Source organism: Tasmannia lanceolata, unplaced genomic scaffold (genome assembly GCF_043159265.1).
Source record: "Tasmannia lanceolata isolate RefF3 unplaced genomic scaffold, GAP_Taslan_0.1 ptg000019l, whole genome shotgun sequence".
Lineage (NCBI taxonomy): Eukaryota > Viridiplantae > Streptophyta > Magnoliopsida > Canellales > Winteraceae > Tasmannia > Tasmannia lanceolata.
In genome coordinates this window covers 10,020,035-10,092,123 of record NW_027518696.1, presented here as the reverse complement: position 1 = coordinate 10,092,123, position 72,089 = coordinate 10,020,035, and the positions used below count along the sequence as shown (strand labels likewise).

Below are 72,089 nucleotides of genomic sequence, written 5' to 3'. Positions count from 1 at the left end.
TCCACACAGCATTCTAAGTCCATTTTCACATGGCATTCAAGTCCGTTTTCACACGGCATTCAAGGCATTATAAGTCCATTTCCACATGGCATTCAAGTCCGTTTTCACACGGCATTCATGGCATTTAAGCCCATTTTCACATGGCATTCAAGTCCATTTCCACACAGCATTCTAAGTCCATTTTCACATGGCATTCAAGTCCGTTTTCACACGGCATTCAAGGCATTCTAAGTCCATTTCCACATGGCATTCAAGTCCGTTTTCACACGGCATTCATGGCATTTAAGCCCATTTTCACATGGCATTTAAGTCCATTTTCACATGACATTCTAAGTCCGTTTTCACACGGCATTCAAGTCATTCAAAGACCGTTTTCACACGGCATCCAGATTCATTTTATCTTCAAATTTCAAGATCATTCACAATCAAATCTATCCTTTAATGTTTGGCAAGAGAGGCTATCTCGTCAATATGTACTGAGTTAAGAGTTGGAGAGAGGCTATCTCACCAGCGTTTGCAGAGTCCGAGTCCGGTGAAAAGCTATTTCACTCATTTACTTTGTGAATATCATTAAAAAAAAATCAAATTCTCCCTGAGAGCATTCACCCCGAGTGAAAATACCAAATTCTTCATGAGAGCATCCACTCCGAGTGAAAATACCATATTCTCCCTGAGAGTATTCACCCCGAGTGAAGAAACCGAATTATCCCAGAAAGCATTCGCTCCAAGCGTAAAATCAATTTGTCTATATTGAAAAAGCATTCGCTCTAAGCGTAAAACCAAAATTCTTCCTGAAATCATTCGCTCCAAGCGTAGAACCAAAATTCTTTCTGAAAGTATTCGCTCCAAGCGTAGAATCCAAATTCTTCCTGAAAACATTCGCTCCAAGCGTAAGATCAATTTTGTCTCCTAGAAAGCTTTCGCTCCAAGCGTAAGATCAATTTCTTCCTGAAAGCATTCGCTCAAAGCGTAAGATCGATTCATCTCTTTGAAAAGCATTCGCTCTAAGCGTAGAACCCAATTTTTCCTGAGAATTTTCATCCTGAACGTAAAATCAAATTTCTTCTTGCGATCATTCGCCCCGAGCATAGAAAAAAGCTAAAGTCTCTCTGAGAGCATCAAGCAAATAATCAAAATCCTTTTCATTCAAGACCCCTGAGGCATCCTTTCCATCTGAAGACCCCTGAGGCAACCCTTCCATTTCAAGACCCCTGAGGCAACCTTTCCAAATGAAGACCCCTGAGGCATCTCTTCCATTTAAAACCCCTGAGGCATCTCTTCCATTTAAAACCCCTGAAACATCCATTCCATTTTCAGCCCCCTGAAACATCTATTCCATATCACAACCAAAAGTCCAATATTCGCAAAATCATCTCCTTCATTCTTCCTTCTCTCCAATCAATTTTGGGCCAGTCAAAATGTGTTGTCTGTTCAGCTTTGACATTCGCGCGACAAGCACGCTCTGCCAAAGAGGGGCATCTGTAGACACCCCATTTTGACCGGGCCCTAAAACCCCAAAATTCAATAAAATTCTCGAAATTTGAGTTCCGAAATATCCGAAATCCCCAAAGAATTGAGCTCAAAAATGCAAAAGAACCTGAAAATGCCCGTTTGCAGATCATTGTTCAAACTTTTGTGGAGCCGGAATGATCCTGAACCCCGTCGATATCCCCCGTTCAATTGCCTTGATTCCTTTCTTTATGCCCCAAAAATCTAAAAAAAAAAGAAAAAATAGTCATCAATATACCTCATGGGGCTGTACGGGAGAAGAAAATGGGAGTCCTTGTTATTCACCCTGTTTTTACCCGGACCACCCTCTTGTGCATAAAGAGCTAACAAAATACACATGAGAGGGCTGTCCAGAGAGGGAATGGGGCCGAATATATCATTTCCCCTAGGATTCGTTCCTTACCCAGGCACCCCCTGATGGGTAATTAGTAGTTGAAAATTCACTTGAAGTGGCTGTCCTTGGGAACAATAGGGTATGAAAAATTTGTCATTTTTTAGTATAAAAAAAAGAAGAAGCAAAGCTCGTAAACAAAAAAGGGGGATGGATTTTTTTCTAAAAAAAATCGCAGAGAGGGAGAGAGAAAGAGAGCGAAAACCCATTTTCCAATCATCTTCTTCCTCGACCTAGCTCCGGCCGGATTCCGATCCAAGCGAGGACTCTTTCATTTTCGTTCAATCAGAGCGAGAGAGAGAGAGGAGCTAGGGTTCCTAAGCAAGGCTCATCTTCTCCGGGCGGCTAGTACGGGAACCAGATCAGAGCCAAGTTTCAGGAGGTGATCTGTGCAGAGCATGGCATAGATGCTGCATGGAGAAGAGGATTTTTCTCATTTTCGTTTGCAGAAAGAATAAGGGCGAAAATCCGAAACCTTATTTCCGATCCTTCTTCTCCGCTCAAGCTCCGGTTGAGCTCAGATCCTTTTCCTCTCTAGCTTCAGAACCTCTAAACCCTGGATCTGAACCTTACCGGAGCTCCGGCCGGCATCAACATCAACAGATCTAGACTCGGGTTTCTTCTCTGGTTCTGATGGCCGATCCTCCAACGGTGCCCGGCGATCCGTCCTCGCTTTTAAATCCGATCCTCTGCAAGCTCTGGCAACATCTGCAACATCCGATCATATCCTTCTTTCTTCTTCTTCTCCGATCTGAGTAAAATAGCTAAGAAAGAGAGCGAGAGATCTGTAGAGAAGAAAGTTGAGGAAAAGAAGGGGTTTGATTTAGGAGATTTGATTCAGATCAAGGGTTATAATAATGAAATTGCAAGGGGAGAAGAAGGAAGCACAATCGCTTTCTTTAAGAATTTCGGTCATTTATCTTCAGCTCCGGTGACTTCGCCGGAATCCGTTGACTCCGGCAATTTCACCTATACACCTTCCATCAATTCAAACCCTAGCTCTAATCATCTTAAACTCAAGGTAGCTTTGTTTAAATCTGAGCCATTCTATTGGAGATCTCCAATTTTGAAAAGAGAAGATCATCATTTCCGGTTGGGATCCGTTTAATTTCGTCGGCTCCGGGCGAAAATTCAGAAAAGCTGAAAGAGAAGAAATCTCTGCAAATCCTCGGTCGATCTAATCAATACAGGTTCGATGATTTCTATTAGAATCAGAACATCAAGTAATATGGATGGATACAAGAATGATGGATTCGTAGAAGTTCTAGCTGTTCAGCAAAGCCCTGAGAATCCTAACTGGTTCCAGGGAACAGTTGATGCTGTAAGACAGTATTTGTGGTTATTTGAAGAACAAAATGTTATGGAATTCCTCGTTCTTGCTGGAGATCATTTATATCGAATGGAATATGAGAGGTTTATTCGAGTACATAGAGAAACTGATGCAGATATCACTGTGGTTGCTCTGCCAATGGATGAAAAACATGCCACTGCATTTGGTCTGATGAAAATCGATGAAGAAGGTCGCATAATTGAATTTGTAGAGAAACCAAAAGGGGAGCATTTGAAAGCAATGAAGGTTGATATTACCATTTTAGGCCTTGATGATGCGAGAGCAAAAGAAATACCTTATATCGCTAGTATGGGATAAGGAGAATAACACTCTGATTTGAAGGTCAAAGGTGATCCAAACAATCCGGATTCAGGTAAGTTTAATTTTGCCTTTGTTGTTCATGAATACCTTAGAATTTATATAATCTATTAAAGATTCCAAGTAAACCAATTTACCCACGGTGTGTATAATTTTATTAGCATTTTGATATCTTCTCCAATTCAGTTTCCAATAAAAGAAAATTGTGGTTAAAATGGTAATGCCTTAGGGTATAAATTCCAGTTATTGGTCATTGCTATTCAACCAAGATAACCGTGGCCAGTCATGTACATTTTAATGCATTTCTTAGTCATTAAGAGATTATGGTTGCTAATAATGTATGTTTGGTTGTTGTTTTATTCTTGTGTACCTTCTTTTATTCATCTATTTGCATAAGGAAATGATATTAGTTGTGTCACATTTTTCAAATGGTATATAATTAGTTGATTTTATTTTTTTTGGGGGGAACATGGAATTTAGGATAATTTTTCTTTAGCTGCATGTTAAATGGTCCAGATGCAGCAGTTTTGAATTTAAAGTTTTTTGTTATCACTAGAACAGGTTGTTATGGTTGTCATTTATGTTGAAAATTTGTTTAGCCCTTGACATGTTTTTAATTGTCTATCCCCTTTCTCATTATGAAGGGGCGATGAAGGCGATAGCCCAAGCCCATCTTTAGAGGGATTTACCCGATCGTGATAGTCCCCCCTTCTTTCTTCTTTTCTTTTTATAAACTTGCATAGTCTTTAGAAACCTTTAGAATTTGTCCTTTCATTGCAAGGGCGATGAAGGAGTTATCCCAAGCCCATCTTTTAGGGTGATGTAAATATCATTTAATGTGTTTCTATAATCTGTTGGAAATTTAATATTTCTCTTTCATCTTATAGTTTTGAGTTAGATTCTGAAGATAAATGGATTATTCAGGTGTGATTATCTCAAAGCTTCTCATACTCATTCCTATTTATTTAAATAAATTGTTAATAGGAAGAAGGAGATCAGATGACTACTCTGTTCGATATTATCGACATGAGTATTGTCTGATCTGAAGGCGGGATTAGAAATATTATCATGTGTATTTGATATCAGATGATTACTTTGGCATCATCTGATTTCATTGGAGTCCCCGTATTGGGGTTTGTGGTTGGTTTTGAAGTGTTTGATATTGTTTTTACTTTATTAGGCTATCCAGCAGCTGGTCTTGACTAATTAATGTTGTTTATCATTTTATAATTGCTATAGATCGTGTATTGTTTTATTGAAATTTTTTCTTTGTTTAGTACTGATTCATTTTTATAAGAATAGAATGTAATTTGTGATTATCTGGTAGACTTTCCTTCTCTCTTTGATAGACTAACACAGTCGTTTAGATTTTTGTTAAATTCTTTAGATATTAAAATTCCCTCTCGTTGCAAGGGCGATGAAAGTGATAGCTCAAGCCCATCCTAGGAGACTTGCTCAGTCTTGCTAGCATTTTTCTTTATCCTACCTCTATGTCTAAGAGACTTATCCGGTCTCATTTTCTTGCTAAACCTCCTCTTTGTGCGTCGTTTGGTTTTGGGAGAACACCTTACTCGGCTTGGCATCATACCCCTACCCTTATGGGTATTGGGTTGCACATTTGTTGCACCCTAGGGCTAGGTAGCTGTCTGGCCTGGCTGGGTGTTTTACCTTTGCCAAATATACACAAGGTCTCTTTTTCCTTATTACTTGTGAGCTTTATCTTAGCTTGATAGTCCACTAGCATAGGAATCCGTCCTTAGTCTAGAGAGTCAGTCCTCTTGTTCAGGAATCAAATTCTATCATCATAGGGGTTAGGATTCTTTCCAACCTCTCATCAAATCATGTGATTTTTATCCGCTCCTGCAAGGTATAGGAAGCTGTCCAACCCTTGCAGAGCTGTGTTTCTGTTCTTTTTCCTCGCAAAGCATAGGATGCTGTCCAACCTTTGCGGGATATCAGGAGTCTATCCTCCCCTTATGATGATAGGATTTGTCCCCCTTGAGTCAAAAACCCTTAAAAACAACAAAAACATCTGAAAAACAAAAAAAAATTTAAAAATCTTGAGTCATTATGAGTAGTTAGGGAATTCTGTTTCCGAACTACGTTGGCTTGATCCCTTTCCACAGGGTACGTAGTGCAGCTTGGGATCCACGTCCCAAGTCCAGCCAAACCTTTAAAAATAAACATTTCAAACTTTCCAAAATTACAAAAATATTCAAAACCTTTTTCAAAAGGATCTTCCTCTAGAGTTAGGATTATGTCCTAGACATTTAGAGTGTTTTAGAGTTAGGAGTCTGTCCTGATTTGTTGATATGGTGTGTCCTGTCGTGTGAGTGTCCCTGGAGTTAGGAGGCCTCAAGTCGATCGGTTAGACACCTAGTCGAACCGATGGCTAGACTAGGAAGCATATAGTCAGCCCATGGTTTTCATTAGGCTGCACAGCCTAGATACACATAGGATGTAGGGCCCACCTGCATTAGCTTAAGGCTAATCAACTTGCATTAGTTAGAACATATAAAGAGTCCTAAAAATTACAATTCACCTGAACTTAAGCAATCGTACAAAAAAGCTTTAAAAATCAGTCGAGTCTAGTGGATCGAGTCTAGGATAGCAGTTCTAGATGGTTAGGCATCGTAGTTTAGAATAGGGCATCGAACTACGTTGACTCCGATTCTTCCCGAGGCTGGGATACGTAGAGCAGCTGGGATGGACGGCCATCTTGGTCCGAGTCAGGTCGCATTAGAGTTAGGACTCATTTTGTCCAGTCAGGTATAGAGTTGATTTGTGTTGTATGTTTTTGCTGTGTTTTCTTACTTTCATGTACAGATCCTATACATTTAGCTGTAACATGCATGTGTTTGCACACCAGAACTTAGACACCTATTAGGCATGTCACTTATAACCTAGTTTTGCTTAGGTGACACATCTTTCATTTATTTTGTGTATGTGTTTAATTTTCATCTCTGAGACATGCATGATTAGGCAGACGTCTTCTCGGAGATATTAGTTCCCATTTCATATGACTTTCGCCCAAAACTCTTCAAAATTATTAAGTAAATGTCTTTAGAGACCAGGTGTTTGCACTTGGGCGGATGAGGTGCTCTTTAGACCTTCCGAATTTGTAACCAGGCACGAATCCTATCTTTTTATAATCTCTGGTTATCCGTTGCAACAGAGCATAGTATGGGATCCTTGGCCCACTTCCTTGGATGGCGACTCTTCTTTGATTAAGGTACGCCTCGAATCTGGGCTAGTCCCCGAATCGAGAGGTATCTCACCTTTTATATTGCCACTCATGCTGTGAGGGGCATTCTTCTTTCGAGAGTTCCTTGGTAGAGCTCTCCATTCACGTGGATGATCCATAGAGACCTTAGCGCGTGGGGCTCGTCCCTCACCGCCGCTTCTCTCTCGGATCGGGGTCCACAACACCCTGAAAAGAATACTAATAAGAATAAGAAAAGAAAGGGTGCTTGTTTCAACTGTGGCAAACCAGGCCATTACAAGAGTGAGTGCCGACTTCTTAAGGATAAGAAGTCGGGTGCACCAACAGACAAAGAAAAGTTTGTCGCCATGATTTCAGAGGCAAATATGCTTGAAGATGGCAATGATTGGTGGATTGACTCTGGTGCGACGATGCATGTCTGTAAAGACAGGAACCTGTTTTCAACTTATGAAACAGTTGAAGATGGAAGCGTGTTATACATGGGAAATTCGTCGACAGCAGAAGTCAAAGGGAAGGGCAAGGTGGAACTTGAGTTCACATCCGGCAAGCGACTCACTCTAACCGGTGTCTACCATGTACCAGAAGTTAGAAAGAACTTAGTGTCTGGAAGCATTCTCAACAAGAATGGCTTCAAACTTGTATTTGAATCTGACAAGTTCATTCTTTCTAAGGGGGGTACTTTTGTTGGGAAGGGATATATGTATGAAGGGATGTTCAAACTTAATATCAATAAAGTGAATGTCTTTGCTTATGTTTTGGATTCTTCTTTATCTTTATGGCATAATCGTTTAGGACATGTAAATACTAGGAAAATGAATGATATGGTTAAGTTAACCTTAATTCCTAAATATGAAAATGACTTAGTAGATAGATGTAAAACATGCATGCAAACCAAGATAATCACTAAGTCATTTCCTAAAGTAGATAGAACTTCTAACTTGTTAGATTTAATTCATAGTGATGTATGTGACATACATAGTGTTCCCACAAAGGGAGGTAAAAAGTATTTTGTTACATTTATTGATGATTATTCTAAGTACTGTTATGTTTATCTACTTAGTCATAAAGATGAGGTTTTAGAAAAATTTAAGATTTATAAAACTGAAGTAGAAAACCAATGTATAACAAGCATTAAATGTCTCAGATCAGATAGATGTGGTGAATATCACTTTCCTCATTTCTGTGAATCAGTAGGCATAGTCCATGAAACTTCTGCCCCTTATACACCACAACAAAATGGTGTAGCAGAAAGGAAGAATAGGACACTTCTGAAATGATTAATGCTATGCTTGTTAATTCTGGTTTAAATAAAAGTTTTTGGGGTGAAGCCTTACTTACAGCTTGTCACATTTTGAATAGGGTACCAAGTAAGAAATCTGATATAACCCCTTATGAATTGTGGAAGAAAAGGAAACCAAACTTAAGTTACCTTAAAGTTTGGGGTTGTAGATCTATAGTTAAAGTCCCTAAACCTAAGTTAAGAAAATTAGGTGAAAGGGGTATTGAGTGTATCTTTTTGGGATATGCTAGTCACAGTAAGGCCTATAGGTTCTTAGTTATAGAACCTAATGATTTCATAGATGTCAATACCATAATTGAATCTAGAGATGCCTTTTTCTATGAAAATAGATTCACTGCAATTCCTAAAGAAATTGAACCTACAACTTCTGTAGATCATCCTTTAGAATCACAAACAGAAGTTGGTGAACCTAGTGTACAACCTAGTAAAATAAGAAGAAGTTCAAGAGATAGAAGGGATAGGAGTTTTGGCCCTGACTTTGTAACCTACCTGGTAGAAGGGACAAGGGAAAAACTCCAAGGTTCTGTCTTGTTAAACTTTAGCATAGAAAGTGACCCTCAAACCTATGGAGAAGCCATAAAGTCATAAGATGTTGCTTTTTGGAAAGAAGCAATTAATGACGAAATGGATTCTATCATGGGTAATAAAACTTGGATTTTGGTTGATCTACCACCTGGGTCTAAACCTATAGGATGTAAATGGATCTTCAAGAAGAAGATCAATGTAGATGGGACCATAGAAAAGTTTAAGGCAAGGTTAGTTGCCAAAGGGCTTACTCAAAAACCCGGTATTGATTTCTTTGACACATATGCACCTGTTGCTAGGATTTCTACCATTAGAGTGTTGATTGCCCTTGCTTCCATATACAAACTTCACATTCACCAGATGGATGTTAAAACCGCATTCTTAAATGGTGAACTTGATGAAGAAGTGTATATGGAACAACCTGAGGGATTTATTCTGCCAGGCCAAGAGCATAAAGTATGTAAGCTTATCAAATCTTTGTATGGGCTTAAGCAAGCCCCTAAACAATGGCATGAAAGATTTGATAAAGTCTTAGTGTCAAATGGTTATAAGATACATGAATCAGATAAATGTATATACAGTAAATTTAAGGGCGGCAAAGGTGTTGTTATTTGTTTATATGTTGATGACATGTTAATTTTTGGTACTGATATTGCAAGCATTCAAAGTACTAAATCATATCTTTCTCAAAACTTTGATATGAAAGATATGGGTGAAGCTGATGTGATTTTGGGTATTAGAATCATAAGACAGGACAATGGTCTTATTCTAACACATTATATTGAGAAAGTTCTTAAAAAGTTTAACCATTTTGAATGTTCACCCATTTCAACACCTTTTGACCCAAATATAAAGTTGTATCTTAATACTGGCAGGACTATCTCTCAACTAGGGTATGCTAGTGTAATTGGTAGTCTTATGTATGCTATGACTTGTACTAGGCCAGACATAGCATATGCTGTAGGTAAACTTAGTAGGTTTACCAGTAATCCTAGTTTTTCTCATTGGAATGCAGTCTATAGAGTTTTAAAATATTTAAAGAAAACTATAGACTATGGTTTATGTTATAGTGGGTATCCAACTGTAATAGAAGGATACTCTGATGCTAGTTGGATAACTGAGCGTATAGACCATTTATCAACCAGTGGGTGGATTTTCACCCTTGGTGGGGGAGCAGTCTCCTGGGCCTCTAAGAAACAGACATGCATAACAACTTCAACTATGGAAGCAGAGTTTATAGCTCTGGCAGCATGCTGTAAAGAGGCGGAATGGCTTCGGAATTTGTTATTGGAAATTCCGTTATGGTCTAAACCAATGCCATCGATTTATGTCCATTGTGATAGTCAGGCCACACTATCAAGGGCATATAATCATGTTTATAATGGTAAGTCCAGACATATAGGACTTAGACATAGTGCTATAAGAGAGTTACTTACTAATGGAGTAGTAACTATTGATTTTGTGAGATCGAGCCAAAACTTGGCCGATCCATTCACTAAAGCTCTTGCAAGAGATCTGGTGTGTAAAACATCATTAGGGATGGGGTTAAAGCCATTAACCAATAGTCATCAATGATGGAACATCAACTCAACACTTGAATAAACATCAAGTCTTGAGTTCAATGAGTCCAAGTACATCATATGGAGTGATTGCAAGCACTATAATCTGTATTATTTGCCATCCCAAGGTAAAGTGCTTGGTACCTGTAATGTTTAAAAGGAGAAGGCTGAGTATTTAAACTCTTAATAGGCTTATAACATAGTGTTGGAGTGTTTTAGTTACAGGGGCACTCTTGATAAGCCTACCTATGTGAGTGTGGAAGTGGTGCCGCTTCCTATGAGACCTGGCTAGTCTCTAGAGCGCTCATGAAACCAAGATATAGACACAAGGCCAGTACATGTGTCGGTTTTAGAAATTGCCCAAAGAGGTGAAATCTTGTGTGTGAGACGTATCCGGTTGTAGACACCCCATTTTGACCGTACCCTGAACCTCTCGTGTTTGAACAAAAACCCAACCAAATCAATGAGTTAGCACCCGAAACTTCACCCTAAGCTAGCTTAGGGTCCCATCTGGCTCCCCGTAAAATTTCGTTGAAAACCGAGTGCGTTTGCCTAGCAAACGAACCCAGGCGAAGCCGTAGTGTAAAACAGAAAAGGGGGGTGTGTTTATCCTGAGAGGGGGGCGATTTTATTCTGGAATGGTGTAAATTTTATCCGAATGGGACGCGCAAAATCGCGCGCTCATCAAATGGTAGTGCCATTATCAGCCCCTTTTTTTCCATATAAAAATGAAGAAAATTCGTTTACAACGGGGGATGATTTTTTGAGATCTGGGTTTTCCTTAATCAAGAGAGAGAGAGATCGAGAGAAAACCCCAAACCCATTTCTTCCGATCATCGCTTCATCTTCTCCGACTAAGCCATTGCCGGATTCCGGTTGGATTCCGACTACTCCTCGTTGGCAGCAAGCATCTTCTCCGACTAAGCCATTGCCGGATTCCGACTACTCCTCGTTGGCAGCAAGATCATCTCTTTCCTCTTCTATTAAATCTATACTCGTTGACACTTCCTCTTCTCCGATCTCCATCTTCCGGCAAGGTCAAAGCTCATCTTCTCCGAGATCTGATCTTCAATCGGAGAGCCGCAATCCAAAGCTCTAATGGCGGCAACGCTAAGCACGATAATCTGAAGAATTGCAGAGAGAAAAACAGATCTGAGATTTCAAACCTTAATCCATTCAATCCTTCTTCTCCGGCCAAGCTCCGATCATCTTCTCTGGGTATTTTCGTTTTGATTCCGATTCCAGTGGAATTCCGAGCTCCGGCCGGTGAGTTAAGCTCAGTGTCATGTCATCTTCCTCTTTGTCAATCTTTCTCTTCTTTTCTCTGTGCTATTAAACTTCCGAAGCCCTAGCTCATTCTAAAGCTTGGATCTGAATTTTTGAATCTTGGATTTTCATTTTCTATTTCTATTTCCCTTAAATCCATATCATCTCTTTTTGAAATCTTAGTTTCATTTCTATAGAGTTTAAATTTGTGGGATCTAAGCTCAAATTTGTCATTTTAAGCTCAAATTCCCAGAATGAAAGATCAGATCTGAGCTTTGAGTGCTAAAAATTTTGATCATTTGCTCCTAACCAGAAGATCTGTGTTTTGCTTGTGGTTTTTTGTTTGATTGTGTGTTTACGATAGTTTCTATCATCCTTTACTAAAATTCGATTCAAGCAAAATTAATTAAGAGAAAGAAGAAAGCATTTCGGAGACTTAGAACAGTTGAAGGTTTAGAAATCTATCTAAAGAAGGAATTGGAGCTGACAAGAGGTAGGTCCTTTCGTCATTTTTTTTTTTATGTAGTTCTGTCTGTGATTTTGTGTAAGTTCATTTTTTTATATATATAGCTTAGTCTCATATTCAGGTTTAGTTTATGGCTAGGAATATCGAATGGTCAAGAGTTTCATATAATGTTCATATGCATTTGAAGTTTAGCATAAACTCTTTGGAACAATTTCATGATGTACTAATGACATGAGTATGGATAAGCTTTGAAACAAAATGGAAGTAATCTCAATATCATAATCTGTTGACATTGGTTGTGCATATGTCTTGTTTCTATATAACAAATGATTGCCATAGTTTACATGAGGATTCATTAATCTGTATATCTGGTTTGAATATCATGAACTTTCCTAGCTATTTGTATTCAACTGGTCCTTCTCATACTCTATTTCTGCCAATCTGCACAAGTTGATGCCTTGTTATGTATTAAAATTTGTACAAATTGAAAACATCATTTAATATGTTTCTATAATCTGTTGGAAATTTAATACTTCTTTTTCATACTAAGCTTTGAGTTAGGGTTCGAAGACGGTAATAAATGGATTGTTCAGGTGAGATTATCTCAAAGCTTATTATACTCATTCCTTATTATTTAAATGAATTGTTAATAGGAAGAAGGAGATCAGATGACTACTCTATTCGATATTATCGACATGAGTACTGTCTGATCTCAAGGCGGGATTAGAAATATTATCATGTGTATTTGATATCAGATGATTACTTTGGCATCATCTGATTTCATTGGAGTCCCCGTATTGGGGTTTGTGGTTGGTTTTGAAGTGTTTGATATTGTTTTTACTTTATTAGGCTATCCAGCGGCTGGTCTGGACTAATTGATGTTATTTATCATTTTATGATTGCTATTAGATTGTATATTCTTCTTTGCTTAGCACTTGATTTATTTTTAGAATAAAATTTGCGATTATCTGGTAGCATTTTCTCCTCTTTTTGATAGACTAACACAGTCTTTTAGATTTTTGTTAAATTCTTTAGATATTAAAATTCCCTCTCGTTGCAAGGGCGATGAAAGTGATAGCTCAAGCCCATCCTTAGGGGACTCTCTTAGTCCGAGTAGCCCTCCTCTCGTTTGTCTTTTAAGATGTGCCCAGTCTTTTGAGATACCCTTAAACTTTGTCATTTAGAGCCTCAATTTAGAGAGACAGGCTATGTCTCATGTAAGAAAAGTTATACCCTTTAGAGACAAGCTTTGTCTCATTAGTGGGTTCACCTTTAGGAGACATGCCATGTCTCATCAGCACCTCTCTTGGAGACCATCCTTGTGCTTAGGAGACTTGCCCAGTCTTGCTAGCATTTTTCTTTATCCTACCTATGTGTCTAAGAGACTTACCCAGTCTCATTCTCTTGCTAAAACCTCCTCTTTGTGCGTCGTTTGGTTTTGGGAGAACACCTTACTCGGCTTGGCAACATACCCCTTACCCTTATGGGTATTGGGTTGCACATTTGTTGCACCCTAGGGCTAGGTAGCTGTCCGGCCCGGCTGGGTGTTTTTACCTTTGCCAAATATGCACAAGGTCTCTTTTTCCTTATTACTTGTTGAGCTTTATCTTAGTTTGATAGCCCACTAGCATAGGAATCCGTCCTTAGTCTAGAGAGTCAGTCCTCTTGTTTAGGAATCAAATTCTATCATCATAGGGGTTAGGATTTTATCCAACCTCTCATCGTATCATGTGTTTTTTCTATCCGCTCCTGCAAGGTATAGGATGCTGTCCAACCCTTGCAGAGCTGTGTTTCTGTTCTTTTTCCCGCAAAGCATAGGATGCTGTCCAACCTTTGCTGGATATCAGGAGTCTGTCCTCCCCTTATGATGATAGGATTTGTCCCCCTTGAGTCAAAGACACTTAAAAACAACAAAAACATCTGAAAAACCAAAAATCTCAAAAATCTTGAGTCATTAGAAGTAGTTAGGAAATCTGTTCCGAACTACGTTGGCTTGATCCCTTTCAACAGGGTACGTAGTGCAGCTTGGGATCCACATCCCAAGTCCAGCAAAACCTTTAAAAATAAGCATTTTAAATCTTTCAAAATTACAAAAATCTTTCAAAATATTATTTTTTCGAAAGGATCTTCCTCTAGAGTTAGGAGGTTGTCTTAGTTAGAGAGTTTTTGAGTCGAGAGTTGCTCCCTCGTTCGTTGTTTGTTTGTTGTGTGTTTTATTTGTTTGTGCTAGAGTTAGGAGTGAGTCATAGCTAGGAGTTTTACGCCTCCGTCCGATCAGTTGGCGATCCACATCGCCAATTGATGACTAGGTCTAAGATGCAATGGATCCTACTGTTTTTCTTAGGATATACAGCCTAGCTACACATAGATTATAGGAACCACCTGCATTAGCTTAGGGCTAACCTGCATTTAGTTAGGGCATATAGGGTGTCCTAAAATCTACAATCCATTGGAATTTAAATAATCACACAAGAAGCTTTAAGAACTAGTCCGGTCTTTTAGATCGAGTCTAAGATAGAGGTCTATATGTCTTAGGCATCATAGCTTAGAATATGTGCGAAGAACTACGTTGCCTTGATTCTCGTGGAGGCGGGGATACGTAGGCTTCTTTAGATGAACATCAGATCATCTAAAGACTCGGGCCTAGGTATTAGATTAGAGTCTTAGGGTTGTATGGTATCGAGTCATTTTCTATGTTTTGCAGTGTTTTTCTTACTTTATTGCGCAGACCTTATGCTTTTAGCTGTAGCATGCATGTGTTTGCACACCGGAACTTAGACACCCATTAGGCATGTCACTTATAACCTAGCTATGCTTAGGTGACACATGTTTCTTTTATTTTATCTTGTGTGCCTTTGATTTCATCTCCGAGACATGCATGATTAGATAGACGTCTTCTCGGAGATATTCATTCCCATTTCATATGATTTTTGCCCAAAACTCTTCAAAATTATTAAGTAAATGGCATAAGAGACCAGGTGTTTACACTTGGGCGGATGAGGTGCTCTTTAGACCTTCCGAATTCGTAACCAGGCACGAACCCTCTTTTTATAATCTCTGGTTATCCGTTGCAACAGAGCATAGTATGGGATCCTTGGCCCACTTCCTTGGATGGCGACTCTTCTTTGTTTAAGGTACGCCTCGAATCTGGGCTAGTCCCCGAATCGAGATGTATCTCATCTTTTATATCGCCACTCATGCTGTGAGAGGCATTTCTTCTTTCGAGAGTTCCTTGGTAGAGCTCTCCATTCACGTGGATGATCCTGAGACTGACTCGCGTGGGGGCACACGTCCCTCACCGCCTACCTCTCTCGGATCGGGGTCCACACCGGTTAACCAAAAAGAATAGCTAGTTCAAAGATACGTCTACTATGCAATTCTGGTTAACTTTGATATGTCCTCACTAAGTGAAGGTTCAAATCGAGAGATACCTTCATCTATGCATAAGATTTCCAAGCCTGATGAGAAAATTTTCTTTGATTTTGAAAATGGTGGGGGATTGTTAGTGATTTTGCATTTTCAAAATCATGTATATTACATGTTTTAGTGTTTTGGAAAATGTTTTATCAAAAGCGTTTGGGAAAAAGAAAATGTTTTCTTGGAAATATTTGCTTTTACAAAAGGATGTAGAAGTGTAGTTGAAAAAGATAGTTCCACATCGGATGAGAGAAAAGAAAGAGAAGGGCTTATAAAGCACTACCTTTTCTAACTCTTGTTGATTGCACATTGGGTTGAACCCATGGTTGGACCCGCGGGACGGTGCAACGCACCGTTCGCACACGCGCACGCGCATGCGCGCGCGGCGTGGGCAATGGGCTATAGGGCGCATAGTGGCGCTTTATTGGCGCTTTTTTAGGCGCACTTTGCACTTCGCACGTACGCAACGTCGCGAGGAGCGATTGGAGCTTTTAATTTTTCCAGATTTGATCTGCACCGTTGGATCAAGATGAAGGTGGACCGGTCGGATGGGTGGGTCAAATGGCTCGCAGGCCCATCAAGCCGAATGGTTCAGTTGGGTTGGGCTTCGGTTCGGGCCTAACGGTGGGCCCGTTTCGGTTCGGGCCTAACGGTCGGCCCAACGGGCCCATGACTCCAACGGTCAAAGGGTGTGATCAAATGGGTTGTGTCCCTTTCCCCAACGGTCATGTGCCAAGGGGGTGCGATCCACACCATAGATGGTTGATCTAACGATGACTGGGTTGGAGAGAGGTTTTACTCAAGCCAACAGTCACATCTAGGATCGATCAGGACCGTTCAATATCAATGGGTGCGATCTAACGGTCAGATTTCAAACATTCTGGAAAGGTGCCCTGTAGAGGTGTTTTTCACACTGAAAAGACACCAGATGGTCTATAAAAATGTGCAAACTTCAGTCATTTCATATAGAAATCGAATTGGCAATTCTGACTGATTTTTACACTCTCTTCTACACTCCTACAAAAATCCCCAAGTATTTCTACATACTGTTTTTTTCTTTTGTTTACTGTTCTAGATACTGTTTTTCTGCAGAAACAGAATCTAGAGATTTCTCTAAGGCTTGAAATTTCGGAAGGGCATTTCAGGTTTGATTCCGCTAGTGCTACGCGTCATCAAACATTAGTAGGGCTTTCCTACTAGGCTTCATTGTATCTTGGAGGCAATTCGCGGATCCCCTTTGCACACTACTAGTGGGGGCGAATCTTGTCTTAAGGAAAGTGATATCACGCCTTGAAGCAACAAGTTTCTGTTTTCTATCATCAACAGTACCCTCAACAAATTTTTTCAACAGGTACAACGTAACCAAGTCTTGGTAACAAGATACATGCAACATAATGTATATCACATTGGCCCACACGGACCCGAACAACATAATCATGCTTTGATTCACAAACTAGTAAACATGCTTTCATATCGCACATCAAAGCTATATACATAGCTACAACATTATCATGATCAACAAGTGCAACTAGCTATCACCTGCAAACATACTTGATCCTATTTTTTAAATCAATGTACAATACATGTTCTTTCATCAAGCTACTAAGCTTGCTCTTGCCGTCTTCAACTTTAAACCTACTCTCGTTATCAGCCCGCATCACGAGTTCATTGAACACCCTCCATCTTCCTTATTGAGTGCGAGCCAAAGCACGAACAACATATGCATATTTCTTAATTTTCTATGACTCTGTCCAAATATCTTTTTTTCCTTCTTCGATGTCAAATTTCTTTGAATATTTCGTAAGAGACTTCTTTGACTTGGCCCATCAGAGAACTCATTTAAGCATTCAGAAAGCCTTTGGCTCTAGTACCAAAGGGGCCTTTCCTTTTTCGCGCAGGCAAACCCGTGCGGCGCCCCCAACATAATATATTTTTTATGAAATCCTTATTTACCTAAATTAGGAATTTTTTACTGTGTCGCAATCTGAGCCGTTGGATCGTCTTCTTCATTAAAATCAAGTGATCAATCATTGTTTCAACGACAAGTCATACTTGTAGTTCTCTACTGTTGTTGAACTCTGCTTCACATGTTACTACCTGTTCAAATGTGGTACCTACTTACCACGTACAAAGGAGGCTTCACTAACGTATACTAAGAGCCAAGGAAAGCGAGACTTCCACAGAGCCCTCCACAGAAGTAGGACCCACTTGCTTTGTCCCTGTTTGTTTTGGATTTTGGGAACCATTTGTGAGTCGAGAATTGATTATTGCACTCAAATTTATATTTAGGCCCTCTTTGTTTTAGATTTTGAGAATCAGTTGTCAATTGAGTCCCAAACTAATTATTGAATCCATAATTAAACGTAAATTTTAGTCCAATAATCAGTTATGGACTCACAATCTGTTCTCAAAATCCAAAATAAATAGGGGCTTAATTTTGAGCCCAAGAATCACTTTTAGACTCATAACTGATTCTAAAAATCCAAATGTCCTGTTCGTTTTGGATTTTGAGAATCGATTGCGACCAAAACTGATTATTGGACTCAAATTTAACAAACAGGGGCTTTGTCACGTCCTTCTCACAAATCTTTAACATATATGTGGATATTACACTACGCAGATTGGAAAAAAAAAAAAAAAAAAAAAAGAAGTTACTACTATATTTTCCTGATGGGTCGAGAGGAGTCCAAAAATTTTAGTGACGTCTTTTCTAACTTTTTTTCTATACAAGGAAAATGATAAGAAGGTGGTCGTTGTTAGGCTCCTTTCCACATAGACACTCAATGGGCCTCACTTATGCGAGTCTATGTGACTGGATCCAGAATTGTCCAACCCAATGACCCCCAGTGTTGAGAATACCTTCATCGATGATCCTTGGCCCTCATCCATTGAGCATTTTTTAGGCCCACTTTTCTTATGGATTTTGAGAATCGATTCTGTCTAAAATTGATTATTGGACTGAAAAATTGCATTTAATTTTGACTCCGATAAGAAGTTTTGGACTCAAAATTGATTCTCGAAATCCAAAACAAACAGGGTGTTGGCGTTCTACCAATGCAAAGAATGATTTTGTAGTGTTTTTAATTTTTTATCTTACATAAGAGTATAAGACCACGTGGGTCACGATTTTCTTTCTTAAAGTTAAACAGTCTTGGTTGTACAAACATGTCTATGTAGGACCTTAGAATCTAATGTCAATACGATGGTTCTATAGCCTTACTCGTTTTCTTTTTCTAATGGTATAATATGCCATGGTAGATGGCAACTCTTTTGTATTTTCTAGTTAATAAGTGAATCACGTTGATTGAGTGATGATCTTGATAGAAAATGATATCAACAGACAACAGTGGATGATATGATCCTATATTATCTTTATTCTATACTTTATGTCACACCTCCCCACCTGCTTTATTCTATACTTTAGGCTCTGTTCACTCGCCTTCTTGAGAAAGGAAAGGAGAAGAAAGTAAGCCGAATTTTCCCGTGATTGGACATGATTTGACATTTTCCGCCGTTCACTTGTTTTCTCGGAAAAGCGGAATTACACAGGTGGAACATATAAATAATGACATGGAAAACCAACTTTCTTGCACTTTCTCTCTAAATTTTCTCACCAAAAGGATGGGAAAATCACTTTCTTGAGAAAATTACTTTGCCTGCATACTTTCTTTTCTTTTCTCGGCCAAGTGAACAACGGAATTTTCTCACAGTTTTTTTTCCTTTCTTTTCCAGTTTTTTGCGTCAGATTCTTTTCCTTTCTTTTCTTTTCCTGCAGCTAGAAAGCAAGTGAACAGAGCTTTAGGGAATGTGATTGGAGAATTGTTTTTGGAAAAGTTTGGGAATGAAAAACATTTCTAGAGTTTCCTACTATTCTTACCCACAAAAAAGATAGGGATATTTGCAAAAGAAATCTTCTAATTTGCTTTATTTACAAAAAGAGACCTCTAGTTGGACAATTTGCAAATAGAGACATCACATTTGAGTCAAATTTGTAAATCAGGTTATGCCATAAATTTGAATGTTTTGACTCGTAAAAAGACCGAAATATCCATATCGTTTAAAAGATGAAAATTACCTTCTAGAAAGATCAAAATACTCGTGACGCTCCCATCAAAGCATGAGGTGTAAAATAGTGGTCCGGCCCTATTCATAGACTTGGGTGGATGTCGTGGGACCTATCCCATCAAACATTGGGACCTACCCCATCAATTCATGGTGTAAAATTGTGGACCTCGCCCTATGCATGGTTTGAGTTCAGTTGGTGGGATCCAACCTACCAAACACATATTGTTGAGTGTCACGAGCATTTTGGTCTATTTACAAGGTAATTTTCGTCTTTTCACTTGTCTTTTAGAAGTAAAAAAAGAAAAAAAAAATCTAGCATGGGTATTTTGGTTATAAAATTATGGCATGACCTGATTTGTAAAATCCACTTAAACATAATGACTCTATTTGCAAATTGTCAAACTAGAAGACCCATTTTACAAATAAAGCAAAGTAGAAGATTTTTCTTGCAAAACAACCAAAAAGTTAACTTCAACCGGACTATTTAATTTTTACTTGGAGGGACACTCAATTTGTAATAATATCTCTCTAAATTAACTATAAGCCTATCATATCCTCTAAATCATGGAAGGAACAAAATTTCCGTCGGAAATGTTTTTCTTGCAATCCAAACAGGGCTTTATTTTAGAGTGTTTAGGAGTGGAACACCTCTCTCTCTCTCTCAATTGTCTGCTTCACTCGCCAACCCTCGCTTTCAATTTCTTTATTTTAACTTTTTTTTAGATGGTGAGGACGAAACAAGCCAGCAATTTTTCATTGCCAACCGAATCTTGTTTCGATGGAAGAAGAAAATTCTGATAATGTTTTGTAAAATTTATTTTGGTTGTTTAGATTTTATTAGAGAACCAATTCTTTTCCTGCAACTCTTGGAACTCAATTCTCCCAAGCCTTTCTATTAGTTATAAATAATGGAAATGATACATTCAACCCCTTTTTTACACTTGGGACAACCCCCTCTATTGCACTTCAGTGGGCTGTCCCAAGTAAAAAAAATAAGCGGCGAATATTTCACTTCCCTATATAATGGGAAAACTTGTCTGGCCTATAGTTATTTAAAGTTCCCTTTAACTTCTAAAATTAAAATATTAAAATTTTCTATAACTACTGGATACATTGTAAATGTAAATTTATTTATAACTATTTAATACCTCAGTTTTAAACTCGAGCTTTATTTTTACCTCATAATTTTTTGCTCATATATAAAGATTGTCCTAAAATAGGGTTAGGCCTGTAGCTCAATGGTTGAGGCTTTGTTTCTCAACCTTGAGGTCTCATGTTCGATTCTAGCTCAAATCAAATCAACTCAATAAAGCCTTTGTCCCAAACTAGTTGGGGTCGGCTAAATGAATCCTTAAAAAAATTTCATGAATTGAAGAGGGTGAAATGAATCTACCCAGCTCTAATCCTTTCTCTATTTGGGTTCTTCTACATTGATCATTTTCTTCCATTCTATCCTATCCAAGGTCATATTCTCTGTTATGTTCCTAGCTATCAAGTCTTTCCTCACTAATTTTACCCAAGTTGTTTTTGGTCTACCCCAACCTCTTTTTACTCCATCAACCAGATAATTGCAAAAAAAAAAAAACATTTTTATTTTACAACATAAAGCTTTCCATCTTCCTCCGCTAGTAGGCATGTAAACATTGAATGAGATAACTAAGATGTGGCTGCAAGCCTGCAACTACCCCAAAACTCAATATTGGGCTATACAACCTTATCTGTACTAAAAAAAGAAAGAAAAAAGGCTATGAAACCTTGTCAAAGTCATCTTGTTCTTAGTTCCAATTGCAAGGTCCATGACTGCCTCTTCTTTCCAAGGTTCCTTAACCGAATTTCGGCCGAAATTTCAGGATTCAAAGGCCTACGTTGGATATTTTCAAATAAGCGGTGCTCTCTCATCTTCTCCTCAATTGGTGCCACATGTCTTCATTTTTAATTCTATCCAACCTTGAGAGTATAGGTGACTAAATGAACCGACAATCAATCCTTGCTTAATCTAGCACTAAATGAACCAACAATCACATCTCAATGGTCCTCTAAACGTGGAAAGATATTAATTAATTAAGATAAGTTTAGAAATAAGTAAATAAAGATTATCCTAATCTAATCTAGTATCCTAAGCAATCCTAATTGCTTAATCTGGCACTAAATGATCCAATAATCACATCTCAAAGGGCCTGATATATTCTAACAATGTGCACATAGCACATGCTATTATTTTGTGGAGAGAACATTAGGAGTGCAACTTGGGTCAATTTTTGGGAATTAGAGTTGAGCTTTTATCATAAAACCGGGTAGGCTTTAGGTTGATTCCATTTCATCTTTTTAGCGAAAACTCAGCCCGACCACACCCGACCCAAATTGCACCCCTAGATAATGTGTCATATTAGAACTTAAAAATTCACCTAATTTAGTTATTAAGAAAAACAAGGGAAGCTCAACCTGAGCCCACCTACGTGTTTATATGTCCTTTCATCATATAATTTCTCATGCTCCAATTCATTAATAGACCAGAATAACTTAATGCTACATTATCTACAAGGTAGGAGATATTGATCTAATGATTTAGATCATGTTGATATCATGAGGTTGGGCCCAACTCAAGTTTCAAGAATAGGTGATAAAAGAGGGTGATAACTCGAAATTTAACTGTTGATGTGCTTTAAGAAGAAAAATACGTTTTTTCCTTGGATAAGCTATTTTAAAACTAGGGGTGCAAGTTTGGCCCTGTGAGCCCTGACCCGTCCTGAACCCGAACAGGGTCAGGACTGGATTTTCCAACCCTAAGGGCGGATCAGGGTTCATTTTTGTAGATCCTGACTCAGGTCGGGTCGGGTTCTGGGTTAATGCCTCTGGTACCTTGACCCGGCCCGACCCTAAGTTTTCTATTACATAATTGAACCATCTGTGCATGTTTCTTTTGCTTATGTTTTCTATTATCTTGGATTGATGTTTCTTTAGATTATTATTATTAATTGTCTCTGTTGCCCATCATGTTGTTGAATTCATATTGTATTATTTTGTTCCCTTTCTCTGTTTATTGATCATTTTGTTCTATATGATAAGTGGTTGCTTTATTTTTGCCACTCTTAACAGGTATTTGCACTAGGGTCAATTAGGCCCAGCCCGGCCCAATCAGGGTGGGCTAGGGCCAGCACTGAGCCCTGTAGGGCGGGCAATGGGTTGAAGTTTTGTCAGGGCTGAGATAATGGGATCCAGGGTTGAGCTAGGGTTTTGAAAAACCCGACCCGACCCAACCCTGTTGCAGCCCTATTTAAAATTATTTTAAATCATATAATCCAGATTTTAGCTTTAGCTCCCGGGATTTGCCAGGGACCATCGCAGAAGGCATTTCGCGGGCCAGCTGTTGCATGAGAGAGAAGCCACATAGGCTCACTTTTCAACAGATTTTGTCTTTATCATTTAATTCATGTTAGGTGGCTGCTCTCTCATGCAACAGCCAGCTCGCGAAATGTCTTCTGCAATGGTCCCTAGCAAATCCCCTCCCTGCACTAAAGTTTTCTTATATTGCAAGGTTAAAGTGAGATCTTCTATTGTTTACAACTTTAGGGTGTACATGTAGAAATTAAATTTTACTGTAATAAGATCCGCCCTGCGAAATTGATTCCCTGCAAGTTAGCTAGGTTATTGCTATAAATGGTGAGGACATCACAATTAGAATTAAAGTCCACCACCATAATTCTGATTAAGTATATAAGTTAGAAATTGACAAGAATAGTCTATCCTTCCACTATCCAAAATTCTTATATAGAACATTAGGATGTGGAAAAAATGTTGTTACCCACCCTCTGCCTATGAAACTATCACAGTTCCATCACAAGAGGCCTATATTGCATATACATCCTACACGCTTATTGCCTTTCAACTTCACATGAATCCTTAATAGGGAAATGATAAATTTGCCCCTTTTCTTTTATGGTTGCAACTCAGGTCGATTCTTGAGAATTTGGGTTGAGCTTTTACCTTAAATTCGGTCGGGGTTCAGGTTAATTCCTATTCATTTTTTAGCAAAAGCTCATCCCAACCCGACCCAAGTTGCACCTAGGGCTGGCAACGGGGCCGGGCCGGGCCGGATGTTGCATTCCCCATCCCCTCCCCGGCCGGAAGGACCATTCACTGTCCCCGCTTCGGGGATGAAGGGGAATCCCCGCCCCCGCCCCTACGGGGAATTCCTAATCCCCATCCCCGCCTCACGCAAAAATCCTCACCTCAAAAAAAACTTTGTTAACACCCGAAAAAAAAAAAGACAAGCCGTGTTTGTGCACTTATCGAAATCTGGTAGTGCCAATATCACTGGCATAAAAAAATATTTACTGTTAACTTAAAAAACACGGATATTAATAATGGCTTGCATATTAAAACGGGTCAGGTCGGGGCGGGGCGGGTCCATCTCCATCCCTATCCCCGCCCCCGTCCCCCGCTTCGGGGAATTTTTCAAGTCCCCCGTCCCCGCTCCAAGTAGGGGAATCCCCCCTCCCCCCTCCCGCCCGCCCGCTCCAAGTTGGGGAATCCCCGCCCTGAACGGCGGGGCGGGGTGGATCCCCGTTTTAACAGGTGAAATTGCCAGCCCTTGCACCCCTATTTTCTTTACATGGGACACCCAGCTCCACTATCCATGGCAATCAAACCCGTTGAATCCTTCCCACGTGAAGTACATCAGCCACTCTGCAATCATAGATACATTGGAGGGGCTGTCCCAAGTAAATAAAGGGGCGGATATTTCACTTCCTTTCTTAATCTTCATTCTTTTCGTCTTCAAACTACATATAAAGCATAAAGGCTTATTATCCCCATGATGAACAGCCCAATTAATTACGGGTCGTTTTAGGTCACTTTCAAATTTCTACCATGCATGTGACTCTAGGGTTTGATGATCTAGATCGTCCACATCACACTATCCTAATCATCCACCTGTATTTAGGATGAAGAAAATCCCCAAAGGAGAGGGTCTTTTTTTTTTTTTTTTTGAAATGGCAGGAGAGGGTCTTAATACGAACAAACCTATCCATCTTTTTCTTTATTGTGGGCTAGTGGGCCACAGCCTAAATAGGCTGTGCCTCAAAAATCATTTCCATAGGTTGATCCTAACCCTCCGATCTATAGAAGGTTAGGATCAGCCCTCTAACATTCAGATTGGAGGGTTAAAGGGCTGATCCTAACCCTCGATATATCTGAATGTTAGAGGGCTGATCCCAACCCTCGAGAGATCTGAATGTTAGAGATCTGAACAAATCATGACCAAGCGATAGGTGGAACTGATCTCAAGTAGATCCCTAGACACCCCCAATAATTTTCATCTCTCTCTTCAATACCTACTTCTCTCCTCCCATGTATTTAGGAATTTGGTAGAGTTTGAATGCATACCAAACAAGTGCGTACAAGTGAACCATACCAAACAAGTGCGTACAAGTGAACCAAAAACAGCCCACGCATGATGAATTCGGTTTGTGTAAAAGTTATGAACTGCAAACCCGAACCCGAAACCGAACCCGAACCCAAACAAAGGGATGAGTATTTTGTATTTAGTTTGTATGAGGTTACCCATATGGTCTTGGTCCTATGTCAGCCGAAAGAGAGAGGCTACAAAATTCAACAATTTGAATTTTCTTAGTGGAGCTTTAGGGCTAAGATCAATCGGTGAAAACAACGTGTACGCACTTGTTTGGTATGTAGGGATACTTTGTCATTTTTGCCGATTAAATGACTCAATTATTTTCTGCTTATATTTCTAAGTCTAGGGATTTGCTAGCGTCCATCGCAAAAGGCATTTCTCGGACGGTCAGTTGCATCTGACAGTAGTCACCAGGGGCGGAGGCACATGGCCCTCCCAATGAATTGGAAAATCCCTTTTATGGTTTAAGGCCTTACATGCATGCTTATCTAGTTTAGTGGTTTTACATGCATGCTCAGTGGCCATGGCCCCCCCCAATAACCAATTCAGGCAAGTGTAAATTAGTCTGGCCCCCCAAGTGTAAATTCCTGTCTCCGCCCCGGGTAATCACCTCTGAGCATCCCCCAAAACTAGTCTTAGGAAAAAGAAAAGTTTGCATTTCACGGACTGTCTGTTGCATGACAGTAGTCACCTCTAAGTATCCCCCAAAACTAGTCTTAGGAAAAAGCAAAGTTTCAACATTAGGGTTATGCTAAGGCCACATGCGTCCGAAACCAATTTTTTGTTTGTTGCAGGCAAGGTGCCGAAATTTCTGAAATTTGGTATGTTTCGTCAATATCGGTTTCGGTCTTGACTGAAATCCGGATTTGGGACAAAATTTAAAACCTCAGTCGTGGGCCCTATTATACATGTAACACACATGGTGATTCGATCTATTAGGTCCAGCCTAGCTTTATTCTTTTGCTCCCCACAAAAACATACCTGCTCTGTAATGATTTGAGGAAATATATTCTAATGGGGGAGCACATGTCTTAAAGGTCTTTTTAAGCTATTGATTTTCGCATGCCTCGATCTTGCCAATGAGATCTCTGCTCAGTACGTGTAGCTCTGTTGTGCCCCAATTAGATCAACGGTCCAGATTCCCAAGCACATATACCACACGTGCGTTGGATCACGTCCATCAAGACAAGATTGTCCTCCGAGTCGATCTCAATTGAATAACCCTTCTGATGGAAGAGATCAAATCATACAAATCCTGATGTGGGGCCGACCCTGGTGTGTCATATGCAAGGTTTCAAATTTCGGCCGAAATCCGAAATTTAGTACCTCGGTCAGCCCCGAAACCGAAATTGCCGAAATTTAAAGGTCAAAATGTCAGAAATTTCAGCGAATTTTTTATAAAATATTAATTTTTAATTTCTTTACAGAATTTCAGCCAAATTACCGAAATTTTGGCCAAAAATTCCGACATATCGAGCACACCTGCCGGCCAAAATTTTTGGATTTCGGCTAAAATTTTGGTTTCGGTGAGGACCGAAATTACCCCCGAAACCGAAATTTAAAACCTTGGTCATATGTAGAGGGCCCAGGCACAAAAATAAAAGTAACACTTGTGAATTGCGAGTCTCCTTAGCATTTAAGATTTTAGTATGCGGGTATGAGGTGCATCTGCAGAGCTAGCGTCTGCCACTAGCATTCATGGCTATTATTTGAAACTTCTCCTTCATTGCAATCAATCGTCGAGTACCTGCAGCAACAAATGTTGGAAAATGTTTTAAAAAGGGGCTGCACCTATCAACACAGAAGGGGTAAATATCAGTTTTACTCAACATTATTTTTTCGTTATCGTTAAGTTTAATTCCGCATTCTTTTATGGGTATATACTTAAACCGCGTATATTAAATATAAAACCCTTCTCTGCAATTTTTTTCCGGTCCCGTTCTCATATTTCTGGACAAATGCGTTGGGTTTCTTCCTTTTTTCCATGTCTCAACACGTTTTCAGTCTTCAAATACTTCTAGATAGGACTTCCTTCTTGCCGACAATTTCCCTTTTTAGCCACTATTTGACCACTCAAGGACTTTTTTTTTTTAATCTCTACTGCAACTCCCTTTAGTTTTAGGCTCTCTATTGGGTTAGTTTTGTTGGTGATTTGTGTCTCCTTTGTGGGTTTTTGAGATTTTTGTGCCTTTACTTGGGTGGAATTTTACATGGGTTTTGTTCTTGAATTCTTGTTTGATTACTGAGGTATTTTGATTCTGTGGAATTGAGAAGTTATCTCTATGGAAATTAGCATTCCTGGGCATCTTGCTGGATGGGATATTCATGGGTTTCATACCTTGGAAGGTGAAACTAAACCCTAAATCAGTTTTTGGGTTTTGCTTGTTTTTTCTTTTACTAAATTGTTAATGTTTCAGTTCTAATAGGGTGTCTTTGGATGCCACCAAAATTGTTTCTTATTTGCATATAAGATAAAGATTATTTACAACTAAAATTGGGACAATAAGCCATTTAGTTTATCATTTCTAAAACTATTATGACCATTATTTGTGAATAATCAATCATGTGTGACTTCAAAACCATCTGAAGGTTATATCCAAGGAGGCCCTTTCTCTATGAATTGGGTATTTTCTGTTTTTTAGAGTATATAGTAAACGGGGTTTTGTACAAAAGGTTGATTTCTTAGATTTTTGTTGGGTTTCTTGATTTGTTGGAAAACTTGTTTGGGAGAGGAAAGACAAGAGTACTGTACTGAGTACCCTCCATTAGCCCGATTTTCTTGTTCTTGTTCTTGTTCTTTTCTTTTTCTTTGAGTAGATGATTTAGGCGACAAAGAAAGCCTGTAACAAAGAAATCATTATTGTTGTTAGCTTATGTACGGAGATGTTCTCTCAATGTTTGAATGTGATCTAGCTTTTACAAGTTTAAGATATAGTCGATGAGATATGTTTCTGTTTGGATTCTTCTTGGTTCCTAACTTTTTTTATTTTTTTAATTTTTGAATGATTCTTGGTTCCAAACTTTTAGGCATATTTGGCCTAGGGTTCGTAAAACTGGATCTGCTTTTTAGAATTGGTGCCTCCTCTGGCTGTATGTGTGTTCTTTTTAGTTCCTTAAAGTATCGTTGAAACAAGTTAACATGATATTCTTCAAAATTGCACTGTACACATATATCTGTTATATGATATCTGTGTTTGTATTTATGTATATGCGCACACGATAATTCTGTACCTCTATTGGATTCCAATGCTTAGGCCTGTACCCTCTCAACATTGCTTACAATTGCATGAGTTGACTCAGCATGTAATGTAGCATGTTATTCATATGCATGTGTATTGAAAATCCAGACCATTGTATTTGTAATTGTAACATATTGTACTGTAATTTCATTGTCCTTCGACCGTATAGTTCATTGAAAGCTATGGTAAAACAGCCATGGCTTGCTGCTTTTGGTATGTAATTATAGCATCATTTGTTTCTCATGAATGGATTTTGGATTTCCAAACTGATATATTCCATTGTCAGTAGGGTTACTGGTTTGAAAACTATGGTAAAACACCCATGGCTTGCTGCTTTTGGTATGTAATTATAGCATCATTTGATTCTCATGAATGGATTTTGGATTTCCAAACTGATCTATTCCATTGTGGTTTAATAAAGATGGTTTGGAACTTTGAATAATGAGGAGTCTTGCTCCCTAGGTTAGGGTGCATCACTTGGATGCATATGATTGGGTTGATGAATTTTGGAAAATTTTGTAGTTTAAAAAGTTGGGTCCATTTTCTGACTGTATGCCACTCAGCTTCACAGGAATAGGTGATAGCCTCAATCTTGTTATGCATCTGAGGAGTCCCTGATCTCCACTTGCTGAAATGGCTTTGGCATATGAGAACAGCAGATAACACACAGATAATGAATTTTGTCCATCATCTCATTAATCTTCTCTGATTTTCGGAGAACTTAAATACTGTAACACTATTATTCTTCTTCATGCTTAAGGGAGTAAAAAGGAAACATCAGCTATGTCACCTAATTTTTTTTTACATTATCAAATTCCTATTGATAACCAAATGCATCTGTGCTGTATATATGCTATGAAAACAAAATTAATAACCAGAGTTCTATAGTTATTTAACCTTAAAATGGTACAATTCTTGACTTTTCTAACGGTAGCTTTCAAAGACTTCCTCCTCGTTTTGTATAATCCGTTCCGTGTCTTGAGCTTGCTTATTATTCCCGAATCCTGATCTATTTATAAATATTGTTAGCTTGATTATTATTTCTGATCTATTTATAAACATTGTTAAGTCATCGGGTTTTATGTATACATTTATCCGTATTTTATCAATATATTATGTTCAGATGCTCATTGCTCTTTTGCTTCCTTCGCCTTATATGCAGATTTGGATATTGAGAAAATAAAGGAGGAATCAATGACAAGGTGGCTGCGGTCAAACGAGATTTATGCAATATTATGTAACTATTCCTACTTTAACATCAAAGTCAAACCGGTTGACTTGCCAACAGGTCAATACTTGTTTCTCTTTTTCATTGGAAATTCTTTCACTTGAAACTACTACTAATGTTTTTTGTTACCTGTTCATCTAATATGCATTTATGCTTAAAAACTTACTGCTTGCAATGAGGCGATAGTTGAAAAATGATGATTTTATTATTCTGATGCCTTTTTTTTCTTATTTTATTGCAACCTAGGTGGCACAATTGTTTTGTTCGACCGTAAAATGCTAAGGAACTTCCGGAAAGATGGACATAACTGGAAGAAGAAGAAAGATGGGAAGACTGTGAAAGAAGCTCATGAGCATTTAAAAGTGAGATAACTTCATTTAGTATGATGCATCACATTATGGATTTTCACATATATCTTGCTGACTTTTGTTCACGACTTATGTTTAGTTAAATGGACTGAGGTTGTCGTTGATTTTATCCTTCTAGATGTCTTTTTCTTTGTTATTTTTCTCATGGAATGTGTTTCATTGTGTATATTACATCATTCAAATGCCATTAAAAAAAAATTACATCATTCAAATGTTTCATATCTCTGCATAAGGGTTGCAACTGTCTGACCACCTATACCGTTTCAGTTGTCTAGTTTAAGTTCTGTTTTATAGCATATTTTGGAATTGGAACTTCAAGTCATGACAAAATAAGATTAAGGTCTAATTTATGGGCTTGGTGGATTGGGTTTCGTTAGCTAGAGATAACTTTTGGTTTTCTTATCCTTTTACTGGGATGTATACAGAAAAACCCTGAACTTATTGAGTTGCTTTCTTTTGTTTTGTCTTGCATTTGTTTTTTTAACTCATAAATTATCTTGGGCTCGAGCTGGACCTTGAAATTTCATTGATATCGAAGATCTGCAGGCCATGATAGGGCAAGTCACAACATTGCAACCCATCATTTTCATGCAAGATGCACCAACAATTAGAATTGAGAAGTGGCACACAAGACGGCACTGATTGTATCTGCAAATCCAACAGATTACAGACACTATAGGTACACCTTGGGGGTGATCCTGGCACCTTAAGTGAAAGGTAGGTGATCTTCCTTTCCCTTGCTAGAAATAGCAAAATGCAATGAAGATTGTTATGTGGACGTATTTAGTTCAACTGGCTCGGTAAACTGTACTGAGGCGATGTCTCCATATCTGATACAAGATTTGATCAAGGTGTCTCCATATCTGTTCTACAGTATTCATATAGGAGTGGCCTCCTCCCATATTAAGTAGTTCTGAGGGGCCGGATGATTCAGAGGAGTTAGCTTATTGTCTATTGCTTGTTCAGCCTCCTTCGTCTAGTTGTGAAGGGAGAAAGCAGCAAGCAACAAGTGAGCTGACTAATTGGGAGTGGGCACTGCGCACTGCAAAGTGTTGCCGTTGCGCATTACCATGATTATGGGGTTGACAAAGGAGAACACACCCCCATCCCCACTCCACCACACACACACACACACAACAATGCCCTTCTCCTTCTATTCTCTAAAAAGGCGAACATCTCATCTAGGCTCAGTTGCCCTTCTATGAAGGAGAGCATCCCTCTGTGTGGTTCGTCTTTGCCCAGTGAGTTACTCACCAAATGTACGCTTCTAACCTACTCTAGTTCAGTCATTGGTGGTGTTCTCTCTCTCTCTCTCTCTCTCTCTCTCTCTGCAGGAGAAAGGGTTAAATGCAGATGTGGTAGCTGATAGGAGTAGTTGTAGCGAAGACAGTATTTCAGATCCAAACACAAGTAACTTCTGGCTAAGAAGAGAGAGTGTTGAGGCTGAGGGGGATTAGAAGAGATGCCCGAGGAGATTAAAAAGGAAAGTTTTGGAGAATGAACAGGGTAACAAGAAGGGAGAAATACATTTAGCTAACATTTTTGCTGCATAGAATGATTGCTGCCCGATCGCCTGGCAAGTTCTTGTGGATGAATTGAGTGAGCTGCTTGTGAATCATATTCTTGAGACTAGTACGGTCCTAGGATTATCCTATTCTCGGATGGAAGGAGGCTTGAGCAGATTGTTTCATCAGGCAGAACTAAGAGATCTTCAGATGAGAGATCCATTGGAAGAAGTTAGACTTGAGAATTCGATAACGATGATCAGAGAAATGGTTCATCTTGAAAAGCCCTCATCAAGTAAACCTAGAGACAGAGGCAGAGGCAAAATTGGAGTAATGCACTAGGGGGAGCTCTCATCACCTTGTTTCATCACCTTGTTAAACAAATGTTCGTTACGTATAAGCCCGATATGCCTTGTATTCAGAAAACTAAGATGGACTCCATGAGTAGGTGGACTTTAAAGGAGATGGGTTGCAGGGCTAGTTGGGGGTTGTCGCTTTAGATGCTCTGGGGGCAGCTAGATGGATTCTTGTCTCTTGCGATAGTTCAATATTCGGGTTGGTTGAACAGATGGAAGGTCAATTTTCTGTGACGGTGGTAATTAGAAAGGTAGCAGATAATTCTATGTGGACTTTTATGGGGGGTTTTACGACCCTAACCTGTTGGCCGACCGAAGATCCCTTCGGGAAGAGTTAGAGGGGTATAAAAAACAGGTGGTCGCACCCTTGGTGCATCGGAGCCGACTTTAACGTTACCAGCTATATTGAGGATAAGGCTGGGAGTAGTAGGAGCTTGGCAAGCATGGTGGCTTTCTCGGATTTTATCAATAGATATGAGCTTATTGATCTTCCGCCGAGTGGGTCCCATTTCACTTGGTCAAGAAACTCTAGTAGGAGCAGGATTGATCGGTTCCTCATCTATCTTGGTTGGATCTCTTTTATTCTTGATATTTGTCAGACTGCTTTACCTTAGACCATATCTGATCATAGCCCCATTTATTGGATCCAAGACTGGAATCGTGGGGACAACTGCCTTTTCTCTTTGAGTTAGCCTGACTCAAAAGTTTTGAGACTGAAGGAGCGTCTCTTTAATTGGTGGATGGAAGAGATTAGCTCTGGACTAGCAGCCATAATGATTTGTTGAAAATTGCGTCATGTGAAAAGCAAGCTTAAAGAGTGGAATATGGACAAACATCGTACCAGGGTGGAAAGGAAAGCTTGGTTGCTCGACAAGATTCGAGAGATCAAATGGGCAGAAGAGTTTGGGTCCGCCAATAGGGAGGGAGCAGATAGGAACCTTTAAGGAGGAATATAATCGTCTAGTGTTATAGGAAGAAATTTTCTGGAGACAGAGATCCAGTGCCTCGTGACCATGGTTTTAAGTTTCGGTTTCGGCATCCATTTTGGCCTTGGCCGAAACCAAAATTTCGGCCGAAATCCGGTCTCAACTCAACTAAGCCTTTGTCCCAAACTAGTTGGGGTCGGCTAATGAATCCTTTAGAAAATTTTCATGAAGAAGGTTCATTTTATAGAAGAGTGGCAAAGTTTACGGCCGGCTGCCAACCTGATGCCAACCCTTCTTCTTGACGGCCGAAATCTGGTAATTAAAAATTATTATTTAATCTAGTTCAAAAAACAAAAAATTATTGTTTAATTATTTACTAAATTTCGGCTGAAATTTTGGAAATTTTCTATATTAAAAAAAAAATCAATTTCTCGAAATTTCGGCTGAAATTTGGTAAAACCCTATATTTCGGATTTCACCAAATTTCGGTTTTGGTCTCAACCGAAATCCGAAATTTCGGATTTCGGCTGAAATTTATAACCATGCTTGTGACTTACGGACGGGGATAAGAATACACTATTTTTTCACGGGGATAGTTAGCGCCAACGTTTTAAATTTCGGTTTCGGGGGTAATTTCAAGCCTCACCGAAACCGAAAGTTCAGCCGAAATCCGGTAGAAGGGCTCGAAATGTCATTTTTTTGGGCCGAAATTTTCGATTTGATAAATTTCAGCAATTTCGGTTTCTGAACATTTCGTTTCGGTCCTTACCGAAATCCGAAATTTTGGATTTCGGCCGAAATTTAAAACCTTGGTTAGTACAACACAAGAAGAGGAAATTGGATTAGCGCTTTGATGGTTGATGGTTGCCTGAGAGATGAAGTGAGTACTTAAAAAATTGTGGAATTTTACAAAACTTTATATTCTTTAGTGAGAGGAGAGCACCCTAGACCGGATGGACTTGGCTTTTCCAGTATTGATGAGTTGGATCAAGGCTTTTTTGGAACAACCCTTTGCCGAGGAGATCATAATTGGACCTTTCGCTCTTGAGTATGGACCGAGCCCCTAGTCTGGATGATTTCTGCATGGTCTTTTTCCAGTGTTGCTGGGATTGGGGAAGAGCGAATATTATACGGTTCTTTACGGAGTTTTATGATGGTTTGGTGCTAGATAGAAGTATGGATGTGTGGACCCCGATCCCGAGGACGGTTGGCGAGGATACGAGATCCCCGTCAATCCTCTGAGATTTTCACACGTGAAGGAGAGCTCTACTAAGGAACTCTCGAAAGAGTGCCCTCACAGCATGAGTGGCGATGTAAAATGAGATACTTTTTGATTCGGGGACTAGCCCGGAACCGAGACGTACCTGAAACAAAGAAGGGTCACCACCCAAGGAAGTAGGCCCTAGATCCCATACTATACTCTGTCGTAACGGATAACCAGAGATACAAAAGTCCGTGCCTGATGACGAATGGGGAAGGTGTTAGGCGCCCCCAATTCACCCAAGTGCAAGCACCTGGTCTCTTATGCCATTTATTTATTAACTTTGAAGAATTTTGGGCGAAAATCATGTGAAATGGGAACAGATATCCCCGAGAAAACGTCTACCCAAACATGCATGACTCGGGGATGAAAATAATAAGCACACACAAAAGATAAATGAAAGAAGTGTCTCCTAAGCATAGCTAGGTTATGAGTGTCATGCCTAATTGGTGTCTAAGTTCTGGTGGATAAACACATGCATGCTACAACTAAAGGTATAAGGTATGTACATGAAAGTAAGAAAATACAACAAAACACACAACACAACTCGACTCCACACACGACTCAACACGACAAACCCTAGACTCTAATGTGATACTTGACTCGGACCAGGATGGCCATCCTGGCTGCTCTACGTATCCCGGCCTTGGGAAGAATCAGAGTCAACGTAGTTCGGTGGCCTATTCTAAACTACGATGCCTAACCATCTAAGACCACTATCATAGACTCTATTAACTAGACCTGACTAGTTTTTAAACCTTCTTGTGCGATTGCTTAAGTTCAAGTGAATTGTAATTTTTAGGACTCCCTATATGCCTTAACTAATGCAAGTTAGCCATAAACTATTGCAGGTGAGCCCTACATCCTGTGTGTAACTAGGCTGTATGACCTAAGGAAAACCATGGGCTAATTAAGTGCATCCTAGTCTAGCCATCGGCTCGACTAAGTGCCTGACCGACCACGACTCGAGGCCTCCTAACTTTAGGGACACTCACACGACAAGACACACAAAGCTTCAACATAACCAGGACAGACTCCTAACTCTGAGACACCCCAAATATCTAGGACAGACTCCTAACTCTAGGGGAAGATCTTTTCGAAAACTAGTGTAAAAGATTTGTTTGAAGAATTCTTGTGTTTTTGAATGATTTGAACATGTTTATTTTGAAAGTTTTGACTGGACTTGGGATATGGATCCCAAGCTGCCTACGTACCTCGTGGAAGAGGATCAAGCCAATGTAGTTCGGAAACAGACTCTCCTAACTACTCTCCTAATGACTCAAGACTTTTCTGATGCTTTTGGATTTTCAGATGTTTTAAGTGTTTTTGTGTTGTTTTGAAATGTTTTCAAGTGTTTTTGAATTTTTAAAGTGATTTCACCCTTTCAGCCAAAGGGAACCCATATGTCTGCACCCCGTGATCCACAGCATGGAAGAGTATCAGTGCTAAGGGTTGAATCCCTATAGCTAAAAAAGGAACTCCAATCTAATGACAGACTCACAAAAGGAATGTACAGACTCCTAAACATCTATAAGGGCAGGATAGACTCAGAAGATTTGCAAGGGTTGGACAGAATCCTATACCTCGCAAGGGTTGGACAGAATCCCATGACTTGATGAAAGGTTGGACAAAATCCTAGCTCCTTATGACGATAGGACAGACCCCAAAAAGACCGGATCCTATGCTAAAAACTGACTCTCTAGCTAAGGATAGACTCATATACTAAAGGACTTATTCCTTATGCATAACCCTAAGAGAGGAGTGCTAATGAGACTAGGCTAGTCTCCTAAAATAAAGAAATAACTGGGGTAAATGAGACAAAGCTTGTCTCCTATGGGGGAAACAACTAACTCTAGTGAGACACTGAATGTCTCCTATGGAAGGCTCGCAACTATAAGACTAGATTAGTCTTTATCCTAGATGTATATTTTACTTGAGACTTGGATAGTCTCCTATGGGTGACTCACTGATGAGACAAAGCCTGTCTCTAAAGGGTATGACTTTTACTGCATGAGACATAGCTTGTCTCCTAAAGGGGCTCTAGATGACTCTTTCATTGCCCTTGCAATGAGAGAAGGGATCTAATGTCTAAAAGGTGTTTAAAGACTAGGCTAATCTATTAAATAAAGAGGGGAGTGCTACTTGGACTAAGTGAGTCCCCTAAGAATGGGCTTGGGCTAACGCCTTCTTCGCCATTTGCAATGAAGGAAGGATTCTATGGTTTAAACACGTCTAAAAGACTTAACAAGTCTTCTAAATGAGAGAGGGGAGAGCTACTCGGACTAAACAAGTCCCCTAAGGATGGGCTTGGGCTAACGCCTTCATCGCCCACTAGGCTAAGCATGAATTAAGCATCAAAAGCACGCATTTGCATTCTACATGGAAGCTGAGAATTTGTATTTAAAATTACACTCTCCAAATGGCAAAACTAGCAAAAGTGATACACATAAAAGTTGTAGGGGACACATCAGAGAACATTAGATTACTCATGCATTTCGCGGTTCTCGCCGGAAGTGGCCGGAAAACGGTCATCTTTGGGCTGATTTCAGATTTCATTTATGCAGTTTTGTTTTTCAAAAGTTCTGATTTGGTTTTGCAAAATAGAGGATCAAAAATACATTTTCAAGAGAAGTGTTCAACTACAAAGTTTTAGGAAATTGATCAAATAAACTTTTCTCCGTTGACAATTTCGGCTGGATCTTGCCGGAAGTGGCCAGAAAACGACCATCTCCGGGCAAATTCAAATCTGAAAATGTAGTGTTTCTTGGCTGACATCTTAAAAGAAGCATAACTTTTGCATTTTTCATTGTTACGAGGCCCGTAAGATGCCAAATCGAAGATCTCGGAAAGATCTACAACTTCCGTGTGTATCACTTTGCTAGATCTAATCGGATTTTAGTGAAAATTGAAAATAAAATATGGACAACATGTAATTCAACACAATTTCATGACATTTCACATCAAAACTTCATTCAAACACAAAATCTATGGGAATTTGATACAAATATATGACAATACATCCTGATTAGGCTTAGATCTAACCATGTCAATTTCAGTTTTCAAGATCTTTAAGGAATTCTCACAAAAATGCATAGATTCACCATTTTAACCTAAATTTTCAGCTGAAATCTTAAAATTGGCATAACTTCTTTGTTTCTGGCCAATTTGGGCTATTATATGCCAAATGGAAGATCTCAACAAGCTATACAACTCTTATGTGAAGTACAACACTCAGTCGTAACCGGATTTTAGTGAAAAACTCAAAAAAAAAAATCTGGATAGCATATATTGTTGAAGTTTTTCAACATTTTACAAGAGCATTTCACATCAAAATCCTAGATCTATCATGGATTTCACTAGATATTCACATCACACACATATTTTTTTTTGAAATGGACACATCACACTCATATTAAGACATACATTTTTGAATTCCAAAGGCTAATACATCAGATCTAAAGATTTTCACAAAAATCATCCAAGAATTCACCATTTTAACCCTAATTTTCAGCTGAAATCTTAAAATTGGCATAACTTCTTCGTTTCTTTGCCAATTTTGGGCCATTATACGCCAAATCGAAGATATCAACGAGCTCTACACCTTCCCGCGAGAAATTTTCACGAATTTTAGCCGAAAATTGATGAAAAATGGCAAAAACAAACATGGACAACACTTTATTTTGTCATTTTCACATCGAAATTCAACTAGAACTCAAAATCTAAGGTAAATTGCTTTAGATATTTATATGAGACATGTTTTTAAACCAAGGTTTTAAATCTCGGTTTCGGTACGAAATTTCGGACGAAATCTTGTAAAAATTTCACCGAAATTTCGGTGAAATTTTGTACTTCACCGAAACGTTTCACCGAAATTTTACCGAAACGAAACGTTTCGGCCGAAATTTCCGAAACGTTTCGGCGAAGTTTGGTACTTTTCCGACTCACAGTGAATTTCGTTTCGGTTTCCACCGAAACCGAAATTTAAAACCATGTTTCGTTTCGGCCGAAATTTAAAACCATGTTTTAAACATATTTTGGTAGATTTTAGCCCTAGGTTGCTAGATCTAACAATTTTTAAGCATTTTCCACTTAGATTTCCCATTTTAGGTTAGATTTTTAAAGAAAACTCAAAATCTACTAACCTTGTGCCCTTCTCTTGGATCTCTCCTTGAAATCTTCTTCTCCTCCTTTCTCTCTCTAGATTTCAATCTCTCTCTCTCTAGAATCTTCTCTCTCTAGAATCTTCTCTCTCTAGAAAGCTCTCTCTCTCTCTAGAAAGCTCTCTCTCTCTCTAGAATCTTCTCTCTCTAGAAAGCTCTCTCTCTTCCTCTCTAAAATTAGATTAAGAACCCTAATTTTTTTCAAATGAGAGCCAAAATGCTTTATTTATAGAGTTTTCCCTTCATTTTTGTCCCCCATTAGTTTATAGGACAACCCATTTTTCAAAAATTTTGCTTTGATTTTGGTTGCAAAAGGATGGTCTAAAGAGAAAAAATTAAGTAAAAAGTTAATATAATTTTATCCTCTTCTATTACTCTAAGACACCCCCTCCTATGTGTTTTATATTTGATTTTGCTGAAAATGGGTGGTCTCGGGAAGAAATTAGGTAAAAAATTAGAGTGGGATAATTCACCCTCCTTCTGCTACACTATCTCACGAACTACGCTCGTTTGCTAGGCAAACCTTGACGGATTTCGACGAAATTTTGCAGGGACCTAGCCGGGACCCTAACCTACCCTAGGGTACAATTTGGGGTCCTAACTCACTGATTTGATGGGGTTTTGCACAAACAAATGGGATATAGGGGTTCGGTCAAAATGGGGTGTCTACAGGATGCGACTTTCATATCTTTAATTCCTAAAATTGAAGGGACGGTCATTATATTGGATGTCATGCCGATTAGCCTTGTTGATTGCTTGTATAAGGCCCTTGCTAAAGTCTTGGCAGAACACCTAAAAAAGGTTCTTCACAAGGTAAATTCTCGATAGTGCGTTGATAGCTAATGAGATGTGTTGGATATATATATGTGTGTTTATGTGTATGTAATGTCATAAGGGCATAGTAGTCTTTTCCTTTGTTCCATCTTAATATAAATACTTGAGTGAAAGGGGTAGACCCTAACTCATTCCATTCTCTCATTTCTTTCTCTTTTAACATGGTATCAGAGCCCTAGGGTTTTTCTGCCCTAGGGACCCTCCTTGGGGTGCCTCTCGAACTTCTTCTTCCTCATCCACCTTCTCCTTCCTCATCCATTGCCTAGCTTTCCCCTCCCACTTCTCTCTTGCCTCTCCTCTCTCTAAACCCTCTCCCAACCCCGTCCAGCCACCTCTACCTCCCGCCCCTGCCCCTTCCCTCTCCTCTGTCCCCCCCCCTCCCTGCCTCTGCAACTCCCTCCCTCCCCCCTCCGCCTCTCTCCAGCCCCCTTCCCCACTCGCCCCACTCTCTCTCACTCTCCCGCCCCCCCTCACCCTCCCACCTCCTAACAGCCCCTCTCTTTTAACAAGATGGATCATTACTACTCTAACACAAGAGGGTAAGGGGTGGTGTGCAAGCTAGATATGGAAAAGGCCGACAATAGAGTAGAATGAGATTATTTGGATTATCTCATGAGAAGGATGGGGTTAGATGTTAGACGACGAGCTTAGATTATGAGGTGTGTGTCCTCTCCTTGGTTCTCTATTTTGGTGAATGTGTCTCCCAAAGGTTTTTTTAAAATCCTCTCATGGTTTGAGGCAGGGAGATCCCCTTTCCCTCTTCTTATTTTTGATAGTGGCTGAATCTAGAATGATTGAGAAAGGCATAAGTTATGGCCTCCTTGCTGGTTTCAGATTTGTCCCCATGAATTGGAAGTGTAGCACCTTTAATTCACTGATGATACCTTAGTTTTCAGTGTGGCTGATGAAGAGAAAGTCTTGAAGCTAAAAGTGGTAGTCCGATTCCATCTTAACTCATTTAATTACTCACTAAAACATAACCAATAAAAACCAGATTCTAATCTCAATAAGGGTTATGGATTTAGGATTTCTGATACAAACAAAAAGAATGGAGAAAAAGGACATTAACTACTTGTTATGCATGTTTGAATCACAACAATAAGTGAAGATGTTTGTTTTCTTGACCGTGGAGAGCTAATGGAAAATATATTGTAATTTGTAACATTTTTTAAAGCCATTGTAGGGTGCCATTTGATTTGCAAATCTTAGATTGATTCAAGCAGAGGGTGGACAATAGTTTATGAGCACAAAACCTTGGGTGTAACTCTCTTTTAAGGAATTTGATGAGTGTGGTTAGGTCATTCTGTGATGCTTAGAGAGTATTTATATCAGAAACTTGTTTTGATGATTGTTGCCCTAATCTTCTATAATTTAAGTTTTAATTCAAAAGTTCCTCATGTACAACAATATTAGATTTTTTATTTCTTGAGATTTTAGTTGCATAGTTGAACTTTGTGATGGTTCATTAAGAAGAAAATCTACTCAGAATATATAATCCTTTTATCTCTTTATCTCACAATCAAAGTTCTTAAAACTTTAGGGAATGGTTTGGGATTTTTTTAAGTTACGAAAACCAGCTACCATTAAACATGGAGAACTGCTAATGTGGTCATTTTTGTTGCAAATGGTGTATTTAGTTTTGTTATTCCTCTTTATTCGTCTCTCAATCTTTTGTGTACCTAAAGCACATTTTTATCTCCGTAATTCTTTCCTTGTATGCATGAGTAAGAACTTCCATTATTTTTTCATTATTTGGATATTGGTTTTCACGTTGTTTTATTAATTTTATTTTGTGGCAGTTTTGGACTATAAGAGTTGAAGATTTTCATGATTTTACTATCTTGAATATTTGAGATTTTCTTAGGCCTTGAGATATCTTGTTTTGTCTTGGTACTTATTACAGTGATTTGATTCTCCATTATTCTTTTATTCTTAATTCTATTGTTGGCTTGAGTACTATCTATTTATGAGTAATAAAATCTAGCCACTTGATACCAACACATAATGCATTATTTTTGTTTACTGTACAGGTTGGGGATCGAGATAGAGTCCACGTCTATTATGCGCATGGCCAGGATAACCCCAAATTTGTTCGCAGGATTTACTGGCTGCTTGATAAGTACGTGACAGTTTATGCATATAGCTATTGTAAGATCTATCAAATCATCTACTATCTAAATTGAAAAGCTGTGGGATCAGGTGTATCTTTGTGATTGTGGTCCAACATTATATTTGGATGGTTCTAAAGGCTTTAGTTTATAATGACCATTAATGTGAAAGAATTCTTAGGTGAACCACCCAGATTATCGAATATCCGGATTGTCTATTTGAAATAAAACTTTCTAATTGGAATGAAGATGGCTCAAGTGTACTCGTAACTTTTCAAAAGATAAACCAATATATCATGAATCCTTCATATCAATGTTTCAATTTTTCTGTAGATCTTTTTTCAAAGTATTCTTATAACATTGCTTGACACATCATAAACCGAGTAAATATAGCTAATGCCCATTGTAACTGAGTGGCACGGAACACCTTTTGTAGTGAAGGAGTTCATGGGACCAAGTCATGTTGGGCATATTTTTATCAGGTCCTAGGCTTCTTCAACCTACTTTACCTTTAAAACCAAGGAAATACAAGTTCCTGTTTAGGTAAAGGACTTTTAGCATTCTTGAGAGATAATACAAGTCCCGATCAGGCAAGTGACTTTTAGCACTTTGAGAAAAAAGCAAAAATTTATTAGAGGAGAAAGATATAGAATGAAAGGAAACGAGATGATACCAACAAAGGGAAAGAAATTAAAAAAAAGCCTGAAAGAATCCGCTGCAGGAGAAGTAATTCAAGCCCAGTATACAAATCAGCCCTACAACTTTCCTGGCTAGAGGGTTGCCACATCATTAGCACTCCAAGGGATATGCTTGTTGATAGGAGAAATTTCCCAGGTCATGAACCTCTTGAGATAAAATTAGTTAATCTCCATATGCCCATGTTCGATCTCGATGGCCAAGGATCCCATTAGTTGTCACCCTCAACACAGTGAAATTGATAATCCAATTTGAAAATGGGGAGGCTGGTGCGTGGAACACGACTTCCATTTTGTTAGAATTTGTTATGCTGTTGGAGCTAGAAAGCACCTTGATGATTGACCCTCATCGTCTTTAAAGATCCACCAATATCACTGGACCCTGATTTCCCTTTGAATCCCATCAAAGATTAAGTTAATTAGAAATGGGAGAAATCCGTGTCGGCACGGATAGTCCTAGGAAAGCTAAAAGAAACTTACATGTATTTCCAAAATAACTCTTCGACAAAGGCCTCCAAAATTCCATTCTAACAAGAACCCATAAAATAATGGAGAACTTGATATCCATTGCCAAAATCCAAGGTTTAGTACAACCATCAATAATCCTTCTATGTTGTTTGGCTAAAAACCCTAAAAAATTACAAATGGAGTGATACTCTAGAGGACATTTACATTCTATTAATTCTTACCGTAGGATGGGGGTGTAAAAGAGATACTTTATAGAAGTTGTCTTGTGAAGCCACTAATAAAAAATTATTACTAATGTTGATGACAAATGGATCAAACACAAGATACTGACTGAATGGTGAGCGTTTTGTTGCAATTGTTTTTTCGAGTTAGCAATACCAAATTTTGTGCCCATTTTAAGGAGTGAATTATTTTTGTGGATTTGAATTGTTTGAATTGATGAAGTATAAAAGATTTTTTTTTTTTGAAACGGATAAAGTATAAAAGATAAATAACGCCTTTCTCCAACAGCTTAAGCTTTTGAAGAAGTTGGTAAGTTAACATGGTATCAGAGCCAAAGGTCTCGAGTTCAAACCTCCCCGATGTCAAAACAAATTCACATGCAATGGTCGGCCCAAGGTGGGACCACATGTGCCACGTGTTTGCCAAGTGGGCCACACGTGAGGGGGAGTGTTACCGTATACAAGATTAAAAACTGCCCTTCTCCAACAGCTTAAGCTTTTGGAGTAACTGGTAGTTTCACATGATATCGGAGAAAGGTCTCGAGTTCAAACCTCCCGGATATCAAAAATCCACATGCGATGGTCGGCCCAAAGTGGGACCACATGTGCCACGTGTTTGCCAAGTGGGACACACGTGCGGGGGAGTGTTAAATTATAAAAGATAAATAACGCCTTTCTCCAACAGCTTAAGCTTTTGGAGAAGTTGGTAAGTTAACATGAATATTAGTGAGTTTGATTTGGGCATATGTTAGGTGTTTGTGTTGCGTTTGATGTTATCTGCCAAAACTCGATGGACCCCAAGAGGGACAGTTCACTTGCTTATTTGGATCACATGAATGCTAATCGTTGTTGGTCTTTAACTAGCTCATGGTAATGCCCATTGTGGATTGGTAAGAGGGGCTGCTCACACCACAGTTACTAGAAACTTCCTAGATGGAGGGGAAGCTCACTTCAGAAGCTAAGTTCTTCTTGTTTGATGTATTCAGAGTTCCATGGGAGAAAGAGAAGAGAAGATGCGAAGTAGAGGGGAAAGAGAGAGAGAGAGAAGTATCATCTCCCCTTCATAAGATTTGTTATATGTGTCATTAGGGTTACATGTGAAAAGTCAAGAACACCCCTAACCGGGTATGTAAATTACACCGCTTCTTCTAACAGTCTCCCTTAAGCTGTAGTGTATTTGGCATACAACCTCAGCTTGGCACATATATCATTTAACTTCGCTCTGCCTAGTGATTCGGTAAATATGTGAGGTGCCTAGTCTCCTGATCTAATGAAAACGGAACATATTTCTCCTTTTTTGAATCTTCTCATGAATAAAATGGCAATCCACCTCAATATGCTTCATCCTCTCATGGAAAACTGGATTTGAAGCAATATGAACAACCGCCTTATTATCACAATACAGTGATACTGGAGACGAGGAAGGTATGCCAATCTCTGTTAGAAAAGACTTTAGCCATAGCTCAATATTCTACTTCGGCATTGGATCTGGCCACCACATCGTGCTTTTTACTTTTCTAAGACACCAAGTTCCCTCCAATAAAAGTGCAATATCCTGTAGTTGACCTCATATCTGCATCAGTGAACCCTTCCAAGTTCATGTGATTGTGCCTTTTGAAGAATAAGCCTTTACCACGGGCCCTCTTCAAGTACCTGATTATCTAAAGAACTGCTGCCCAATGAGAGGTACGTAGGGAGCTCATGAACTAACTCACTACACTCACTGCAAACGAGATGTCTGGACTAGTCACGTTCAAATAAGTTAGCTTACCAATCTTTTGTACCTGCCTTGGTCCTCTAACAAATCCCCTTGAACAGGATAAGGCTTGACAAAGGGATCCATGGGAACCTCAGCCGGTTTCACCCCCAGGACCCCGTGTCTTCTAATATATCCAAAGACATATTTTCTTTAGGATAATGACAGTCCCCCAAATTAATAGGCTACCTCAACTCCAAGGATGTATCTGAGGCGACCAAAATCTTAAGTACAAAATTCTTTCTAAAGGAAGTCCTTTAGCTTCTGTATACCTTCCCTATTACTCCCAATGATAATGATGTCATCTACATAGATTACTAGGAACCAGGTGATTGCATGCATTCATAGGGATTAGTCCCCCCCTAAAATGGGGTGGGGATAACCTATGTCATAAAAAAAATATAGATTAATAGGAAGATGTACCCATCATCAGACTGCGAGCTGAAAACTGAGTGCTCTACTGTTACTAGTTCACGCCTGTTAGAATAAGCCTATATGCCTATGGGCATTTTAGTAATTGTACATCTCTTTATTATATTCTAAATAAATGAGTGAGGGGGAGAAGCCCTAACTCACTTCCTCCCTGAGATTTGTCTTTCTTGTTATTGTTGTTTTATTTTCTTGTAATTTTGGTTGAGGCCCACCTCTCCCCTTCCTTTTTAATGAATTCATCTTGCCATTTCAAAAGAAAAGAAGCAGCCCTAACTCACTTTTTCTCTTTTCTCACTTTTCTCTCTCAACATGGTATCAAAGCCAAAGGTCTCGAGTTCAAACCTCCCGGATAGCAGAAATCCACATGCGATGGTCGGCCCAAAGTGGGACCACATGTGCCACGTGATTTGCCAAGTGGGCCACACGTGTGGGGGAGTGTTAAAGTATAAATGATAAATAACGCCTTTCTCCAACAGCTTAAGCTTTTGGAGAAGTTGGTAAGTTAACCTTTTTCTCTTTTCTCACTTTTCTCTCTCAACAATGCCGAAGCGCATAATCACCTAACTGGGTCTTCCAAACCAAGCTCTAGGAGACTGCTTAAGCCCATATAATGGTTTATGCATAAGGCATACAGATAGCTGCATCTCCCCCTGAGCAACATACCCCGGAGGTTGCTCCATGTAGACTTAATCGCTAAGGTCACCATCCAGAAACACATTTTCACATCCAATTGATATAATGGCCTGCCCATCTTCACAACCAAGGTTATCAACACAGGGATAGAGGGGATCTTTGCAACCGGTGAAAAAGTCTTAGTGTAATCGACACCGAAGGTCTGAGTGTACCCCTTGGCAACTAATTGTGCCTTCAAACGTCCTATCTGGTAGGTATTTAACTGAGAATACCCAACGACATCCAACAGGCTAAGCACTAGGAGGTAGCGAAACCAACTACCAAGTACCATTTGAGTGTAGTGCAGCTATCTCAGCTTCCATGTCAGCATGCCATGCCAACCTGGGTGAGCTAGGGCATCTGCAACAGACCAAGGCAAAGGAACCAAAGACAAGGCAGATAGAAATGTAAAATAAACAAGGAAAATCCGATCATATGAAATAAAGTCAGAGATCGGATTTGCCACAGTATGTGATCAAGTGCGAGATACAACATGAGAATCAACATGAATAGGAGGAACATCATATAACTGGGGACCTGATGTGGAGCTGTCAAATCGGGGATGCAGATAATCAGGTGGAGTGCTCGCTTCATCATGAGTCTGCACGATCCGCCGAGGGCCATGCCTGTACACATGCAGAGAAGCGGAAGGATCCATAGAGGTAGATGAAAGAGGGAGAGGCAATCCAGGGTCCTGTAGGGAATCAGTTGTAGAACCAAAGAAGTAAGGTGTAGTCTGAAAGAAACTGACATCCGTAGAAACATAGATCTTCCTCAAGTGAGGAATGTAGCACCAATACCCCTTCGAGGTTCGAGAATAACCAAGGAACACACACTTCTCTACACGAGGATCTAATTTATCTAAGCCAGGGGACAGATTATGAACAAAACAAACACATCCAAAGATGCGTGGGAGAAGTGGAAATGGATTCTCAGAGGGGTGTAAGATAGAGAATGGGGTCTGATTATGCAAAATAGAAGAAGGAAGACGATTGGCCAAGAAGCAAGCAATGAGGACAACATTATCCCAATAAGGCTTAGGCATCCTCATCTGGAACATGAGCGTTCGAGCCATATCTAGAAAGGTATCGAAGATATTCTCTCGGCTATACCTATACCATTTTGTTGAGAGTTGTACGCACAAGAGGATATGTTACCACGACTCCAAAAAAGTTTGAAATTCATTACATGCTGAAAAATACTCATGTGCATTATTAGTGCGCAAACAACCAAGAGATTAGAGATTTCAGAATAAAATGCGTGAAAGGAAAAAAAAACTTCTGATCGGTCTTTTATTGAAAATAGCCACGTCATCAGTGAATAATCATCACAAATACAATGAAGTACTTAAACTGAACTAATTCCAAAGGACCCACGATTAACAACTCGTTGTATAACAACACTTTGGTTGGTTTTTTTTTTTTTTTTTTGGGGGGGTGGGGGGGGGCAAAGAGAGGGTTGGGATGGAGCGGCGGCAAAGAGGGGTGGGAGGGGGCTGCGGCAAAAAGGGATGGGGCTCCAAACAAAAACCCAAAAGCTGGGTTTTTGAAATTTTTTGTTGCTTCACTTCTTCGGCGCTACCTGCACCCTAGGGATCGGAACCTATAGCTCTGATTATGGTTTTAAATTTCGACCGAAATCTGAAATTTCGGATTTCGGTCGAGACCGAAACGGAATTCTACAATACACGAAACGTTACAAAATTTCGACCGAAATTTCATTTTTTCCTAAATTTAAGGAATTTCAACCCAAAAATTTCGATTTTGTTAATTACTTAATTGGAAAAAGGATTCTGATCTGGTCAATACTCTAGCTTTTTCCGCACAAAAAAGGCAATACCTCTTGTTCTCCTCTTCAACAAAAAAAAAAAAAAAAAACCAAACCCTAGTTAGTCTTCTCCTCTGGGTTTTTCTAGAAATTGAGTAGATAGAATAGCTCCAATACCAGAAATTGCAAGACAAACAGAATCTGTTGAATGGGGTTTTTTAGGCGCAAGGGTTCCACCGGATTAGGAAGAATCCCAGATCCTACCTGCACATGCAGAAACCCTAGGTTTTCTGTGATTTTCGTATTCGAAATCTGAACGAGGGGAAGAATACGAGATCGAGGACGCACTTGATGGAGATTTTCGTTTCAGGGAAGGAGGGGAAGAAGCAGTGTTTAAAAACTCCTTGACTCGACAAGGAACTCGCCCGAGTCGACTCCTTTTTGCCTTGGCCGCGTTCCACGTTGCACCACATCCGCATTTTGCCCTACAGAGTCAATAAACTCCTTTGACTCTCTCGAGTCACGACCTTATCAACCGCGTTCTTGGCCGCGTTCCGCTCTGAGTGGACAAGGATTTGTCTTGGCCGCGTTCCACGTCACATCCGCGTTTTTAAACACTGGGAAGAAGACCAAGATCGAAATCGATTTGCTTTTTTAGAGATTTAGGGCTTTCTGATATGTTCTTGGGAAGAAGAAGAAGATGCAAGTGGAGTTTGGGTTTTCCGATATGTTATGTGATTTCTCTGCTTGTTTGATGTCGAAATCGAGTTTGGGATTTCTTTTGCCGATAAGTGTATGTGGGCCCTACGGTAAACCGACCAATGAGAGAAAATATAAGGTTGATCTACCAGATAAGTCGGAATCCTTTTTCCATTATTTAATATTTTCCCGGAATTTTGACTGAGATTACCGAAATTTCGGTACGAAATAAAATATTATTTTTAATGGTTTCATTGGATTTCAGCCGAAATTTCGGCTGAAATTTCGGTTTCGGTGAGGACCGAAACACATTCTGAAACCGAAATTTGAAACCATGGCTCTGATACCATGTTCAATGTATTCGGAGTTCCACGGGAGAATAGAAGGGAAAATGAGAAGTAGAGGAGAAAGAGAGAGAGTGAAGAAGTATCATCACTCTGCTCCTTGCCAACATATGGCCCCTTTTTCACTATGTTGGCCAACTTTTTTTATTGAAATATTATTGTCTTGTGTATTACCCATGATTGTGATTCCATTATTTTACTCGAGAAATCTCTCAACTGTTCCCAGTTCATTGCTTAGGATTAATCCACTGATATTCAATTTTTTCACATTTCCAAGACACGTCTACCTTTATTCATGTTGAGCATAAGAACTGTTTCCTAGGTCACTGATTTCTAATGTATTTATATTTGGTTTGCATGTGGGAGAATATTCTTGTCTTTATCAGTAAAATACTTAGGTAACATGATTCTGTGTTTTGTTGTTTTTTCAGGAAACATGAGCACATAGTAGTTGTGCATTATCGTGAAGTTTTAGAGGTTTGGTCATCCTGGTGTCCCTACATCATCTCATTATGAATAATTCATATCTAGCACAGTTATCTGCACAACAAAATCTAACTATGCCATACATGAGAATATATCTTGGTTTCCTCGTTATTTACACAATAAAATCAACCTATGCAATGCTATATATGTTGCTTTTTATAGAACCTTTTTATGTTTGGTGTTAGAATATATCAAATCTCACTAAATCTGATCGTTGGATTGTCTTGGTAGTAGATTAGGCAGCTAAGCTAAATGTGGTTGTTAAGTTAGGTTAGATTAGGATGCTTCTATCTTCACTATCTTATATATTTATCTTCTTTTATCTTTCTATGTTTATCTTTAAGTGCTCTATATAAGCGCACATATTAGGGTTTATTTTTAAGCATCTATGATTAGTGAAATCTTAGTTTATGACATGGTATCAGAAAGCGTTTTTAATTTCGGTTTCGGTTTCGATTTCGGTCGGCTTGGAAACTGAACCATTTATGTTTTGGTGGAAATCTTGTAAAATCACGGAAATGTATAGAAACATATGCAAAGGATGAAATTTTAATATAAAACTTTGGGAAATGCTAGAATAAGCACAAACACGTACTTAGAAACCATTACATAAGCAAGAAAGTCATCCATAATGGCTTATTCACACCGAACACCTAGTGAAATGCGTTATCACACATGTCTGGAACAATAAAGTCAATAAAGAAGTACAATGCAATGAAGTAGAATCCCATTCATCCTTTAAAAAATATGTAATGAAGTAGAAGAAAGTACAATAACCGGTCTCCCGTCCAAGGACCCCAACTCTATGTCAATATGACGTAAATAGCTTTATACGATGTAAATCATACCACCTTTCCATTTTCTGTCATTCCGATCATTTTGGTTGAATTTTGTGAATTTCAGTCGATTTTTGGGAATTCCGGTCAGAAATAATGATGTGGGAGGAATTTATTGAGATTACGTTTTGGTGGGGATGGAAACAAAAATACTTCGTTCGTTTTGGGGAAATTTAAAACCATGGTATCAGAGAGGGTCAATCAAACCCTGCCTTGAAGACAACGAGTAGGTTATGATTGGACTTGGTTGATTTTACACTTTGTTTAGTAATGGTTCCCACGCTCTAGGTGATTGTTTTAAGCCCATAAATGGATTTTTGCAATTTACATACCATATTCTTCCCTTGAGCAACAAACTTCATGGGATGCTCCATGTAAATTTCCCAATTTACTTACCATTTTCTCCCCCCTGAGCAACAAACTCCGGGGGATGCTCCATGTAAACTTCCTCATGAAGGTCTCCACACAGGAAGGTGTTTTTTACTCCAAGTTGAAACAATGGTCAGCTATAGTGGACAACAACAATAACGATAAAACATGGACATAATTAAGTGGCAATTAAGCCTTGCCATTGGAGAGAAAGTCTTAAAATATTCGACACCATATATTTGAGTGTAGCCTTGGGCAACCAGGCATATCAGTAGGGGTGTTCGTTCGGTTATAACCGAACCGAATAGACCGAAATTTTATAACCGAAATATTGTCAAATTTCAATAACCGAAACCGAACCGAAATTTCTAAAAACCGAACCGTAACCGAACCGATTAAAAATTCGGTTATTCGGTTATAATAACTGAATAGTGGGAGAAAACGAGGGAAAAAAGCAAAATCTCGGTTTGGATTAGGGCTGCAACTCGGGTTGGGTTGGGTCCAACCGTCCAACCCGACCCAACCCGAGGAACCCATTTTTCCAACCCAACCCGATTTCCAACCCGGCTAGGCTCAACCTGACCCAACCCAACCCGATTTGCAATCGGGCCAACCCGATTTCCAATTCGTGCACATGTTTTTGTTGGGTCCCACTATTTTTTTTTGCTCACATTCCTACACAGGCATCCACCATATAAAAACTCTTTGTAACTGAACTGAAGGATAAATTTATGTTGAAATTTAAGCACATTTCTAGCTTCAATGGGAAATGTGTTCAGTTGAAATCGGGTTTTAAGCACATTTAAGCACATATCGGAATTGGAAATCGGGTTTTGGGTCGGGTCGGGTTGCCTGACACCCCAACCCGATTTCCAATTCGGGTTGATTTTTCCCAACCCAACCCAACCCAACCCAAATTCGGGTTCAACCCAACCTGAGTTGCACCCCTAGTTTGGATCGGAGGGCTAGGATCATCCTATCGAAATTATTTTTTGAGCACAACCAAATTAAGTTGTGATCAATCAAATGGACGGTTTTGATCATCCTACGGAGTGCCCATATAGCACTTTTTTTTGAAAAAATAATGGTTTTTATCAGAATTTTGGTTATTCGGTTAACCGAATTTTTTTTTTGAGATAACCAAACCTGAACCCGAATAACCGAATTTCCAAAAAAAATAACCGAGACCGAACCGAACCGACCAACCCAATTCGGTTCAGTTCGGTTATTCGGTTATAACCGAATAATGAACACCCCTACATGAGTTCTGACACTACGTCACGAGATCAAGAAGAGGGGGAAAAGAGAGAATGGAGAAAGAGAAGTCACAGACATGGTTTAGGGTGGAAAATGATTGTCAGTCGACCTAATTGAGTTGGCTAACACTAACACACACACACACACACACACAAATATATATATATATATATATATATATATATATATATATATATATATATATATATGATTATTATTAAAAGGAAAAGACAAAAGTAACCCTAGGTACTTGATACTATAAAATACACATTATACTTTGACATTCATCAACAGTGGTAAGACACAGCACAAAACAATGATGTGCAGACTTGTGAGTTGATAATGCTTGAATCGATGTCCTGATGTGCACACTCGACAATTGTGTGAGTACTTTCAGGCTTCAGTAACTGTTCCCAAAACATGAGCAAGGGAAGGAATGAGTAGTGGGTAGATTATGATTGGAGTTGGTTGATTTTTACTCTTTGGTTAGGTCAACTTCTGTCCATTTATTTTTTATTCTTCTTTTTTATGAAAGGTATACTAATAATTATGACAATATCTGAATAGTTGCCAATAAAATATGTATCAGAGAAGGCTGCTGATAAAAATTATCTCCTGTGTTTCCGATGACATAATCATGTACCTCACCAAGTAATAATCCATGTATAACGAAGATGAACAAACTGGTAGAAAACCAGCCACAATATGCCATTTTTTTCTAAAGGAAGATGAACCAACTGGTAGATCTATCTGTACTCTGTTGCAGTCTTATTCTATAAATAATAATGGCACTAATGGGCCTTTGACTATATGATTAAGCTATCGTATTATTTTATCAACCAACTGGTAGAAAACCAGTCAAAATTATGCCATTTTTTCTTGGACTATATGATTAAGCTATCATATTATAAATAATAATGACACTAATGGAGCTTTGACTATATGATTAAGCTATCATATTATTTTCTTGTTGTAGTTGTACATGTTTAGCCGACCCCAACTAGTTTGGGACAAAGGCTTGTTGAGTTGAGTTGAGTTGAGTTGAGTTGTACATGTTTACTGGTATTCTGTCTTTCCTGTTTTAATACCATGTGTGTTGATTCTCTATCAATGAATCACCTTTTTGGGTAGTGGTGTTTGGGGTGCTGTACTGAAATCTCTGATAATTAAAGGTGGATGGATACCCATGCAATATCTGATTGTTATTTAATTGTTTTGGTTTGTCTGACGTATCAGGACAATGCAACTCAGTGCCTTGCTCCACCTATGGAATGTAAAGAGACTCTGACCTTGTCAAATAGGATGCAATTTGGTTCTCCATTCACACCTGTGAATTCAGTTTCTGGTTCGCTTCATTCAGAGACATCTGGTTCTAGAATTCTAGGTGAAGAAACTGACTCGGCGACAGATGGTGCATTCTATGCTGGTGAGGAGACTTGCCCGTGGTCTTAATGTTACTGGATGCATGTATATTGACTTCTCAGTTCTGTCATGGTTTGATATCCTTATCAAGACACAGTGCAAGATATTCTTTTAGTTCACCATTCAAGTCATCACAATGTTTGCCTTCGAAGTTTCAGTTTTATACAAATATAGCTTGGGATATGTACACTTCCAATTTTAATCATTCTTGAACATGAATATTTCAGTCGCTTTTCATGACAAATCTTTGCTTTTACTTGGCGACATAGTAGGTTCTGGCACTTCTCCGCTCAGTGAAACAACTGAACTTGGGAACCCCATTGAATCAACTGAACTCGGGAACGAGCTTGATGAAAGTTCGATTTTAAGACTTCATGAAATTAACACACTTGAATGGGCGGATCTGTTAGCAAATCAGAATAACATTGATTATGGCGCACCTATAAGAAGTAACTTCCTAGAAGCTGTGTTTATTATAGTTGATAACATCTCTTCTTCTTCTTTTTTTAATGGTAGTTGATAACACCTCTTACGAAGCCATTCAATGGGTGTTTCTGTTTTGCAGATGAAGCTTCATGCTTTGACCAACAGAGTGGATACATGTTAAGGGACTCGAAAAGTAATGTAAGTAACATGCTATTAACAATCATTGACAGGAGTAGAGTCATCCTTTAAGTGTGGGTTCAACGCTTTATTACCTATACTTCCTCATATTATATGTTTAGTTGGCTCTTAGTCTTCTCCACGATATTTGATGTTTAGAGTTGTCTTGGACTTCTAAACAACGTCTAAGTAGGCATTATTGTGGAGTTTATAGTTTAGAGATGAGGAGCATGATTGGTGTTCCATGATCTCTTGTATAATGTGCGAGAAGTCTCTATTAGTCCCAAGTGTAAGATATCTAGTTGGCTTTTTGGTTGCTGCTAGGTCTCCCACCCTACACCCCGGTTGCCACACCCTATACTCTTAATAGCCTTTTAGCTTTTTGTCAGTTTAGTAGTTTTATCCTTCTAATTAGGATTTTTGTTTTATCATGTCTTATTCATGATTCAACTTAAATTTATCATTTGTGCTTTTCTATCCTCAAGTTACAGTTCACCTGCTTTACAATCGGTGAATTGTCAATAAATTATTTGTAGTGGGTAATGTGGAGTTCAAACAGAAAATATATTTAAAATACTTTGAGCCATTATCTCTGTCTTGTCCCTCTCAAAATTATTGGGAATGGAAGAAAATAAACAGACTTCAAAGTTTGGATCCCCTACTCTGTCTCTTTTTCTCCTCTTCACTATTCTTGGTCCGTGTTGCAGGGTAGCCTTCTTCAATCTCATAATTTATCTGGAGGGATATCTTCTTTTGTGAATCCAACCAACATAACTACCAGTAGTGATTCCGTCGGCAGTAACCAAACATCCAGTTCTTACTTTCCAGTGGGAGATCAATATATTCAGCTACCAGTGGGAACCGATGAAACCTTGGACATGTTTGAGAATAATGAGTTGCAAACTCAGGACAGTTTTGGAAGGTGGATGACTTCTGTCGTAAATGAGTCCGCAGGTTCATTAGACAATCTACCAAATGAGCATCCAGTTTTCGCCAATAATGAAATGTCCGCAGATTCATTAAATGATCTACCAAATGAGCATCCAGTTTTCGCCAATCATGAATCAGGTGCACCTTCTGTGATGGAACATTCGTCTCTTCAAGAGCCAGTTTTCAGTATAACTGACATTTCACCGGGATGCGCCTTTTCAACCGAGGAGACAAAGGTTTTTTTCTTACAAGCACTGGTTTCTAGTAGTGTGCATAGGATCATAATTAGCTTGTAATCTTCTTTTCATTTACATGATTGCTTGAAATCAAAGTGGATGCAGTTGAAGAGAACCATATCCTTATTGCTGAGTCGGTGCAATTAAGATCTAGGACACAAAATTAAGATTTTTGATACTAAAGGAAAAATAGCAAAGTGCAATTATTAGTTTATAAAGTACAATACATTTGAAACTGAATTTTACTCAATCCCTTACTGAACCCATCACTAAGTTGGTATTTATACCATGGTTACCGGAAACTCCCTTGAATCGCTTTTCGGAAGCGGGAAAAGCGACGCTTCCCCAAAACTGGGGAAGCACATTTCTGATTCGTGGGAAGTTGTAAAGTGAGTTTCCCATTTCTTGGGAGGCGTGTTTCCCAATTTTGGGCAGTGATTTTCCATTTCTTGGGAAGCGCATTTTCCAATTTTGGGAAGCGAGTTCCCAAATTTTTATTTTCTTTTTTTTTTGTTTGTTTAGAATAAATATTTTTTTTCTTCACTTTTTTGCTTATTCTTTTGCCATTCTTTTTTATTTTAAAATTTTCTATTAAATCAATAATATTCATATGTGAAATTTGTTAATTTCGTAATTGATTAATTATAAGAAGAGGAAGATGAAAAAGTGTATATTTAAAGTTCCTTTATATTTTCCCCATATTCTTTATTTTTCTTTAATGATCCAATTGAGTCAAAACCTATCCATTTATCCCACTTCATTTTAGTGTATAAGCAATGTTGATGTGTACATTTAATTTTATTCAATTGACAAGTGAAGTTATGTTAGTTAATTTCTCCATTTAAGCAAGTAATCATTTAATTATTTAAGTTGATTAATCATTTAATTGTCCATTACATACTTGAGAAAATTTCCTATTATCTTTGGTATTTAATATTTTGATTAATGGTTGGTAATTGGATTCGCATGTAAATTAGTTATTGTAGTTGGAATTAATATTTAATGTCGGTTGAAATTTTGATTCGTTTATGGTGGTTGGATTCGATTTTCTTATCTTGCTTGAAAACTTGAATACACTTGCTTTTAAATTTTATAAATATTAAAATATTATTGAAACTTATTTCTAATTGTCACTAATTTTTTATAATTATTTATTTTTTATATTTTCATTATTTTTTTATTTTATGCGCCTCTTGTTCGCTTCCTTGGTGCTTCCCCAACCCTTGACGCTCCCCGCTTCCTTGCTTCCTGCTTTCGCTTCCCACAGTGGCAACTATGCTTCAGACTTAACAAATGTGATATTGATTTTCTTAGTCACAAACATCTTTATGAGGAAATGGCAATCAACTTCAACATGTTTGGTTCTTTCATGAATCACATGATTGTTGTTAAGATAGATGATTGCCTGATTATCACAATACATCTTCATAGGACTTGCAATAATAAAGCTCATCTCGTGTAGAGGAGACTTCGCCCACACCATCTCCCACGATGTATGGGAATGGCCCTATGCTTGGCTTCACCAATAGATTCAGCTACAATATTCTACTTCTTGCTCCTCCACCTTACCAAGTTGCCTATTACAACCATTCAATACCCAGCAATGGACCTCCAGTCATTTGATCTCCAACCCAATAAACATAAAAAAGCCTATAATGTTCAATATCTCAAAAGATCTATTTATAAGACATTTACCTGGACCACCTTTTAGGTATCTCAAAATTCTGCAAACTGCCTCCCAGTGTTGGTGAGTGCATGAACTGATTAATGACTCCGACTACAAAGGTTATGTCAGGTCGAGTGACAGGTCGAGTGATAGTCAAGGTGATCAACTTGCCAACCAATCTTTTATAATCCCCTTGATCACTACATGGTTCATCTTGATCAGCTTTGAGCTTTGCATTGGGATCCGTCCGTGTGTCGATAGGTTTAGTTCATACCATACTTGTCTCCTCTCGCATGTTGGTTACACACTTTCTTTGAGAGAGACTAATACCTGCTTTATATCTAGGCACTTCAATATCCAAGAAAAAACCTTAGATTTCTGATGACAAGTTACACTTCACATCAGCAATACCACCCTGACCATCTATGGGTATTTCTTATTGTAACCAATGTATTTAATGCAAGCATGCCTGTCAAAATGGAAACCCTTTTTTGAAACTGTCTTGGGTAATTTTGATGATGAAAATTTATTTTCTTAAAAAAACCATTTCAAGAAAAGAAAAAAAACTTTCATGGGTAACTTATGTATCATGTAAACTGCTCCAACTTTTCTAGAGCATGGAAAACTAATAAGGTACTTTGATCATGGAACTCCCCATATTCTGAATTCTTAATCTTAAGAACTACATAACTAGAATCACGATTATAAGCCATTGATGTCTGTGCAATGTCTTTTTGCAGGTCATAGTTATTGGATATTTTCATGAACCGCATGCACGTCTTGCGGAATCCAATTTATTTTTTGTCATTGGTGATACATGTGTTCCTGCAGAAATGCTTCAAGCTGGAGCATTCCGTTGTATCGCATTGCCACATAGACCTGGCTTAGTCAATCTTTATTTGACTTTGGATGGCCAGACACCCATTAGCCAAGTTCTGAACTTCGAGTACCGCTCAATTCCTAGCAATCCAACGAATAATGGGATGGCTGCACCAGAAAAAGACAATTCTAATTGGGAAGAGTTACAAGTTCAGTTAAGGCTTGCTCATTTACTCTTCTCTACAACTAACAGCATTTCCCTTCTGTCGAGCAAGATATCATCACATGCCATGGCGGCAGCGAAAAAATTTGCATCCATTACCCCTAACTATGAGAAAGATTGGATAAACTTTATGAAGTCATTTGGGAATAATCAGATGACATTTTCACAAGCTAATCACAATTTGTTTGAGCTGACTTTGAAAGAAAAGTTGCGGGAATGGCTCTTGGAGAAAGTGGTGGAAGGATGTAAAAGACCCACCCGTGACGATCATGGTCAAGGAGTAATCCATTTGTGTGCAATCTTGGGCTATGCATGGGCTGTGTATCCATTTTCACGTTCTGGCTTGTCCATAGATTTTCGGGATGCTTTTGGTTGGACAGCTCTACATTGGGCTGCATATTGTGGGAGGTATAAAATGCAGAATTCTCATGATTTTTGGTACATAGTTAATACACCTTGTTTGTTTCTTTTATCACTTTTGCATCAACATTTTCTCAACCATTCATTTCTACCAATGCTAATAAGAGTGAGATGTTTTTGTCTTCTTTTCTTTCTTTTTTTTTTCTTTTTTTTTTAAGTATACAATTTATAACTCTAAAAAAAATTTATAACACTGAGGGCGAGCCTTGGCACAACGGTAAGGTTGCTCCATTGTGACCTGGTGGTCACGGGTTCGAGTCATGAAAACAGCTTCTCTGCAAAGCAGGGGTAAGGCTGCGTACATCTAGCCCTCCCCAGACCCCGCAATGGCAGGAGCCTCGTGCATTGGGGCGCCCTTTTAGAATTTATAACTCTGCTTGACCCTGGTGATATTTATGTCAATCTGATATTTATAGAGCTTAAAGTGGAAACTCAGCTGCCCTTTGTATTGAAGTGAGTCTCACTTGGCTATTTAGTTTGCGTGAGCGTAGACATAGGTGTACTCAAATACGAACCTGAGGTCAAACCCCTTAGTTTGTCAGACTAAAAAACAGACGGCTGTTTCTTTTTTGTCCTTGTCCTTCTTGGCATAACCTCAACCCCTTTTTTAATTTTTTTTACTTATTTTGTTTTCTGTGTCTCTTTTTCGTATTAATAGTATTCTTTTTCATCTCTTTAGAAAAAGGATAAAGAAAATCCAGTGCCGTAGTAAATACTACAACATTATGTACAGGATATGTTTCCATATGTTTCCTAAAGTTTTTTAGTATGTATTTGTGCTTATTCTAGCACTTCCTAAAGTTTCATCTTAAATGCACATTATTTGTATATGTTTCCATACGTTTCCATAAATTTATAGGATTTCTACTGAAATTTCTATTCAAAACAGATTTGTTTTCATCTCTCCATCATGACTGAAATGCATATCAAAATCGAAACCTGAAACCTTGTACTTAAGTGACTAATGAAGCTTATCAAACCACACCTGGGAGCCTATTTTAACCCATAGATTGCCTTCTTGAGGTTATCATAAAACTGATCCCAGTTTCCAATCCAAAAACCTTTTGTTGCTTCACACCTACCTCTTGTTTTAGCAATCCATGAAGAAAAGAATTCTTCGCATCTGTCTGGGTAAGGGTCCTGCCAAAGGTATTGGCTAAAGCAAGGACAAGTCTCCATGTCGTACTTTAATTACTAGATTGAATGTTTCATCATAGACCATAGTCAACTCCTTTTTTTGTTATATCTCCTAGCATCCAACCTCCCTAGTCCCTGACTATTGCCCCATCCACCTTCCGACCTTAAATACCCTCTTGCAACATACCACGCTCTTACCTGCTAATCTGTGGACAATAATCCCATATGCCATTGTGATATAATATTGTTAAAATAAATTTTTTGTCAGACATAAATGGAAGGTAAGTTTTATGTTTAAAGAGTTTCTAGACTCAAAATGTTTTGTCTATTCAGGGAAGCCAGCTTCCAAAATGGTGCCAAAGAAATCTTTGTGGACTGGGGAGAATTAAGCGAACCTATAGAAATCCCTCCCAGTTAAGAAAATCTATTCATTAAAGGTTAAAAGACCTTAAAAGGTTTAATTTTTAAAGAATTTATCATAAAAGAGTTTAACCAAAGTTTAAAAAATCTGTAAGCGTACTTTACTATGGTTGTACACCTCTTTACAGGCTCAAATACATGTATAAAAAATAAGGAAATAAACTGCATGAAAATTAATGAATAATCTCACAAAATCCCAAATGTATCTTCCCAAGTCCAAGGAAATTCTAAAAGAGAAAGGACAGTACAAAAGGTTTTGTAAAAAATATAAAGTGGATAACCCGTGAACAAGATAAAGAAGAGTACTAGAGTGGAATAGAAAGTTAGTTTACTAGATTTACCCTCACTTCTAAGAAAGGGGTTAGTATACATTCCCGTGAAGGAAAAAAAGGGAGGACTCTGGAGCAAGAAAGGAAGGTGATAGTGATTTCCTAACCACGCTAAATATCTTTTATAAATGAGGAGAATAAACAAGAGGAAAGGATCGAATCATTTTTGAAAGATTATGCTCGACTCATACGAAAAAGGAAGAAGAAGAAAACAAAGGTAAAAAGATTTGCTTACTCTTTTCTTTTCTTTAATCTTTTCTTTTCTTTAATCGTAGGAAGAGGATTAGGAAGGGAAAAATTTAAAAGAATGAACAACAGCTACCTTGATCACTTGAAGGTGATGAATCATAAAAATAAAGTAGAGAAAAAGAGGTGAATAAGATGGAGTCTAAAGACCTAAACTCAATAATTTCGAAATTTTACACCCATATTTATACAGCATGAGGTCAAAAGACCAAAATACCCCTAGACTTATAGTTCAACCATTTTAAATCAAAAGTTTTTGTATCCGCACCTTTCCTAGCAAGACCACCTTCCGTGCCAGTGGCACTCTGTCAAATGTGAGTAAGATGGAGAAAGCTCTCTGCCCATGCCAACAATTTTCATAATGAAGTTTGCTAATCTCTAGGGGCCCAAAGACTCCCAGATCGAAAGAAATATAACCGTATTCATGTTTTCCTCAGAAATTTTTGACATGAATTAAAGTTTATTGATAACAACAACTGCACCAGAAGCAGTAGTAGAAGTGATATCTGATTTTAGGAGGATGATATTATAATAAAAGTAATAACATTCTACCATTCAAAAAATAAAGGTAATAACATTCAATATTTTAGGATAAGGTACTTAATATCCTTTTTTGAGACTGGACTAGAAAATTCTTTTTACACTTTCATTAATTGGAACACCATATATTTCTTTGTTTTGCATTGCTTTTGGAAATATGTTCTGGTCTTGATTAGTTTTTCAATATCTACCTTTCACACATTTAAATCTGCACATGCAGGGAGCAAATGGTCGCATTTCTCCTATCTGCAGGGGCGAACCCAAGCTTGGTCACTGACCCCAATGACGAATGCCTCGGCGGATACACGTCTGCTGACCTAGCATCAATAAAAGGTTATGATGGCTTAGCCGCTTATCTTGCAGAAAAGGGTTTAACAGCACATTTCCGGGATATGACACTATCCGGTAATGCAAGTGGGTCCCTGCAAGCCAATGGTCCAGATCCGATAAAGGATGTGAATCTTGATGAGGATGAACTGTGTTTGAAAGATTCTCTAGCAGCATATCGCACAGCTGCCAATGCAGCGGCTTGTATACAGAGTGCATTGAGAGAGCACTCTCTAAAGCTGCGAACCAAAGCAATTCAGACAGCCAATCCAGAAATAGAAGCCCTCGTTGAAATTTCTGCAATAAAGATTCAGCATGCGTTTCGCAACTACAAATCACGAAAGAGGATGGTGGCTGCTCTCCGAATTCAACATGGATTTCGTACTTGGAAGATTCGCAAAGATTTTCTCAATATGCGCCAGAAAGTTATCCGAGTTCAGGTACTGCTAAACTCATTCTTTCTTGAGTCTGACTCTATGGATGCTGACTTTATGGATGCAGTATCAAGGTTTGTTGATCTTTGAATAATTTTTGACCCTGGAATCATAATATCTTGATTTTGTTGTATGTTTTTAACTTGTGCTGGTGGCATGGTTTAAAATTTCGGTTTCGGTAACTGTTTCGGACCCCATCGAAAACCTTAATTTCGGCGAAATCCGAAATTTCAGTCTGAAATTTTGGTAATTCCGAAATTTGGTAAATGGCGAAAAATGAAATTTCGGAAAATTTCGGTTTTGGTCCCCACCGAAATTTCGGATTTCGGTCAAAATTTAAAACCATGGCTGGTGGTTACTGGTGCTTAAGGCAACCAAAAGGCCGAGTCAAGACAGGTTTACGAGCTATGACACAAATATCGTTGTCAGGAATTTCTCGGCAAAGGAAAATCTCAGGATATATTAAACTTTTTTTCGGGTATACATCTAGAAAAAACAATAAGAATAAAATTATTTGAAAAATATATAAAAATATAAAATTTAAGAAAAAAATATAAAATAAAAATATCGTATATATATCGGGATAATATCGTGATATGATCGCGATTTTTTTTTGAAATGGATATTATCACGATATTTTCTTATAAAAATGGAAATATTGCTATATTTTTTAAACCTCAGGATTATTTCTAGATTTTGTCGTTTTAGCAAAATGTCGCGATAAAAACACGATATTTTGAAAATTTGTGACATAGCTTACGAGTGCGTAGTATACTTCTAGCTGCTGGTGGCTAGCTTGAGGGGTTTTATAAACCCTCTAGTACGACCCTTGTGGCGCCTGAAAGACTGCCTTAAGACAGGCCAAAGGCATACTTCAAGACACTTAAAAGTTCAAACACAGTGCTTACAGACTTGCTTAAGAAAGCTAATGTTGGCTGTTGATGTTTGCTGACTTAATTATGTCTCTAATCAGGCGGCATTCCGAGGTCACCTGGTGAGGAGGCAGTACCGGAAAATACTTTGGTCCATTGGAGTGCTTGAGAAGGCAATTTTACGTTGGCGTCTGAAGAGAAAAGGCTTACGTGGGCTTCAGGTGGAAGAAACTGAAGCTCCTGTGGTAAAACAGGATCAAGAGAACAGTGTAGAGGAGGATTTCTATTTGATCGGTAGGAAGCACACTGAAGAGAGAGTTGAAAGGTCTGTCATACGAGTTCAATCTATGTTCCGATCACACCAAGCACAAAAAGAGTATCGGAGAATGAAGGTGGCCTTTGATCAGGCACAGGTAGGATGTTTTCTGGGGAAACTGAGTTCATTTTATCTGATGAAACCCTACATAATCCTCCTAAATATGGAAAAGTAAAAAAGAACATGATTTTCGTAAAACAGCCCAAATAACTGTTCAAGGTGGCAGAATAGTTCTCTTCTTTTCTGATGAAAAATATTATCTGCTTTTATAGTCATTTCATGTTAAGCATCATCAAAATGTACTGTAAATGGGAAAATGAGAAGAAAACATCTTGCAAGCATGTCCAATGATGTTTTACAATTAAAAAAAATGTTAGTTTCTCTTTTCAGGGCTAATCTGGTTATGGGAAATTGTAGAGTCCAGAAATACCCATTTTTCTTTTCATACATCACTAAACCATTTTTTCTGATAGCACATTATTACTTCTAGCAGGACATGAACCTTTTGTGAATTACTTACACTGTAAAGGTAAAGTAATTATGTTTGAGAGGAAAAAAAATTGTCAGTTCTTTTAAGCTTTCAGGGTTCTCTAATCTTTAGAGATTTTGCAGAAAAAAACCCGAAATACTATTTCTCATTCACTACAAATGACACTACTTAAAAGCACAGGATTGATCACTTCTAAAAGGGAATGGGCCTCTTTGGATGATTTATTGAGTCATGTGACATATCTAGGCAGTTTTGAGGGAAGTGAGTCTATTTTTATCTAATCTGTCATAGACTAGGTTGTTATTCTATTTTTGTTGTTTGGGATGATACCGTATTTTCATGGGGAAAAGGTATAAAACTTCAAAATTTCCTTGTTTTTTCGTCTTCACTTTTCATTGCATTCTGCCCTTTGCTTCTTTAAGCAACAGGCGTAGTGACCAGGTAACCTCAAAATTATTAAAGAATTAATATGACTGTTTTTTGCAATTTATTTTTGGTGTGCGCAGTTGGAATACGACGAGCTTCTTGGTCCCAGTCAGCCCTAGTAGGGGTGATGACATGCCAGTTGTGCCAGGCGCCGCCACTATTCTTTTTGGCAGTGGCCATTACAGTGCTGCAAATTGGTAGACATTTTTCCAAGCTAGGATGGTATGTTTCCTGTGCTTGTTTTTTTTTTCTTTTGTAAATATAAAACTTCATGTAATTAGTGTGATATCTGAAATCCAAGATAACATGTTTGTAATAGTCTTTAGAGCACTGATCCTTGTAATATCACAGGTAGTTTTTGTGGTGTTAGTTTTGAATGTTGGGTAGCTAAGTTTCTTGTAAATATTGTTGCAACTGCATGAAGAAATCATAACTGCTGAATGGATTAGTCCTATACTGCTGTAAAATACATAGATGTTTGTGAAACTTCCCTACCCATCTCTTCCATGCTAGTCAAGGTGGTCTCAGTCATTCATTTACAACTGTTTGTCTCTTCATTGCACTCTTTGGAATGTAGTCTTGCTGCAATCTACTTTGATATACGTGTTGAAGTTTTTGATTTCTTAGAATTGTACTCTTCTTGAGACCTAATGCTGATTAGGTTGTTTCTTTTCACTGACAACAATCAATAATCTCTTGAGATCTCAAGTTAAACAATGTTTCTTGTGTGGATTTTGTCGCAGACCTTTTCTTCCATCTCAAGAGATTTCCAAGGTGGTTTCTTATGAGGGATTATTGCTATCGATGGACAGATGATTGACCCATTTGAAGAGATTTTGTGCCGGCCCAAGTCTAGTCCCCGTTTGTTTTGGATTTTGAGAGCTGATTGTGAGACCAAAACTGATTATTGGGCTTAAAAATAAATGGGATTTTGAGTCCAATAATCAGGCCCTGTTCGTTTGAGATTGTGGCAACCGATTGCCAATCTGTTTTTAAAATCCAAAACAAAATTCGAAAGGGCAATGATATACACCCCCGCCCCCAATCTGCTCGTTTGAAATCGTTTACTTTTAAAGCATTTGGAGATACGGTTGCACCTCCCCCCTTCATATATCCTAACGGTATCCGTTAAAGGGAGGGAGGGAGGAGGATATCACTGTCCAATTCGAAATAAACGGCGTTAATTTTGAGTCTAATGATCAGTTTTGGACTTAACAATCGATTCTCAAAATCCAAAACAAACAGGGTCGACGAGCTTTCACTTCGCAATCGGTGGTAAAATCCGCTCGCTATTTTGCCATCAGTCCATTCACTACCGTTGGTAAGGGGGTTTGTATGTATATCTACGTTTTGGGAATTCTAATAGCTTTTAACATCTAATTAAATGAAGTATAAAATAAATAGAAGGGTGTCATTATTGAAATAAGAGTGTGGATATCATTTCCAAGGACACCACAAGAACTAGGAAACACTTGTCTTAAACACCGATGCTTACGTCTATTAGCAAACACTGCTCAACTCGAACTACAGAATTTAATCTTCAAGGATATGCTCTTCCATAACCAGCTATGGTTGCTTTTGGATTGCTGGATTTAATTTTGAGTACAATAATCAATTTTGGACTCACAACTAGTTCTCAAAATCCAAAACAAACAGGCCCTTATGTTTCATGCTAAGAGATTCAAGTTTGAAAATTCTAAGTTAATTTTAGAGAAGGGAACTCCATTGCAGAATCAAACAAGTAAACCAAGCCCTTTTCACTTTTACCACCTTGTACATGTTCATAGATCTATGCTTCTTCTTTTTTTATGAGCTAGATCTATGCTTTGTGGAATGCATACCTGTGGCACTATATCTACTATAGATTCTGACAGTTACAATCATTACCTTCCTAAAACATCCAATGAGAAGCCTTCTTCTCGACCACTTTCTCCTTGATGGTCTCTAGATTAGGCTTCCACCCCTTGCCGGAAAACTGCCTACTCAAAAATTCTGGCCTCTCGGCGAAATTTTCTAGCAGTGAACGTGGCCCATCACAATTCTCTACCAATCCATCTTTCCTCAATACAATTCCATCTCCCTTTCCAACTCCGGCCGGGCATATCTTGGCGAACCATGGAAGCATCTTCATGGAAGCCGAAAATGACCCGGATCGCAAAACGAACCGAACCTTTGCTAGGAGTCTATGTGATTCGCCGGCCGACAATGTGACCGCCTTTCCCCATTTCATTGGAAGCATTAAATAGACCTTCTTCATCTCTAGATTCTTGTCGGCGGGCAATGGGGCTGACCTTTTTCCGGCCATGAGGGACTGGAAGTCGACCACGAACTGTTGCGGGTGCTCGAGCATGAGCTCCGCAACCGATATCGGACGATCAATTATGTGAATTGTGCCGTCGGGAAGTATGACTTTTCCGTTGATATCGCAAGTCCGGTGAGAAACGTAGTTGCCCATTGAAGAAGGAAAATAGAAGAGAAAAAGAAAGAGGAGGATTTGAGTTTTGATGGTGAATTGAGAGTAAATAAGCTGAGAGAGAGAGAGAGAGAGAGAGAGAGAGAGAGAGAGAGAGAGAGAGTGATTGCACCGCCAGGAATTGAATTGAAGGGGTGTGAGTTGAATGAAATGCATGGATTTTTATTGTATTGGCAGGAAGAAGGAGGTGTTAGTTAAAACTACTCCATCGCTCTGGTGGATGTGTTGGACGTTAATGACTTTGAAATCTCAACTCCCACTCCCTTGATTTGTACCTGCTCCAAATAGAGAATCTTCATGTGACCCAGTTAAGTTATTTAGGAAAGCGTCATTAATGGTTTGCTAATTGAGAACTAATGATTAGTTTCATAATGTTTGTTAGGGCAAGTGGGTTAGTGGAAAATGAGAAAGGTAATAAGTCCCTTTTCTTCTCCTGCCACCCCCTCTAGTTTATTTATGAGCAGTTATTTTACACTACAAGGGGATGATCCAGGGAAGAAAGGGGGTTGAATATATCATTCCCTATTAAAAATAAGGGTTCTGACCAAGATCCTCATCATACATGTGGCACTATATAATTAACAATGAGCACTGTTGGTGGTAGTTCACTTGCACAAAGATGGACAACACAGATCATTGGATGCATCAGCCATGACTACACCAAAGGGACCTTAATAACTAAATAATTATTATCACCCACTACAAGAAAAAAGACATTCAGCGACGTTCTTTTAGCGACGTTCACAAAAAACGCCACTAATATTATATATATACCGATGTTTGTAAAACTACCGACGGTGAAGGATTGTTCCCGCGGGGAGTAACTTATCCCGCCCAAAACATGCGTAGTATTTCTTTACCGACGTTTAAGGAACGTCAATAAAAGTAATTATTTACCGATGTTTTATATGTTAAACGTCGGTAATTAATTGGATACATGCTTTCCTTTTTTTATGACGTTCACGACCGTCTCTGATTATTAGAATTACCGGCTTTTTTTCCCAAACGTCGGTGACGTGTTAAAAGATAAACTCGCGCCCTAGCTTTTCCCACCCCGCTCTTTCTAAAACGTTCTCTCCCTTGTCTCGGCAAGAAATCCTCTAGAAAAACCAATTTTCGCCCTTCTAAATCGAAACCCTTTCGTGCAAAAAAAAGCCTAATCTCCGTGGAGAAAAAACCATAATCTCCATCCTCTCCAAATCATCTTCATAGAATATATGGTCCTAACCCTTGATCTGAAACGGGTAGGGCATATCATATAGCAGCCACAAACAATAAGAGGAAAATTGACAATCATCTCAAAGTAGCTCTCCAGCTCTATCCAATCGCCTGTTAGGGTAAGTACGTTCTCTACATATTTTTTTTTCAACCTCTCCCTGTTTTTGGGCTTTTTTCATAGATCATTTACTTTCTGCTTATTGGGTTTCTGTGCATTTGTTTTCCCTATTCTTCTTTTTGAAACCCACATCGGCAATCATCTGAAAGGTGCGCTTCGGTTTATCCATTTTGTTAGCACATAACCCATGTAAATTTTTTTTTCATTGATTTTTATTTCCCAGTTTCTGGTATTTGTAGACTCCGGAGAGTTTACGTTGAAGCCCTAAGAATTTGTATAAAGGATTTACTCCTTTTATCTTCCCATTTTTTCATATTTTATATTTATTTATGATTTGAGTTTGTGTGATAGCAGGAAGTGCATCTGGAGGTTCATGATTTCTTCCTATTTTATATTTCTCCTTGCCCTAGGGCTTTGCTTTTGTTTGATTTTTTTCCATCTAGGCTTTTATTTATTATTGTTATTGTTGTGTTGTTATTACATGCCTTGGAGTTCCAACAGTGAGTATTTTTTTTAATTCCCCAAATTGTTGTCCAGATCTTGTGAAAGATCCATACTCAATCTGCCCTATTTTGTATCCCATCAGGTGTTTTTTTCTTTGGTTAAGAAAGCTTTCAAATAGACCTGAAATTCATGCCATTCAATTGCCATGGAAGCTGTCAATGAAGACCACTTTTATTCAAGTTGTAAACACCCTATTTACCCACCTAAACACCCGTTGAGTGTGTGCTCTTTGCCATGTTTCATCAGCCAATCAAATACTCTAATTAGTGAGCCCATGATTAAATAGTTGCTAGTCACATTTTGAATTTGTATTAATGTCAGTTTGTATGCCAAACAAGCTGTGAACCAAGGGCATTAATTCCATTCGCTTGGATACATTGATTTTGTAATCCAGGATATTGTAAAATCCTAGGTTTTACAAGCTAAAACCTGAATTTTATAAGCTAAAACCTAAATTTTATAAGTTAAAACCTAGATTTTATAAGCTGAAACCTAGATTTTACAATCCTGAAAATGGACATTCCAGGTTTTAGCTTATAAATTCCAGGTTTTAGCTTGTAAAATTCAGGATTTTACAATCCTAGATTACAAAATCCTTGTATCCATACGGCCAAAAAGGGTACAATTCTGGTGACTAATATCATATTGTGCCTACAAACTCCCTGCTTTTAATGCATCTTGCGCATCTCAACTGCTCATCACATTGCCCAGTTTTTCAGCGACATACATTTTTTTTTTTATCAATTGCCTGATACAGCACTATAAACTGTGAATTCTACTCTTTCACTGGCAAGTACTGTTTGAGTTTATCTTTATGATCTGGTTCTTCATATATGGGTATTTACTGGTTTTGAAGAACGTGAATTTTGATTTTCTTTTGCAGGTTATGCCATACAGCACCAGCCTTAAAACCCCACTTGCAAATTTTGAGGCTGGGTTGAACTATAAGGTAATGATGAAGATTTTCTTGATGTTCACTGCAACCCTCTATTAGAGCTCCCAATATTTTGTACCGAAGCATTTCCCCCTTTATCTCTAACCTTTTCAAATCTCATAGGATGTATCTGACCCTGCAATCATGGCGTCCTTTCCAATAGTTGGCGATCCACATAATGCAGCTCTAGTGGCCTGGACAACCACACCATGGACTCTTCCTAGTAACCTTGCTCTCTGTGTCAATGCAAATTTAGTCTATGTGAAGGTCAGTTAAGTTCAGTTGAGTCATTGCTATGGATAATGTGATTTGGCAAAAAGGCGAGTAGTATATTTATCCTTCTGAATTTTGATTTTTGTTTGACTGATTGATTTAAATAAACTTTGAAATTGATCACCAGTAGGACCCTTTTCATTCTAAAAGTAAACAGAGGAGAGCTGACTTGAACCAAAGCTTGATGGCTAGACCCATAAACATCGGAGAAATATAAGAAATGTCACATTTGCCAAGTTGGAAACTGAATTGTTGTGGGCTTTGAACACATCGAATGGGTAGGATACAAATTCTGTTTCTGAACAGAACAGATCCATAACTCACGGATCAATTGCAGCAGGAAAAAAAAGGTGAAACTCCATAACTCTCCTTGTTTTCTATTCTGTTTAATTTGCTTTTTTGTTTTTATATTTTTTGGGATTTTATTGTTTTGTATGATGGGGTTTTTGTGGGTTCTGAGGCTTTTGATAGTTCATGTTGCAGTGAATTGAAAAGTTTGGCATAAATTGGGTTTTCTACATGCATAAATTGTATCATAGAATTCATCCTATATAGTGCTGAATCGTGTTTTAAAATCTTTTGAAATCTTAATTAAGGGCCACAATCTTCTGCTTGTTTCTGCTAGGTTCTCTGATAAGGGCGGTCCAGTGCACAAGGCTCTAGCAGGGCTTCTGTGATACGTGCATATAATTATGGTGTTTCTGGGTTTTGACTAATTGGTGCATCTACAATGGCATTCATACTTGTAAGCATAGACTCAATGTTTGAGTCTGTGTTGCAATTCTTATACACATCTATTGTTGATTTTGATAAAGCTTCAAAAGGTTTTAGTGAATGGCTTACCCTGAGTATCTTGCTTGTGTAGCTAATACGACATTCATTTTTTTTTACTTTTGAAGGCTCTCTCGTAAGGCCGAAGGTTGTAAAAAGTGTTCATTACTGCCCTACAACAGGATCCTTCACAACCCGTGAATATCGGGACATTACATCAAATATGGGTCTTCCCACAGGGTCTGTGTATCCTACAAGGGTAATGTTGGGTTTCTTTATGCCATAACATGATATGCAATTGTTAATGTTCTTATATGTTAAGCAACAACATGTATCTTTTTTCCAAGACAATAGTATCTCAACGATTGAATAACGGGCCAGGATGACAATGGCAACTTGTTGGTTACTGAATATGGATTGTGCAAGTACAAGGACCACCAAACACTATCCATGCAAGAAGTGCCTGAGAATTCCGCCCCGGGTTAGCTTCCAAGAACAGTGGATGTCATTGTAGAGGATGACCTTGTTGATTCTTGCAAACCTGGAGATCGTGTAGCCATTGTGGGGGTATATAAAGCTCTTCCGGGGAAAAGCAAGGGCAGTGTGAATGGAGTATTCAGGTTGCTTTATTTGAATTTTGTTGGTTCTTTTCATAGCCTCTTTATAGCAAAGTTAATTTTTCTTATTTAAATCGTGATTTTGTATCATAGGACTGTGCTTATAGCCAATAATGTCTCTCTGCTCAATAAAGAGGCAAATGCACCAATCTACACTGCTGAAGACATAAAGAACATCAGAAAAATAGCAGAGAGAGATGACACATTTGATTTGCTTGGCAATTCACTTGCACCATCTATTTATGGGCATTCATGGATAAAGAAAGCAGTGGTTCTATTGATGCTTGGTGGCATGGAAAAGAACTTAAAAAATGGGACCCATCTAAGAGGGTAAGAATTCTTTTCTCTCTTGTATCACAATGATCCCATCTTACCTGCTATTAAAATCTTTTACCGTTTAATTTCTCTTATCTCTAGGGACATAAATATGATGATGGTTGGGGACCCTTCAGTTGCCAAATCGCAACTCTTAAGAGCAATTATGAATATTGCCCCTTTGGCTATATCAACCACAGGTCGTGGTTCCTCAGGTGTTGGTTTAACAGCTGCTGTTACCTCTGACCAAGAAACTGGTAATGCACCACTCCCTAATGGGTTCTGTAGGTTATTATTATCTTGCAATTTTTGTTGGGTTTCTCAGGGGACTTGTATGATCAGGTGAAAGGAGGCTAGAAGCCGGTGCAATGGTTCTTGCCGATCGAGGTGTTGTTTGTATCGATGAGTTTGACAAGATGAATGATATAGACCGTGTTGCCATACATGAAGTTATGGAGCAACAGACAGTAACAATTGCCAAAGCCAGTATTCACGCTTCACTAAACGCTAGATGCAGTGTAGTGGCTGCTGCAAATCCAATATATGGGACCGTAAGTTGTTATTTGTGTGTTTGAATTGGGCTCTCCTATAACCATTCATTTAACTCCAGCTTTGTCATATGACTATATAATATGATTATTACTTTGTTCTTCTCAGGAAGAGAATATAATATATTTAATAACCTAATTATATGTTGGCTATGACATATGCAGTATGATCGTTCACTGACTCCGACAAAGAATATCGGGCTTCCGGATTCGTTGCTTTCTCGTTTTGATTTGTTGTAGTGAAGGAAATGGTTTGTTTGATGACTCTGGATGCCTTTTTTAATGTTGTTTGGATGCCAATATATATATGTACATGTTACTTTCTAATGGGTAAATGCTTTGGTTAATTTTACATGGAAATGATTTGTTTGATGACTTTGGATGCCTTATTTTTCTCTTGTTTAGATGCCAACAGATTCATGTTATTTTCTAATGGGTACAGGATTTATACAGGTTCTAAGTCCCCCAATTTGTTGCTTTGTTTATATAAAAAAAAAAATAACTATTCACCGGCGGTCATAAAACCGTCGGTAAATCTAAAAACTATATGCCTCTATAACTTTTACCGACGGTTATAACCGTCGGTAAATGTCATAAATACCGACGGTACGAAATGCGCGTCGGCGGGAAAAGTTCACCCAATGCCATTTACCGCCATTTAGCGACGCTCAAGACCGCCGGTGTAAAATACATTTACCGACGGTTCCATCAACCGTCGGTGAATGTTTCTCCCGAGGCAAATTTTTCTGTCCCTTTACCGACGCTTTGAAACGTCGGTATAAATCCATACACCGACGGTTATTAAAAAACGTCGGTAAAAGGGTTTAGTCACGGTGAAATTACCGACGCTACGACAAACCGTCGGTGTTACGTAAAGCGACGTTTCTACGGGTTTTTACCGACGGTCGTGAACGTCGCTGAATGTCCTTTTTCTTGTAGTGACCCCTCATTTTGATAGACACACTGCCTTGTTTATTGTATGTGAGCATGTATTTTTCGAGATTGGGCAATCAGGATCATCTGATATATGGGGATTTTTTGGTTAATGGCCTATTTATGATACGAACCCCATGGGTGAAAAGTTTGGATTAGGCTCACGATAAATATGCACCCAATTTTAACCTAAAAACCCCAATTTTATTGATGAAACAAACCAGTATTCGAACAAATTAGCAGTAAGGACGAGCCTAATATTATGAAAACGGACATAACTACAATTGGCGCTCTTATATTTTAAATTCATGATGGCATCTTTTTATATAAAATATTAGAGCATATTAAGTATTAGAAAATAAGTCTATCTTCCGATTTTTTTTCCTGCAATCTCAACACCCCTTAAATATCATTTCTTTTTTAACATCTAATACTGAGAGAGATTATGAAATCGGAGATAACTACAATTCGGGCTCTTATATTTTAAATTCATGGTGGCATCGTTTTATATAAAATATTAGAACTTATTAAGTATTAGAAAATAAGTCTTATCTTCCGATTTTTTCCTGCAATCTCAACACCCCTTAAAAATCATTTCTTTTTTAACATCTAATACTGGGAGAGAGGAGGAATAGAAAGGCAGGGCTGCAACTCGAGCCGGGTTTTACCCGACCCGCATCGACCCGACCCGAAAATAGCCTGGGTTGTGTTCAGGTTTCATGGGTTTTGGGTCGAGCCGGGTTGAGCATTCAAAAGCCCG

At 38.6% G+C, this 72,089-nt stretch overlaps 3 protein-coding genes and 1 pseudogene across 12 annotated transcripts; 3 read left to right on the top strand and 1 right to left on the bottom strand.

The window, feature by feature from the left end:
• The first annotated feature begins 3,128 nt into the window (after positions 1-3,128).
• LOC143852291 (glucose-1-phosphate adenylyltransferase small subunit, chloroplastic/amyloplastic pseudogene) lies at positions 3,129-3,548 on the top strand (annotated as a pseudogene).
• Positions 3,549-26,684: 23,136 nt separating this feature from the next.
• On the top strand, positions 26,685-63,079 carry LOC143852218 (calmodulin-binding transcription activator). 2 transcript variants are annotated; one of them, XM_077361600.1, is made up of 13 exons: positions 26,685-27,128; positions 29,184-29,309; positions 29,496-29,611; positions 40,690-40,778; positions 48,253-48,298; positions 52,006-52,195; positions 52,464-52,640; positions 52,757-52,815; positions 53,502-53,960; positions 56,367-57,076; positions 59,981-60,527; positions 61,495-61,806; positions 62,706-63,079. In XM_077361600.1, exons 1-13 carry the CDS (start codon positions 27,065-27,067, stop codon positions 62,742-62,744), a joined length of 2,934 nt encoding a protein of 977 aa, XP_077217715.1. In that variant the 5' UTR covers positions 26,685-27,064; the 3' UTR covers positions 62,745-63,079. The 2 variants fall into 2 exon arrangements, with proteins under 2 accessions (XP_077217715.1, XP_077217713.1); XM_077361598.1 differs by having other exon boundaries at positions 52,461-52,640.
• Positions 63,080-64,516: 1,437 nt separating this feature from the next.
• LOC143852289 (multidrug resistance protein ABC transporter family protein) lies at positions 64,517-65,080 on the bottom strand. The gene has a single exon (XM_077361690.1). It carries the CDS (start codon positions 65,078-65,080, stop codon positions 64,517-64,519), a length of 564 nt encoding a protein of 187 aa, XP_077217805.1.
• Positions 65,081-66,125: 1,045 nt separating this feature from the next.
• On the top strand, positions 66,126-70,724 carry LOC143852750 (DNA replication licensing factor MCM3 homolog 1-like). Of its 9 annotated transcripts, XM_077362333.1 has the most exons (11): positions 66,126-66,435; positions 67,822-67,887; positions 67,996-68,139; positions 68,273-68,495; positions 68,771-68,890; positions 69,045-69,175; positions 69,298-69,536; positions 69,627-69,863; positions 69,951-70,105; positions 70,191-70,399; positions 70,562-70,724. In XM_077362333.1, the coding sequence occupies exons 8-11, from the start codon at positions 69,814-69,816 to the stop codon at positions 70,634-70,636; spliced, it is 489 nt and encodes a 162-aa protein (XP_077218448.1). In that variant the 5' UTR covers positions 66,126-66,435; positions 67,822-67,887; positions 67,996-68,139; positions 68,273-68,495; positions 68,771-68,890; positions 69,045-69,175; positions 69,298-69,536; positions 69,627-69,813; the 3' UTR covers positions 70,637-70,724. The 9 variants fall into 9 exon arrangements, with proteins under 9 accessions (XP_077218448.1, XP_077218456.1, XP_077218453.1 ...); XM_077362341.1 differs by lacking the exon at positions 68,771-68,890 and having other exon boundaries at positions 68,036-68,139; positions 68,276-68,495; XM_077362338.1 differs by lacking the exon at positions 68,771-68,890 and having other exon boundaries at positions 68,036-68,139.
• The last annotated feature ends 1,365 nt before the right edge of the window (positions 70,725-72,089 follow it).

Coding starts and splice junctions, on each gene's coding strand:
- LOC143852218 (XM_077361598.1), top strand. CDS start 27,065: ATGGAAATTAGCATTCCTGGGCATCTTGCTGGATGGGATATTCATGGG. Junction 52,816..53,501: donor TAAGGGACTCGAAAAGTAAT/GTAAGTAACATG, acceptor TCCGTGTTGCAG/GGTAGCCTTCTTCAATCTCA. Junction 53,961..56,366: donor TTTCAACCGAGGAGACAAAG/GTTTTTTTCTTA, acceptor GTCTTTTTGCAG/GTCATAGTTATTGGATATTT.
- LOC143852289 (XM_077361690.1), bottom strand. CDS start 65,080: ATGGGCAACTACGTTTCTCACCGGACTTGCGATATCAACGGAAAAGTC.
- LOC143852750 (XM_077362341.1), top strand. CDS start 69,814: ATGCTTGGTGGCATGGAAAAGAACTTAAAAAATGGGACCCATCTAAGA. Junction 69,864..69,950: donor AATGGGACCCATCTAAGAGG/GTAAGAATTCTT, acceptor TCTTATCTCTAG/GGACATAAATATGATGATGG. Junction 70,106..70,190: donor TACCTCTGACCAAGAAACTG/GTAATGCACCAC, acceptor TTGTATGATCAG/GTGAAAGGAGGCTAGAAGCC.